The sequence below is a fragment of the Aegilops tauschii genome, chromosome 6 (genome assembly GCF_002575655.3).
Source record: "Aegilops tauschii subsp. strangulata cultivar AL8/78 chromosome 6, Aet v6.0, whole genome shotgun sequence".
Lineage (NCBI taxonomy): Eukaryota > Viridiplantae > Streptophyta > Magnoliopsida > Poales > Poaceae > Aegilops > Aegilops tauschii.
Window position 1 is genome coordinate 95,610,832 of NC_053040.3, and position 72,089 is coordinate 95,682,920.

The window sequence follows — 72,089 nt, forward strand, 5'->3', positions numbered from 1 at the left end:
CACGTTGAGGTATTAACGGGGCGCTATTGCTTCTTTTGGGTTAAAATACAGCGTGGCAGTTTCAAAAAAGAACAGCGTGGCATTGAGACGTACTTTAGTTAATGGGCTTTAGAAAATACGCAGAATAAAGCATCACGTGTAAGTCGCTTCAATTTGGACTCGGATACGAACTGAAACGCTTTTTTAGTTATGGGAGCCCTGTAGCTGTACTTTTCCTTTTTGTTTGTGTTCGCTTGTTAGCTTCCCATCACACGTACGTGATATGCACACGCCGACCCGAACTCTTTCTGATCAACGATTTATATTTTCTTAGCGTATGTGGAAGAACGTGGTGTCTTATTTGACTTCTGTTTTAATTAAATAATAGATAATAGATTATTGAACTCTCATGCTTCACTTATATTATTTTGAGAGTGTCACAGCCCAGATCAGCCCTTGTTTGACTTTTGCTTGTTCCTCATGTCATCATATTTAATTTTCAAAGAAACTTGAAATGGGGATGTTGAAACCCTAGCATCAAATGCATTCAACTAGGTTCAAGTAAACAATATTTTCAATGAACCCAAATGCCCTTTAGAAAAGTTCATGATTTTGTTAAAGGTGAAAACCTCTGCCAAAAATGATGCACCTATTTCTAGGCCATCCTGGATTTTTGAATTAAATCTTATTGTATTTGACTTTTGGGCATTTAAATACTATAAATAATTTAAATGTTCAAATAATGTTGGAACTATTTTTGGGCCACTGAAATAATTCAGCAAGTGTCCATGAATAATTTCAGGATTTTAGGAAATGCCTTGGTATTTTTCCTAAGCTCAAAACAGAGGCAAATAATTAGAAAACAAAAACAAATTAGAAAACAGAAGAGAGAGAGAACCTTACCTGGACCTACCTACTGTGCAGCCCACCTGGCCTGGCCCTGTGCCGGCCCAGCCCACCTCCTCCTCCCCTGTCGTCTTCCTCCCCCTGCCAGGAGGACGACGCGTGCCCGACGCGCGCACGCACGCGCCCCGGCCAGCTCCTGCTTCCTGCCGCTTCCCCCTCGTCGCCCTGGGCCTCCCTCGCGACGCCACACAGCCCCGACCGCTCTCTCCTCTCTCTCACTGTCCCCTCTGGCACTCTCTCCCGCAAAAACAGAGCGCCACCGAGCGAGCTCGCCAACGCCGATCGCCGTACCCGCGGCCACCGGCCACCCCACGCCTCGCCGACGCGCCCAGAAGCTCCGCCACTTCGGCCTCCGCCCCCTCACCGAGCCACGCCCCGCCGAAAGCCCCCGAACGTCCTCACCGAGCTCGTCCCCAACCTCCCGACGACGAGATCGCCTCCGCCACCCCGACCGCTCCGGTTCTCCCCCGAGCTCGCCGTTCGCTTCTCTGCACTCGCCATGAGCCACTGATCCTCTCCCCCCTCACCGTTCTCGCTCTTGTGCACTGTAGCCACCGCACCTTGCTCGCCCGCACGGGCCGCCGCTTGTGCTCGCCGCCGACGTATCTCCGGCCACCTATCGGTCCGGCCGTCGTGCTCAGCTCCCTCCCCGCGCCGCGTAGAGCACGTAGGTGCCCCGCACGGGCCACCCTGGCCACCGTAGCGTCGACCCCGAGCTCACCCGAGCTCCGGCGACCGCCAAGATCGACGCCGGTGATGACTCCGGCCATCCCAGGCCCAACCGCTGCCACCACTCGACGCGGACGAGTGCCCGCGTCCCGCAGATGCCCTCCGCCGGCCACTTGGTCGCCGGAGGAGGAATCCCGCAGCCCGCCGCCGCGTCTGGCCTCGCCGGCGTCACGTCGCCGGTGGGTTTGACCCCGCCGACCAGGGGGTTTGACCTCGTTTGACCCGGTTTGACCCCAGTTTGACTCCCCCTGAGCCACTGACGTGTGGGCCCATGTTCCTAACTAAACTAGATTAGTATTAGTTTAGCGCTAATTAATCTGGATTAGTTAGGTTAGTCACTGACAGGCAGGTCCCACGGGTCAGGTTTGACCCTGGCCAGCCGTTGACTCGCTGACGCAGTGATGACGTCAGGCTGACGCAGTAAAGCATTATCTGGATTTAAGTTTATTCAGGAAACTCCAGAAAATAGTATAAACTTCTAAAAATCATATAAAATCAACCGTAGCTCAGAATGAAATAATTTATATATGAAAAATGATCAGAAAAATGCAATCTATCCATCTGTATCATTTTCATGCATGTCAAACTAAGTTATACCTGCTGTATAGGTGAAAACATGATAATGCACTATTTGAATTCATAGTTTGAATTTGAATTTGAACCTTGAGTTCAAATCAACCCAAACCTTTCTGTTGCTAGTTGCATTAGGCCAAATCATGTCATATTGCCATGTCATAATCATGCATCATAATTGTTGCATTGCATTGATTGTGTTCTTCCTTGTTTGCCGGTGATTGTCCCCTCTCGATAAGCCGTGATTCCGACGATGAGTTCGATGACACCGATGAAGAACTATAATATCTTCAGAAGTGCCAGGCAAGCAAAACCCCCTTGTTCATTCCGATACAATCCCACTCTCTCGCTCCTGCTCTCTTTTACTACATTAGGACAACAACGATTCAACTGTTACATGATGCGGTAGTTGAACCCCTTATCCTCTGCATGACCTGTCATTGCCACAGTAAATAGATGAAACCCACTAGCATGAGTAGGAGTTGTTTGAGCCCTGATGTGCCTACTCATTCATGCTTGTTTGTCATGCCTGCTACTGTTTAGAGTTGAGTCGGGTCTGATTCATCGGGGATGAATTGGAGTGGTGATGAACATGTCCTACTGTGTGTGAGCTAAGTGTGTGAACACGATTTGGTAAAGGTAGCGGTGAGAGGCCATGTAGGAGTACATGGTGGGTTGTCTCATTGAAGCCGTCCTCAGGAACTGAGTTCTGTGTTTGTGATCCATGATACAGTTACTACCACGCATTGGGCCCGAAACCAATGGACCCTCTCGGCTTCTTAATCACCCTTGTCCTCTGTCCAGGAGTTGCAAGTAGTTTCTGGTGTTTGTAGTATGCTGGAGGCCGTGGACAGCGCTGACCGAGGGGTGGGCTGTGATGCGGTAGGCACGTGGCACGGTGTACCGGGCGCCCGTTTGGTGTCTCGGGAACCCTGCACACATCGTTCGGGGCCGTATGTGGAAACCTCGGCCGGACTCCCTGCGGATGGAACCTGAATAGGCGATAAACCTGGACTAGAGACTTGAGTGTTTAGGTAGGCTGTGGCCGACACCCTCGCTGGGCTTCCGCTTGAAGGTTGCCGAGTACATGTCGTGTAAACGGCGGTAAGTGGCGAGAGCGTGTGTGTCGAAGTACACCCCTGCAGGGTTAATATGATCTATTCGAATAGCCGTGTCCGCGGTAAAGGACTTCTGGGTTGCCTATAACAGTTCATAGACAAGGGAAAGTGGATACCCTAAAATGCGCAAGATAAGCGTGAGTGCTATGGATGGCGTTCTCGTAGGGAGACGGGAGCGGATCCATAGTGGAGTATTGATATGGTGAATATTTGGACTCGTGTGCGCCACCTCAAAAGAGTTACTTGCTGTCGTAGTTAGGATAGCCACCGAGTCAAAGCTGGCTTGCTGCAGTTAAACTCCATCACCCCCTTTGTTGATACCGATGCATGTGTAGATAGTTCTGATGTAAGTCTTGCTGGGTACATTTGTACTCACGTTTGCTTATTTTATGTTTTGCAGAGAGACGTCAGTCTCGCTAGTAGTTCCGTGTGGACTTCGACGTTTAGCTTGATACCTCAGCTACGATCTTGTGCCCTCGGCAGGATCTAGTAATAGTCAGGCTTCTCAGCCTTTTTCATTTGTAGATGTCTGTACTCAGACATGTTAAGCTTCCGCATGTGCTTGACTTGTATGCTCTGAATGCTGGGTCATGAGACCCTGTTTGTAATATCTGGCTCTTCGGAGCCTAATGAATAAATACTCTGAGTCGTAGAGTCTTGTTGTGATGCCATGTTGTATTTGCACATATCGAGCATATTGTGTGTATGATTGAAATGCTTGGTATGTGTGGGATCCGACAACCTAGTTGTGTATCCTTGGTAGCCTCTCTTATGGGGAAATGTAGTCTTGTGCTCCATGATCCATAGTAGTCCGCTACAGCCCGGTTCACCGGAGTCCTGCTAGCCCAGCACTACTGCTCGGGAACACTTGACTGGCCGGCATGTGATTCACTTCATTCCTGTGTCTGTCCCTTCGGGGAAATGTCACGCGGTGACATCCGGAGTCCTGCCTAGCCTGCTACAGCCCGGGTTCCCGGAGTCCTGTTAGCCCAATGCTACAGCCCGGATTCGCACGTTGCTGACCGACACGTTCGATGTTGATTCATGTATGCCTGTCCCCATACGTTAGTGCCGCTTTGGGTTCACGACTAGCCATGTCGGCCCGGGTTCTCTGTCATATGGATGCTAGCGACATTGTCATATACGTGAGCCAAAAGGCGCAAACGGTCCCGGGCCATGGTAAGGTGACACCCGTGGGAGTACCGTGCGTGAGGACGCAAAGTGATATGAGGTGTTACAGGCTAGATCGGCATGACTTGGAATCGGGGTCCCGACAGCGTTGGTATCAGAGCCTGACTGCCTGTAGGATTACCAAGCCAAACTGGTCGAAGTTGAGTCTAGAAATGCTTTAGTTATATAAGGGAATTGATTGTGGAAGGGAACGTAAGGCTCTTTTTACTCCTTTACCTTATGCCCTTCTGATCTGAGTCACCCTCTTCTCTTCTACGGGGATTAAGAACTAGGCTTCTCATCTTTCTATCAGGATCACGTGTTACTAATCCGTAGACCCGTAGGATTGTTGTTCTCAAGCCTCAGTTCAGTTTCTACCACTAAAGTGTGTTGTTAGTTGGACTTGGAACCTTGATATGATGTTGTTGAGTGGTTATGCCACCATTTTTGCAGGATGTCTCAAATCCTTTGAGCATTTACAGCCGTTATGCTGTCCGAGTCATCCCAGGCTTCTAAATAATCTGATGCATTTGCAAATCCCTTCCTTCCGTTCTCGATGTTCCTTTGGGCCAGATTAACCACACTAATCGTTGAGTTGAGGTACTCTGTTGCCTTGACATATATGTTGGAGTTATTATTATGACCCTAGGTGTCTTAGAGGACCACTTAGTAATCTAGCAATGCTTGCATCCCCAGTGTGATGATTCTGGCCACTATTCTTGAAAGCATCCCGTGATGCCATTTAGTTAGTAGGCATTCTATTCCTGGGTTCTTGAACCCAAGATTCACTCTACTTAACTCGTGTAGCTAGTGTTTGCTCGTTCCTTTAGGTTATTAGTAAGCTTGCATTAGTCCTCGAGGTCCGAGGTATCTCCTTCCTCCAAATACCATGAACCATCCTTGGCAGAAGTTCCTCGTTGAACTAAAGGATCACAATAAGAGTGCTCTTAATGGGTTCTCCCTTCAAGAATTGTGAACCTGCCAGTCCTTCCTCTTCTGCATGGGTTATCCGGAAGAAACTTGTTGGACTTGGTTCGACATACTAATCTATGCATCCACAACTCAGAAAAAAACATATGTTCCTTTGAGTTGTCCCCCTTTAGTTGTATCCTGACCCTCGTCTATCAATGGATAGTCAGGAGTAATTGTGCATTCGTGTTATCGATGCTTGTTATCCTTGTGGTCTGTGAAGCCGTTCTATTCAGAATGACTAGGAGAAACAAACTCCAGTACCTCGTCCATCTCTGGGATTGGGTCAAAGTAGTTGTATTCCACAGATCAAATGCCAATCCAGTTTTTGTTCTGTTCTACCTTGGAGTGTTACCATCCTTATGTCAAGAGTGTCATGAGAATTGCACCACCTCTTATGAATTCTTGATTTAGTGATACTCCTCGCCATCATCGTTCATTCCTCGGTCTCCGTGTTATTATAACCGGAATACCGACAAGCGAACTGTGATGTGTGAAATCAATACTCCTAGCAACTCCGTTGCTTGGTAGTTAAAGGACAATATTCTCATTCTTAGCATGTTCGTTATTGAATCATCATCCTAAGATGGATCGTGCTACCTAGTCCTTATTTCCGGTGCACTTTTCGATCAATGAGTTAGGATAGTGTCAGTCCTTGCTTATTCGGTCATATCGTCTTGCTCTGAAAAGCAAGATTGTTCTCGAGCTTAGAGACATATCGATGGATCGTGATTTTTCGAATATCTTCTCGGAAGTATCACTAGGTCGTCACCTGGACACTATGTTGAGTTGCGAGCAAGTTGGTTTTCTGTAACCACCCCTTCTCCAAGAATCCGTGTCGGATACCCCTGAGCTAGTTGGTTAAGCCAAACAATAACTTGGAGAGTTGGAAGATAAAAGCTTGCCAGCTTAGTTCATTTCAAGGGATATATTTGCGTGTGTTGAAGATAGATGATATCTTCATCGATTGGTCCGTGTGATCAGTTGTTGGACCTATTCTCATATCAAGCCTTTGATTTGAGTATGGGCTATCATCAAGTCAAATCAGAACCAACGATGTTCATAATGTTGTCTTACTCGTGGTTGATCCCTTGAGCATACACCATTATATCTTTTGGGTCTGACCAATGCTATCACTTGTTCACATAATTATGGAATTCCATCTCCATGGAAACCTGGATGAATTTTTGTTGAGCCCATCAGCAACACTGCTACCTTATCCATGACTCGTGTTGAACATCCAGCTAGTATTGGAAACTTTATAAGCATTATCTTCGTGATCCGTTCATGAAGCATATGTTGGATGAAAGAAGTGACTTACTCTGATTCATGTGCATTAGATGCAAGTTGCCGCCGTGAATTCGAGAAAGTTTGTTTTGCTTCCTCTGGAATCATCCCAAGTCAGTCATGCATATGTGCGAAGTATACCGTGGTTTGGAGACTTACAACCTTCATTCTATATGTATCCTTAGCACACCAAGCCACTAACTGACTTGTTTAAGGAGAAGGAGTCCCTTCATAAGAGCTAATCCGGACTTGTGAAAGAACTTCAATATCCTCGTCGATGGTTCCCAACCAGAACTCGGTAGTGTTTCATTGTAAGACTACCATGTGGGCATGCTTGTCTGGGACAACGTGTTCACATGTTTGCAGCAGAACCAGCTCATGTTTTGGAGCTTACTACCGTAGTCCATCTCCCGAGAATCTTGCAACATCTTCTCGTCGATTTGTGTTGCAAACCTTAATTTTCTTTCTAGACTTGATGAGTCTGGAATATACTGAAACCAACTAGATCTGAATCTCAGGCAGATATGATGGTTGGAACATTTCCCAAGAATTATAATATTGCCCTCTCGATAACCGGTAAAGTGGATGTCGTGGCCAACACATCCAGCCGGAAGGCCTATTATTGTAGTATCTTGATTGAGGAAGTTGGCAACCTCCCCATAAGGATTTCTTAGGATTTATTCCACTAGTTATTCCCTATGGATTCCTGCGCACCCGAAGTGCGACCTACTACTTGATGTTCAAGATACCAAACCACATCTAATGGGTTACGCTAGAACATCAAGGAGAACATTAGAAGCGGAGTGCTAAATGTCTCTCGGTCGATCATCCAGATTTTGCTCCCTTGGCTTCCCTAAGGTGAAATCTGAGAAAGTGTTGTCCTCCTTTGCACCTGCATCCTCCATCACCGTTCATCATGGTAGTATGTTGTGTTGCCAGGATCCTCGGCACGGATGTTGGTAAAACCTTGATGAATATGGAAATGCTCAAGTTCTGGAGAGCATACTCAGACACTAGGTTGTATCCCCGGTATCAACGGGAATGTGCCTTCCGCTTGCCGAGTTGCTCCATAACCATAGCTTCCTTTCCGATCTGAGTATGCCATTTCTCTGAACTCCTTCAAATGATCGTTTGCGATTTTCCTTGGGCTGGTATAAAGAGTTTCAATGATCTATGTATCAAAAGTAATTCTTTTTGCCACTTAAGGGAATATTTCTACGAGTCACCTTTCCCAAGGTGCCCTGTTATGGAATCGTGGCAATTATCTCCTCGCTACTTTGAAACCATGCACCATCCTACCTAAGCGTGGGATTGTTGCCCACGAAATCAAATCTCATCGTTTGTTCTTCCATCCCTCTCGATGTGTTTTGTGTCTCAAATCGAGATGTTTCAACATCTCATTCCGTGAGTTGATCGTGAGTTGCTCGATCTTTAAGGAGATCGATTTCTATAGAGTTTTCCCTTGTCGTCATCGTGTCGGATGAAGATCTCGAAAACAAAGACGTCAACGTTAATTGAAGCAACGGATCAACATCTTCGCGAAGAGCAATTGGATCATGAAGATCGTGTTAGCTTTGTGTCCCCTCTGTCTTCTTACCTCACGTCTTGAATCTCGGGACGAGATTCTTGTTTAGTGGGGGTGAGCTGTCACAGCCCCAGATCAGCCCTTGTTTGACTTTTGCTTGTTCCTCATGTCATCATGTTTAATTTTCAAAGAAACTTGAAATGGGGATGTTGAAACCCTAGCACCAAATGCATTCAACTAGGTTCAAGTAAACAATATTTTCAATGAACCCAAATGCCCTTTAGAAAAGTTCATGATTTTGTTAAAGGTGAAAACCTCTGCCAAAAATGATGCACCTATTTCTAGGCCATCCTGGATTTTTGAATTAAATCTTATTGTATTTGACTTTTGGGCATTTAAATACTATAAATAATTTAAATGTTCAAATAATGTTGGAACTATTTTTGGGCCACTGAAATAATTCAGCAAGTGTCCATGAATATTTTCAGGATTTTAGGAAATGCCTTGGCATTTTTCCTAAGCTCAAAACAGAGGCAAATAATTAGAAAACAAAAACAAATTAGAAAACAGAAGAGAGAGAGAACCTTACCTGGACCTACCTACTGTGCAGCCCACCTGGCCTGGCCCTGTGCCGGCCCAGCCCACCTCCTCCTCCCCTGTCGTCTTCCTCCCCCTGCCAGGAGGACGGCGCGTGCCCGACGCGCGCACGCACGCGCCCCGGCCAGCTCCTGCTTCCTGCCGCTTCCCCCTCGTCGCCCTTGGCCTCCCTCGCGACGCCATGCAGCCCCGACCGCTCTCTCCTCTCTCTCACTTTCCCCTCTGGCCCTCTCTCCCGCAAAAACAGAGCGCCACCGAGCGAGCTCGCCGACGCCGATCGCCGTACCCGCGGCCACCGGCCACCCCACGCCTCGCCGACGCGCCCAGAAGCTCCGCCACTTCGGCCTCCGCCCCCTCACCGAGCCACGCCCCGCCGAAAGCCCCCGAACGTCCTCACCGAGCTCGTCCCCAAGCTCCCGACGACGAGATCGCCTCCGCCACCCCGAGCGCTCTAGTTCTCCCCCGAGCTCGCCGTTCGCTTCTCTGCACTCGCCGTGAGCCACTGATGCTCTCCCCCCTCACCGTTCTCGCTCTTGTGCACCGTAGCCACCGCACCTTGCTCGCCCGCACGGGCCGCCGCTTGTGCTCGCCGCCGACGTATCTCCGGCCACCTATCGGTCCGGCCGTCGTGCTCAGCTCCCTCCCCGCGCCGCGTAGAGCACGTAGGTGCCCCGCACGGGCCACCCTGGCCACCGTAGCGTCGACCCCGAGCTCACCCGAGCTCCGGCGACCGCCAAGATCGACGCCGGTGATGACTCCGGCCATCCCAGGCCCAACCGCTGCCACCACTCGACGCGGACGAGTGCCCGCGTCCCGCAGATGCCCTCCGCCGGCCACTTGGTCGCCGGAGGAGGAATCCCGCAGCCCGCCGCCGCGTCTGGCCTCGCCGGCGTCACGTCGCCGGTGGGTTTGACCCCGCCGACCAAGGGGTTTGACCTTGTTTGACCCGGTTTGACCCCAGTTTGACTCCCCCCGAGTCACTGACGTGTGGGCCCATGTTCCTAACTAAACTAGATTAGTATTAGTTTAGCGCTAATTAATCTGGATTAGTTAGGTTAGTCACTGACAGGCAGGTCCCACGGGTCAGGTTTGACCCTTGCCAGCCGTTGACTCGCTGACGCAGTGATGACGTCAGGCTGACGCAGTAAAGCATTATCTGGATTTAAGTTTATTCAGGAAACTCCAGAAAATAGTATAAACTTCTAAAAATAATATAAAATCAACCGTAGCTCAGAATGAAATAATTTATATATGAAAAATGATCAGAAAAATGCAATCTATCCATCTGTATCATTTTCATGCATGTCAAACTAAGTTATACCTGCTGTATAGGTGAAAACATGATAATGCACTATTTGAATTCATAGTTTGAATTTGAATTTGAACCTTGAGTTCAAATCAACCCAAACCTTTCTGTTGCTAGTTGCATTAGGCCAAATCATGTTATATTGCCATGTCATAATCATGCATCATAATTGTTGCATTGCATTGATTGTGTTCTTCCTTGTTTGCCGGTGATTGTCCCCTCTCGATAAGTCGTGATTCCGACGATGAGTTCGATGAAACCGATGAAGAACTATAATATCTTCAGAAGTGCCAGGCAAGCAAAACCCCCTTGTTCATTCCGATACAATCCAACTCTCTCGCTTCTGCTCTCTTTTACTGCATTAGGACAACAACGATTCAACTGTTACATGCTGCGGTAGTTGAACCCCTTATCCTCTGCATGACCTGTCATTGCCACAGTAAATAGATGAAACCCACTAGCATGAGTAGGAGTTGTTTGAGCCCTGATGTGCCTACTCATTCATGCTTGTTTGTCATGCCTGCTACTGTTTAGAGTTGAGTCGGGTCTGATTCATCGGGGATGAATTGGAGTGGTGATGAACATGTCCTACTGTGTGTGAGCTAAGTGTGTGAACACGATTTGGTAAAGGTAGCGGTGAGAGGCCATGTAGGAGTACATGGTGGGTTGTCTCATTGAAGCCGTCCTCAGGAACTGAGTTTTGTGTTTGTGCCCCATGATAAAGTTACTACCACGCATTGGGCCCGAAACCAATGGACCCCCTCGGCTTCTTAATCACCCTTGTCCTCTGTCCAGGAGTTGCAAGTAGTTTCTGGTGTTTGTAGTATGCTGGAGGCCGTGGACAGCGCTGATCGAGGGGTGGGCTGTGATGCGGTAGGCACGTGGCACGGTGTACCGGGCGCCCGTTTGGTGTCTCGGGAACCCTGCACACATCGTTCGGGGCCGTATGTGGAAACCTCGGCCGGACTCCCTGCGGATGGAACCTGAATAGGCGATAAACCTGGACTAGAGACTTGAGTGTTTAGGTAGGCTGTGACCGACACCCTCGCCGGGCTTCCGCTTGAAGGTTGCCGAGTACATGTCGTGTAAACGGCGGTAAGTGGTGAGAGCGTGTGTGTCGAAGTACACCCCTGCAGGGTTAATATGATCTATTCGAATAGCCGTGTCCGCGGTAAAGGACTTCTGGGTTGCCATTAACAGTTCATAGACAAGTGAAAGTGGATACTCTAAAATGCGCAAGATAAGCGTGAGTGCTATGGATGGCGTTCTCGTAGGGAGACGGGAGCGGATCCATAGTGGAGTATTGATATGGTGAATATGTGGACTCGTGTGCGCCACCTCAAAAGAGTTACTTGCTGTCGTAGTTAGGATAGCCACCGAGTCAAAGCTGGCTTGCTGCAGTTAAACTCCACCACCCCCTTTGTTGATACCGATGCATGTGTAGATAGTTCTGATGTAAGTCTTGCTGGGTACATTTGTACTCACGTTTGCTTATTTTATGTTTTGCAGAGAGACGTCAGTCTCGCTAGTAGTTCCGTGTGGACTTCGACGTTTAGCTTGATACCTCAGTTACGATCTTGTGCCCTTGGCAGGTTCTAGTAATAGTCAGGCTTCTCAGCCTTTTTCATTTGTAGATGTCTGTACTCAGACATGTTAAGCTTCCGCATGTGCTTGACTTGTATGCTCTGAATGCTGGGTCATGAGACCCATGTTTGTAATATCTGGCTCTTCGGAGCCTAATGAATAAATACTCTGAGTCGTAGAGTCTTGTTGTGATGCCATGTTGGATTTGCACATATCGAGCATATTGTGTGTATGATTGAAATGCTTGGTATGTGTGGGATCCGACAACCTAGTTGTGTATCCTTGGTAGCCTCTCTTATGGGGAAATGTAGTCTTGTGCTCCATGAGCCATAGTAGTCCGCTACAGCCCGGTTCACCGGAGTCCTGCTAGCCCAGCACTACTGCTCGGGAACACTTGACTGGCCGGCATGTGATTCACTTCATTCCTGTGTCTGTCCCTTCGGGGAAATGTCACGCAGTGACATCCGGAGTCCTGCCTAGCCTGCTACAGCCCGGGTTCCCGGAGTCCTGTTAGCCCAGTGCTACAGCCCGGATTCGCACGCTGCTGACCGACACGTTCGATGTTGATTCATGTATGCCTGTCCCCATACGTTAGTGCCGCTTTGGGTTCACGACTAGCCATGTCGGCCCGGGTTCTCTGTCATATGGATGCTAGCGACATTGTCATATACGTGAGCCAAAAGGCGCAAACGGTCCCGGGCCATGGTAAGGCGATACCCGTGGGAGTACCGTGCGTGAGGCCGCAAAGTGATATGAGGTGTTACAGGCTAGATCGGTGTGACTTGGAATCGGGGTCCCGACAGAGAGTCTCTTAGAACAGCATGGTAATTTGCTTTGGTTATAAATTTAGTCCCAATATGATAGGCATCCAAAAGGGATATAATAAAAACTTTCATATAAAGTGCATTGAATACCATGAGAAGTTTGATTCCTTATGATTGTTTTGAGATATAAAGATGGTGATATTAGAGTCATGCTAGTGAGTAATTGTGAATTTGAGAAATACTTGTGTTAAAGTTTCTGATTCTCGTAGCATGCACGTATGGTGAACCGTTATGTGATGAAGTCGGAGCATGATTTATTTATTAATTGTCTTCCTTATGAGTGGCGGTCGGGGACGAGCGATGGTCTTTTCCTGCCAATCTATCCCCCTAGGAGCATGCACATAATACTTCGTTCCGATAACTAATAGATTTTTGCAATAAGTATGTGAGTTCTTTATGACTAATGTTGAGTCCATGGATTATACGCACTCTCACCCTTCCACCATTGCTAGCCTCTCTAGTGCCGCACAACTTTCGCCGGTACCATAAACCCACCATATACCTTCCTCAAAACAGCCACCATACCTATCAATTATGGCATTTCCATAGCCATTCCGAGATATATTGCCATGCAACTTTCCACCGTTCCGTTTATTATGACACGCTCCATCATAGTCATATTGCATTGCATGATCATGTAGTTGACATCGTATTTGTGGCAAAGCTACCGTTCATAATTCTTTCATACATGTCACTCTTGATTCACTGAACATCCCGGTACACCGCCGGAGGCATTCATATAGAGTCATATTTTGTTCTAAGTATCGAGTTGTAATTCTTGAGTTGTAAGTAAATAAAAGTGTGATGATCTTCATTATTAGAGCATTTTACCATGTGAGGAAAGGATGATGGAGACTATGATTCCCCCAGAAGTAGGGATGAGACTCCAGACGAAAAATAAAAGAAAATAAAAAAGTCCAATAAATGAGAGAAGGCCCAAATAAAAAAAAGAGAGAAAAGAGAGCGGCAATGCTACTATCCTTTTACCACACTTGTGCTTCAAAGTAGCACCATGATCTTCATGAGAGAGAGTCTCCTATATTGTCACTTTCATATACTAGTGGGAATTTTTCATTATAGAACTCGGCTTGTATATTCCAATGATGGGCTTCCTCAAATTGCCCTAGGTCTTCGTGAGCAAGCAAGTTGGATGCACACCCACTTAGTTTCTTTTTGAGCTTTCATAAACTTATAGCTCTAGGGCATCGGCATGGCAATCCCTACTCACTCACATTGATATCTATTAATGGGCATCTCCATAGCCCGTTGAGACGCCTAGTTGATATGAGACTATCTCCTTCTTTTTGTCTTCTCCACAACCACCGTCTATTCCACCTATAGTGTTATGTCCATGGCTCACGCTCATGTATTGCGTGAAAGTTGAAAAAGTTTGAGAACATCAAAAGTATGAAACAATTGCTTGGCTTGTCATCGGGGTTGTGCATGATTTAAATATTTTGTGTGATGAAGATGGAGAATAGCCGAACTATATGTTTTTGTAGGGATAAGCTTTCTTTGGCCATGTTATTTTGGGAAGACATAATTGCCTTGTTAGTATGCTTGAAGTATTATTGTTTTTATGTCAATATTAAACTTTTGTTTTGAATCATACAGATCTAAACATTCATGCCATAATAAAGAATATTACATGGATAAATATGTTAGGTAGCATTCCACATCAAAAATTCTGTTTTTATCATTTACCTACTCGAGGACGAGCAAGAATTAAGCTTGGGGATGCTTGATACATCTCCAACGTATCTATAATTTTTGATTGTTCCATGCTATTATATTATCTGTTTTGGATGTTTTATATGCATTAATATACTATTTTATATTATTTTGGGGACTAACCTATTAACCTAGAGCCAAGTGCCAGTTCCTGTTTTTCCTTGTTTTTGAGTTTCGCAGAAAAGGAATACCAAACGGAGTCCAAATGGAATAAAACTTTTGCGATGATTTTTCTTGGACCAAAAGACATCCAGAGGACTTGGAGTGCTAGTCAGGGAAGCCACGAGGCCGCCACAAGGACGGAGGGCGCCCCCACCCTTGTGGGCCCCTCGTGACTCCACCGACCTATTTCTTCCGCCTATATATTCTCATATATCCCAAAAAACCACCAGGGGAGCCACGAAAACACTTTTCCACCGCCACAACCTTCTGTACCTATGAGATCCCATCTAGGGGCCTTTTCCAGCGTCCTGCCGGAGGGGGATTCGATCACGGAGGGCTGCTACATCAACTCTATTGCCCTTCCGATGAAGCGTGAGTAGTTTACCACAGACCTACGGGTCCACAACTAGTAGCTAGATGGCTCTTTCTCTCTCTTTGATTCTCAATACCATGTTCTCCTCGATAGTGTGTTTGCCGAGATCCGATGAATTGTGGATTTATGATCAGCTTATCTATGAATATTATTTGAATCTCCTCTGAATTCTTATATGCATGATTTGATATCTTTATAATTCCCTTCGAACTATCGGTTGGTTTGGCCAACTAGATTGGTTTTTCTTGCAATGTGAGAAGTGCTTAGCTTTGGGTTCAATCTTGCGGTGTCCTTTCCCAGTGACAGTAGGGGCAGAAAGGCACGTATTGTATTGTTGCCATCGAGGATAAAAAGATGGGGTTTTCATCATAATGCTTGAGTTAATTCCTCTACATCATGTCATCTTGCTTAATGCGTTACTCCGTTCTTTATGAACTTAATACTCTAGATGCATGCTGGATAGCGGTCGATGTGTGGAGTAATAGTAGTAGATGCAGAATCGTTTTGGTCTACTTGACACGGACGCGATGCCTATATTCATGATCATTGCCTTAGATATCGTCATAATTATGCGCTCTTCTATCAATTGCTCGGCAGTAATTTGTTCACCCACCGTATTATTTTCTATCTTGAGAGAAGCCTCTAGTGAAACCTATGCCCCCCGGGTCTATTTTCCGTCATATAAGTTTCTATTTTACATCGTATAAGTTTCCGATCTACAATATTAGTTTCCTATTTACTCTTTTTGCAATCTTTTACTTTTCGATCTATAAACCAAAAATACAAAAAATATTTACTTTACCATTTATCTATCTCTATCAGATCTCACCTTTTCAAGTAACCGTGAAGGGATTGACAACCCCTTTATCGCGTTGGGTGCAAGTTGTTTGATTGTTTGTGCAGGTATTTGGTGACTTGTTCGTTGTCTCCTATTGGATTGATACCTTGGCTCAAACTGAGGGAATACTTACTCTACTTTGCTGCATCACCCTTTCCTCTTCAAGGGAAAAACCAACGCAAGCTCAAGAAGTAGCAGGGCATCACGGTAGCGTCGTCTCTTCAAACTGACGTCTACACCGCTGACTTGTTTTCTACACATCGGCTGACGTCGGGGCCCCGGTGTTGCCCCGCTGACTAGCTCCGTCACGTCGGCTAGACTGGGGGCGTTACTATCGCTTCATCGACCTACTCTAAGGGCTCCGGCATTGATAACCCACAAGTATAGGGGATCGTTTGTAGCCTTCTTTGATAAATAAGAGTGTCAAACCCAACAAGGAGCTAAAGGTAGAACAAATATTCCCTCAAGATCTATCGACCACCGATACAACTCTACGCACACTTGACGTTTGCTTTACCTAGAACAAGTATGAAACTATTTTGCAAGAATAAAACTATGAGTACTTTGCGAGAATAAACTACGAATAAACTGCAAGGTAATAAAAGTGGATAGCTTTTTTCAACAAGAAAGTCATTTGTCCCTAGGCAATCGATAACAAGTACCGGTAATCATTCTTGCAATTCTATACGAGGGAGAGGCATGAGCTAACATACTTTCTCTACTTGGATCATATGCACTTATGACTGGACCCCTAGCAAGCATCCACAACTACTAAAGATCATTAAGTTCGTGAAACCCAATCATAGCATTAAGTATCAAGTCCTCTTTATCCCATACGCAACAACCTACCTACTCGAGTTTAAGCTTCTGCCACTCTCGCAACCCACCATAAGCAAATAATGAATGTATTGCAACACCCTATAGCAGGGAGCCCTCATGTTTGCGTGAGACGGAGGGCACCGTAGAATAGCACCATAAATAAAATATACAATCATGCCAACCAAGATCACGATTAACCCACATGACAAAACGGATCTACTCAAACATCATAGGATAACCATAGATCATTGGGAAATAATATATGGAGTTGAGCACCATGTTTAAGTAGAGATTACAGCAGGGAGAAGAGGTGTTACACCGCTGCATAGAGGGGGAGAAATTTTTAGACGATTTTTTTCCATAAATTATATTTCTTGCGCCAGAAGAAGGGCCCCAACCGCCTTACGAGGTGGGCACAAGACACCTAGGCGTGCCAGGGGGTGCCTGGTGCGCCCTGGTGGGTTGTGGAAGCCGTGGGCCTCCGTTAGCATTGATTCCAAGTCCCAATTCCAAAATAATTTTCCGTAAATTTTTATCACGTTTGGACTTCGTTTGATATGGATTTTCCGCGAAATAAAAAAGATGCAACAAACATGAACTGGCACTGGGCACCGGATCAATATGTTAGTCCAAATAAATCATATAAAATGTTGCCAAAATTGTATAAAAGTTGTATAATATTGGCATGAAACAATCAAAAATTATAGATACGACGGAGACGTATCAACATCCCCAAGCTTAATTCCCGCTCATCCTCGAGTAGGTAAATGATAAAAAAGATAATTTTTGATGTGGAATGCTACCTAGAATAAACTTGATCATATATCTAATCATGGCATGAATATTCAGACATAAGTGATTCAAAGCAATAGTCTATAATTTGACATAAAGACATCAATACTCAGGCATCCCAATAAACAATCATGTCTTTCGAAATATCAATGCTAAAGAAAGCTATCCCTACAAAATCATATAGTCTTGTCATGCTCTATCTTCTTAACACAAAGTATTTATCATGCACAACCTCGATGACAAGCTGAGCAATTGGTTCATACTTTTAACGCGCTTCAGCTTTTTCAACCCTCACGCAATACATGAGCGCGAGCCATGGATATAGCACTATGGGTGGAATAGAGTATGATGATAGGGGTAAATATAGAGAAGACAAAAAAGTAAGAAAGTCTCACATCGACGCGGCCAACCAACGGGCTATGTAGATGCCCATCAATTGATATCAATGTGAGGAGTAGGGATTGCCATGCAACGGATGCACTAAGAGCTATAAGTGTATGAATGCTCAATATGAAAACTAAGTGGGTGTGCATCTAAATCTATAATGAAAAATTCCCACTAGTATATGAAAGTGACAACATAGGAGACTCTCCATATGAAAAACATGGTGCTACTTTGAAGCACAAGTGTGGAACTAGCATGCCCCTTCTCTCTTTGTTTTTTATTTTTACTTTTCTTTATTTTTCTTTTTTTCTCTCATTGTCTGGAGTCTCATCCCGACTTGTGGGGGAATCATAGTCTCCATCATCCTTTCCTCACTGGGGCAATGCTATAGAAATAAATAATGATGATCATCACACTTCTATTTACTTATAACTCAAGAGAAATAGAAATTACAACTCCATACCTATAACAAAGTATGACTCTATATGAATGCCTCTGGCAGTGTACCAGGATGTGCAATGATCTAGCATAACAACGATATCAAAAAATGGACAAGCCATGGAAATATCATGCTAGCTATCTTACGATCCTGCAAAGCAATATGACAATGAATGCTCAAGTCATCAAAACGGAAGTGGTGGAAGTTGCATGGTGTCGTGGAATTGTCGCGGCAGATGTCCTAGTGTGAGGACTTAGTCGTGAGGCCAACACATCTATGTGGTAGTTGAGAGGGGTTGATCGGAATCGAGATACACAACCCAAGACAAGGGTTTAGACAGCTTCGGGCCTCGGGAAACATCATCCGGTAACAACCCTACATGCTGTTTGTGGCTAGGTCTCATTATCATCACGAGGGAGTCGCCGTAAACCGGCTCTCCTAGTTGTGTCTAGCCTAGAGATATTCAACTTGTCCCTCTTGGGGTGCCCTGCCCCTCCTTATATAAGTTAAAGGGGCGGGTTACATGTAGAGTCCACCTCGGATTAAGACTCAAACTATTCTGACTTCTCATCACGGGCTTCTCTCCATGGGCTTCTTAACGTCTTGGGCTTCTTAACGTTTTGGGCTTATTAACCCCAGGCGACTCTGTAACAATCTGACTTACCTTCTGGTTTAACATCTGGCGGCTTAAACATCTGGCTTAAACATCTGCTGGCTTAAACATCTGGCTTAACATATGCCGGTTTAAACATATGGCTTAACATCTGCCGGCTTAAACATTTGCCGGCTTAAACATCTGGCTTAAACATCTGTCGGCTTAAACATCTAGCTTAACATCTGCCGGCTTACACATCTGACTTAACATCTGCCAGGTCACCAATGAAACACCAAGTCCCGGCCGAGTCATATCTCCGGCCGGGTCATACCGCGGGGTATATCACCGACATTAGCCCCCAGTTTAATTTGGATTTATCCATGTTAAACTGATCCTGTAAACAAAACACAAGAACAAATTTAACAGGTTATGCTCCGGGTTAAATATTCTTATAAGACGGCACCTGAACATCCTTAAGTCCCTGTCACTTCCTTCTTCTAGAAAATCCGGGTCAATAAGGCAACTTCACAATCAATTTGCTGACGTTGGTTTCTCACAGCGAAAAATTGTGAAGAATAATTCATTTGACTCAGCTCCCAATGCTTAAAAATATTGGTCTTAAAATACTCATCTGATCTTCAGCCGGCTTGAAAATGTAGATCTTGCCAATTTATGATTACCAAAAATTGCCGGGTTATAAACAGATGATGCCGAGTCATAATTATTGCCAATGCCGAGTCAAAACTGAGAATTTTGAAGATTTCTCTCCCTCATATCCATATTACCTGTAGCCCCCAAGTCTTGAGCAAAGCAAAGTGATGACTTAAGACTTGCTTCAATATAAACATTACCACTTTGAAGAAATCCATGTTGTTCATCTTAATCACTAGTCAGAACTGAGTATTCCACATATGTTGCCCCCAAGTGCCGGGTTGTCATGCTTGCAGCAACCTGGGACTTGAAATTGCCTTATGATCATAAAAACTTCAACCAGTGTAGCCCCCAAGGGTCGGGTTATTATGCAATAATGAGCAGGGACTTTGTATGTATGATCATGTAGATTCAAGCAGCAACGTGTAGCCCCCAAGGGTCAGCTTAGTAAGATAATACTAAGCTGGGACTTTATATATACTTCATTGAAAATAACATCATATGATGCAACCCCACCATGGGGCTTGAACCCACGTCCACAAGGTTAAGAGTCTTTTCCTTTACCAACTGAGCAATAAACCCTTCAATATAATGGATTAAGGCTTGTGTACCTTGAGTTTTTGACAGGAGCAATTGGTAGCCCCAAGGGCCGGCTCATTACGATGTGATGAGTCGGGTCTTCAATAAGGCCAGTAAAAATGACTTTGCATTAGCCCTCAAGTGTCATGTTGCATGCTGGCAGTGACATGGGACTTGCATATTTGATGTAATCTCAACTTGAATAATGTAGCCCCCAAGTGCCGGGTCGTAAGCCTGCAGCGACTCAGGACTATTCCTTCGATTGTAGAACCCATTGATAAAATAATAGCCATTGCGCTGAAGCGACTTTGAAAACCTCAATCATAATATTGGTTATTGATAACCATAATAAAAATCCAGCCGTGTTGGCTATTAAAGATTTGAATAATATGACCTGTTTTGAAAAACGGTTCCTGCAATATAAACCAGTATATCTATGCATATATGATGCATGCTATGATGATGTAATGATGATGCAATGTATGATGATGTATGTGTATGATGACAGAATACCTCAATGAAACTAGCCTGAGCCACTGGAGTATACTCGCTTTTTGTAGCCTGCTCTCACATGACCCAATCGATGTTTGAACCTGGATAAGTTCAGATATGACTATCGAGAGTACACGAGGTCGGAGTAGCATCAAGGAAACAGGCAGGTTTAACCAAGTTTCAATGAACGCGGCTTTAGCAGCGTGGATCCATCCTGACTATCTGTAAGCCGTGCTCTCACATGACAGCCGGCGTTTTAACCTTAACAAGCTCAGGATCTTTGGTGAATACACCATAAAAGATTGATTGTTAAGAGTTCGGCGGGTCAATCAGGATTACCTGATGAAGAAGCAACTGGTATACAGGTAGGATGACCCGGAAAGGTTATGTTCTCTTTGGTGAATACATCTATGGTTGAACGAGATAACCTGGTCAAGAGGGTAGTAACGCTATGTTCTCTTTGGTGAATACACCTATGTTTGAACAGGAAGGCCCCAAGTGACATACTGACAAGTTGTGCTCGTCAGGGACCTATGTTTGAGCGGTGCTGTGCATCCAACCCTCTTCGATCCCTGTAATTTTTCCGAGAACTCGAACTTGCGAGAGATTAATTCTTTTTGAACCGGAACTTTAAACCGGATTTGAGAGCTTCAGAGCTTTGTGGGAGACAGATTGCTCTTGAGCCGGATTGTGAACCGGATATTGAGAGCTTCGAAGCTTTGTGGTAGATAAGTTTCCCTTGAACCGGATTTTGAACCGAAATCCTTCTTCCTTTTCTTTTTTTTAAGCTAGGAGCTTTCTAACGGCGTTTAAATTTTCACCAATATGGCGGTAGCCTCCGGGACCGGGTTATCTTCCCTCCAATGATCTGGGGTCTTGAATCTCACAATGTTTGCTAAATCATGCCATCGTAGCCCCCGAGTCTTAAGACTACTTGTGGAGTTGGCTTGAGACTCTCCATGCTTGATCATGATATGACCAGTGGATTACCGAAATATGTTGAATGTCGGTGGGTCATAATTGACTCTGTCCATTGATCCGTCCGGTGTAGGCAAGGGCCATATCTTTGATGGCCTCTTATGTAATGATGAATTGTTCTGCATAAGAAATTGCACAAACGAGAGTAATTGTTCTCGAAGAAAATAAAAATGTATCAATAAAATTGATTGGACAGCTTTCACCTGATTTGTCTGGACGAAAAATGAGTCATATATAGCGTCCAAATATCACCTCCAGCAACTTCAACTGTGATCTAGCCACTCTCTCATGGCTGCGGTGGAGGTGGCGGCTTAAAGCGCGGAATCGGGCGGCTCAAAAAGATCCTCCGGGTGATTTTTTTCAGCTCTCCAACTTGCTCCGAATTCCCTTTTATTCAGTTTCTTCAGGTAGTAGCGAGCGCGTGAGAGCAGACGCGACAGCATGGGCGGAACGGGGTCGGAGTAAGGATGCGGTGGGTTGGCCTGAGCTGTGCAGGAGCCAAACTCGGCGCAGCTAGTGGATGGGGTGCAACTGCGTGAGGGGCCGTTCCATGGGAAGAGGAGGCAAGGGTGCGAGGGTGAGGTCCTGGACGTGCGGCAGAGCCGGCACAGTGCCACGAGGGGCTGGAGACGCGACGCGCCGCTCACAGCGAGGCCGGCGTGACCCGGCGGAGCGGGTGGATGTGAGCCGACGGAGGCGACTCAGCGGATTCAGCAGGAAGGCGGAGGCGGCTCGCTGCAACGGCTGTGGATGAGGAAGCCCCCAGTAGCTCGGGGTGCAGCGGCAGAGGAGGCGGCCAAGGCGAGGCCAGGGAGGGTACGACGGGCGGCTTACAGCGAGGCCGATGTGACCTGGCGGTGCGGGAGATGGCGATGGTGGTTTAAGTGTGATAGTGGATCAGAGGCGACCAGGCGACTCGGGGGAGGAGGAGGGGCCCTGCGGGCCGACGCGGGGGTGGCCAGACCTGGCGCGTAAGAGCCGGATGGTAGAAGGGCGTAGGGGTGCAGGGGCCGCGGTCGGCTAGGCGGGCTGCCCGCGCGGACGGAGGCGCAGCAAAGCAGATCAATGACGGCGGTTTAGCAGATTCAGCGACTCCAGGAGGCGAGGCGCGACTGCGACTCGCGGCATAGGCAGCGAATTACGGCTGAGCCGGCGGCGGGTTTGGAAAGCACCGGTGCAGCGGGGGCCACGGCCGAGCGACAATCGGAGACCCGCCTGAGTCTATCTTGGTTTTGAAACAACTACCAACTCCTTTTCTTTAGTAGTACTTTCCTTAACACGTCTAGAAGTTCACCAAAAGCTGCGGCAACTTTTTGGTCAGATGTGACCCTAATCGATTTTTCCACTTGAGCGCTGCAGGATCAATGTTTTTTTTCAACACTTTGCCCACTTTGACTTTTCTTTTCTGTTATTTCAATGAGTGTAGGCGCAGGGGAAGGGAGCAGTTTGCAGGGCGTGGGCGGCCGAGTCAGCACCTGCTGGCTAGCGCGGGGCGTCTAAGAGGAGGCCAGGACAAGGGCGAGGCCTGAGGCGACGGGGAAGAGCCGACACGGGGGCTGACCACGGAAGCGGGGAGGGCGACTCGAGGTGGCTCGGAACGAGACGACATAGGGAGACGGCGTCCGCGGGAGAGAGGAGTCAGCGCGGGGGGCGGCTAAAGTGTCGGGCGTGACCCGGCAGGGCGGCTCAGCAGAGGCTGGGGCGGAGTCCGGCGCAGCAGGTAGCGAGGCCGGTTCTGCACAGAGGAGGCCGGCTTGCGGACGGAGCCACGGGTCGCGACCCGGCGGTGCAGAACCGCGCGAGGCGGCGCAGAAGGCAATCACGAGCAGTGATCCAGTCCAGGTGGTTCCACAAACGGCGGCTCAGGACGACGACTCAGCAGGGCCGGCGGCTCAGAGTGGCCTCGGCGGAAACAGGGCCGGCGACTCAGCAGGCCGCGAGGGCAGCAAGGTGACCCGACGGAGATGTGCTGCGGTAGCGAGGTAAACCAGCAGTGGCCGGCTCGAGGGACGGCAGCGGCGCACGCGAGCTCGGTGGATGGGGAAGCGCGCCGGCGGTTCGCAGCAGAGACAAGGTCGTTCGCGGCTTGTTAGCGGCCGGCGGGTTGCAGGCACGAACTGGCGATGGCATATCATAAGGCGCTCCGTCAAGAGCAGGCAGACCTCAAAGGCGGGTCGTAACCACGGTGAGTCCATGGCGATGGCGGCCGACTCAGGGTGTTGGGACGATGGCTCGCTCGAAACGGTGAAGTTCGGCTAGCTCGGGGCGGCTCAAGACAGCAACCGCGGTGGCGGCTTGACTTAGCGCGATAGCAGCTGAAAGCGGGACCGCGGCGCGGAACGACTCAGAGGCAAAGTCCGGCGACTCGAAGCAGGAATCTGGTCGAGGCTAGGGGTCGAGGGTGTTATCTCAAAATGGCTATGGAAGGGCCATAATAGGTAGGTATGGTGGCTGTTTTGAGGAAGATATAATAAGGCTTATGTGTGATAGAGCGTATCATATCACGGGGTTTGGATGCGCCTGCGAAGTTTGCACCAACTCTCGAGGTGAGAAAGGGCAATGCACGGTACCATAGAGGCTAGCAAATTGCAGAAAGGTAAGAGTGCGTATAATCCATGTACTCACATTAGTCATAAAGAACTCATATACTTATTGCAAAAGTTTATTATCCCGCGAAGCAAAGTACTACTATGCATGCCCCTAGGGGGATAGATTGGTAGGAAAAGACCATCGCTCATCCCATACCGCCACTCATAAGGAAGATAAACAATAATAAATCATGCTCCAACTTCATAGCATAACGAGAGACTATACGTGCATGCTTCGAGAATCACAAACCTTAACACCAATATTCTTACTAACCACAACCGTTTACTAGTACCTCCCACATATTCTATCTCTACATCGCAAAACTATTGCAAGGAATCAAACATATCATATTTAGTGATCCACAAGTTTTATGTAGCATTTTGTGACTAACCATGCAATTGACCAATTCCTTTTGACTCTCTAAATAGATATAAGTGAAGCATGAGAGTTTAATTCTTTCTAAAAGAAGATCATGCTCTAACAAATATAAGTGAAGCAAAAGAGCATTCTACAAACAACGATTTTCTAAGTGAAGAGAAACAGGCAATCCAAACTTCAAATGATATAAGTGAAGCACATGAAGCATTCTATAAAGCCACACTCAAAAGATATAAGTGAAGTGCAATGAGTATTCTATAAATCAACCATGGACTATCTCATACCAGCATGGTGCATAAAAGAAAAGTAAAAACTAAGCGCAAAAGACGCTCCAAGATTTACACATATAACGTGAACGAAACAAAGACGAAAACATACCGATACTTGTTGAAGAAAGATGGGATGCCTTCCGGGGCATCCCCAAGCTTAGACTCTTGAGTCTCTTTGAATATTTACTTGGGGTGCCATGGTCATCCCCAAGCTTGAGCTTTTTCCTCTCCTCCTTCTCCTCATATCAAGACCTCCTCGATCTTTGATCACTTCATCCAAACAAAACTCAACAGAAAGCTCGGTAAGATCCGTTAGTATAATAAAGCAAATCACTACTCTAAGTACTGTTGCAAACCAATTCATATTTTGTTTTTTCATTGTAGCTACTGTAATATAACTTTTTCGTGGCTTAATCCACCGATATAATCGATAGTTTCATCAAAACAAGCAAAACAATGCATCAAAAACAGAATCTATCTTAAACAGGATAGTCTGTAGTAATCTGAACATTAACCATACTTCTGTTACTCCAAAAATTCTGAAAAATTAGGACAAAATAAAAAATTTGTATAACAAGACTGTGCAAAAAGTTTCAGAAATATTCGAGGTTCCAGTAAAAAATGTAAAATTGCGCACTACAGCCAAAGTTTCTGTTTTTGCACCGCACATACCAACAAGCAATCTACTCATCCTAAGGCCAAATCTTGGCACATTATTTTTGTAATACAATGGAATTGTACAAGGGGATAATTATTTTTGTGAGAATCTTCATGAAAATTCTAAATTGTTTCCATCAGCATGAACACAAGTGTTCAAGTTCGACCCTCACTTCTCCAATGCATAACTTCCAATCACTTCTCTTTTGTGAAATTTTTTTAAGTTCCCCTCTATATTTTTTGTTTTTAAACTTTATAAAAGCACTCAACATAAAGAAATTACTCTCTAAAACTTCCGGGTTGTCTCCCTGGCAGCACTTTTTTAAAGCCATTAAGCTAGGCATAAAGTGCTCTAGTAATGAATCCACCCAAATCCCAAGGTATATCAAAGCCAATTTTAATTAACAATGATTTGGCATTTAGTAATAAGCACAAAGCAACATATCATGCAATAACAAAGTCTAACTCTCTCCCTATGCATCGGCATGTCATACAAGAACAATTCATGCACATCAAGTAAATGCCAATACATAGCATAAGCAGTTTCTTGCAATTCTATCGTGTCGGAAACATAAAGAGGTGGAGATGTAGTTCCTCTCTCATAATAATTGCAAGTAGGAGCAGCAAGCACATGCATATTATATTCATCAAAACCATCATGTGCAACGGTAAAAGGCAACCCATCAATGTAATCCTTAATAAGTGCAAACTTCTCCGATATAGTGTAGTTTGGAGAATTTAAAGGATAATAGGACTACCATGTGTGGGTGCAATAGCAACAATTTCATTCTTCACATAAGGAATTATAGCAATTTCATCTCCATAAGAATAATTCATATTGGCATCTTGGCCACAAGCATAGCAAGCATCAAGTTCATCAAAAAGGGATATTTCAAACGAATCAATGGGATCATAACAATTATCATAGCAGTCATCCTTTGGTAAGCATGAAGGGACATTAAATAATGTATGAGTTGGAGGGTTACTCTCATTAGAAGGTGGGAACGGGTAGCTAATCCGCTCTTCCTCCTTTTTTCTTCGCTCTCCTCATCATCTTTTTCATCCAATGAGCTCACAGTTTCATCAATTCCTTCTTCCATAGACTCCTGCAAAATATTAGTCTCTTCTCGGACAGCGGAGATTTTCTCAATAAATACATCAATATCAGAATTATATTTATAATTATCATAGCAATACTTAAGGATGGCAAAATTTTCAGGTCTATAAACATCATCATCAAAAGCTTCATACTATAAAAACAAAGATTCAATTTCATAAGCACCCTTAAAAGCAACAAATTCTTCTATTCGTTGCACATCATAATAATCATATCTAGCTACCATTAGCATAAGAAGCTAAGGTTTCATTATCATTAAATTTGCATGAAAAGGGAAGGTGTGGAGCCTTCATCCTAGAGCAACAACTATAATCATATCTCAAGCATAGCTCCAGAGCATACCAATGCAACATATGAATTTGATCCCATAAAAGTTTCCCTTTTTGTGTCAAGCAATAATCGCTAAAGTATTAACATTGATCCAACGTTACTCCCATTATATAGTTGAATGGGGTTTCCTCAGGATTATCAAAGTAGTGCATAATATCTTTCACATAATGAGCATCGAGGGTTTTAGGAGGTTCCCAATCTCCATGAGTAGCAAGTATAACTAATTTTTTTGGTGTTTCGTGTTCCATATCCATAACTAAAGATAGAGAACAACTTAGAACAGAAAAAAACTACTTAGTGATAAAGCAAACAAGCACACACGAGAATATTCACCCCACACTATTGCTCCCCGGCAACGGCGCCAGAAAAAGGTGTTGATAACCCACAAGTATAGGGGATCGTTTGTAGCCTTCTTCGATAAGTAAGAGTGTCGAACCCAGTGAGGAGCTAAAGACAGAACAAATATTCTCGCAAGTTCTATCGACCACCGATACAACTCTACGTACACTTGACGTTTGCTTTACCTAGAACAAGTATGAAACTATTTTGCAAGAATAAAACTACGAGTACTTTGCGAGAATAAAGCTATGAATGAATTGCAAGGTAATAAAAGTGGATAGCTTTTGTCAACAAGAAAGTCATTTGTCCCTAGGCAATCAATAACAAGTACCGGTAATCATTCTTGCAATTCTATATGAGGGAGAGGCATGAGCTAACATACTTTCTCTACTTGGATCATATGCACTTATGATTGGACCCCTAGAAAGCATCCGCAACTACTAAATATCATTAAGGTCGTGAAACCCAACCATAGCATTAAGTATCAAGTCCTCTTTATCCCATACACAACAACCCACCTACTCGGGTTTAAGCTTCTGTCACTCTCGCAACCCACCATAAGCAAATCATGAACGTATTGCAACACCCTACAGGGGGGAGCCCTCACGTTTGCGCGAGACAGAGGGCACCGTAGAACAGCACCATAAATAAAATATACAATCATACCAACCAAGATCATGCTTAACCCACAGGACAAAACAGATCTACTCAAACATCATATGATAACCATAGATCATTGGGAAATAATATATGGAGTTGAGCACCATGTTTAAGTAGAGATTAAAGCGGGGAGAAGAGGTGTTACACCTCTGCATAGAGGGGGAGAAAGTTGGTGTTGACGGTAGCAAGATTGTTGATGTAGATCGCCGTCACGATCCTTGTCCCGGCGGCACTCCGGCGCCTCCGGGAGAGAGGGGGAGAGAGCCCCCCTCCTTCTTCTTCTTCCTTGGCCTCCCCCTAGAGGGGAGGACAGTTACCCCTATGCTCCATGGCCTCCATGGCGGCGGAGGGGCGGGAGCCCCTCCGAGATTGGATCTCCCTCTCTGTTCTCTTCTGTTTCGCGTTCCCTAGATCTGGCCCTTCATTGTTTCTTTACTTCCCGGAGATCCGTAACTTCGATTGCGCTGAAATTTTTACACAATTTTTTCCATAAATCATCTTTCTTGCGCCAGAAGAAGGGCCCCAACTTCCTTACGGGGTGGGCACAAGACACCTGGGCATGCCTGGCACGCCCTGGTGGGTTGTGGAGGTCGTGGGCCTCTGTTAGCGTTGATTCCAAGTCCCAAAAAACACATATATTCCAAAATAATTCTCCGTAAATTTTTGTCGCATTTGGACTTTGTTTGATATGGATTTTCTGTGAAACAAAAAACATGCAACAAATAGGAACTGACACTGGGCACTGGATCAATATGTTAGTCCAAATAAATCATATAAAATGTTGCCAAAAGTGTATAAAAGTTGTATAATATTGGCATGAAACAATCAAAAATTATAGATACGACGGAGACGTATCAGGCATCACCTTGCCGACCTGCTTCCTCACCTCGGCGCATTACCTCTGTTGGATCGAAGGCTTCACCATCGCTTCATCGATCTACTCTGGGGACTTTGGCATCACCCTGCCAAGCTACTTTGCCTGCTCAGCTGGACCAGGGGCTTCGCCTCGACATATCTACAGGATTGTGTAGCCACTTCATCAAGCCGGCCTCTTCGCTCGGGCTCCTCGGGACCGGCTTGGGGGTTGGGACCTCGACACGCGCAAGCTCGGCCCACGTCATCAGCACCGAGTACATTAACCAGCTAAGTCGCTTTCATGCTCAACTTTCTTGAATTTTTAATTTCTGTGCGGTTCAACCAAGCATTATATTTGTGTTAAACAAAAAGTTGGTTGTTAAAAACTTAGTTTGTAAAAAACATTGATTGTTTAAAACACTTATTTTACTCAGGTTAACTGGGGGCTATTAAATTTATATGAGCCATTTTCTAATAAATTTTTTCTTCTGAGTCGCTGTGAAGTCTTTTTCTAACACTCCTTTTTCAACTCAAGCGTATGGTCAATAGCCGGATAGGTTGGTTTCTCTCTAAAGCCGCTCGAGTTTAGTTCGCTAAATTGGCCTCTGAGAAGCACTCCGCCTTCGAGATATGGAGGTTGAAGCCAAAGGCTGACCTACTTGAAGTCTAGAGATCGAATGTGTCATGTTAAAGCATGACAGAAGGAAAAATTCATTTTAAGACCAATTTTCGGATTGGCACCAAAAAACTTGATTTAGTTCAGACGTCAAGTTTTTACATAAGTTTTTTTGGCTCTTCGAGCCTATGGCACATTTAAGCTATTTGTATGTTTTTTTCAAGAGTCGGGACATCCTCATGACCGAGGCGCCCTGCGCAATAATTCAGCTCGGGAGATATTTTTCGACCCACAACTCGGCATCTTTCCTGCCGATCTACACCTCGGCGCTGGCGAAATGCACATAACATCTAGACTAGTTCCCGAGGAGATTCGATCTTCAGGTTGGTCGGCCGCAGCCAACCTGAGTCTCAGGGGATACTGTGTGTCTCCAGCACAACTCTCGTAGTGCAACATCAGAAGCCTTTAAAGCATCGGTAATATCAACAGGGGGCTGCGACTAGAGCTGAACCCACCAAAAGCCAAGGCACTGCAAGGTGTCCTCGGCAAAACGTTATCGGATATTGCTTTATATGCATCAATTTCGAATTGTGTCTTTGGTCAATAGTTAGGGTGACCGGTGAGGGAGTCCTGGATTAAGGGGTCCTCGGGCGTCCGGGCTATGTGACGTGGGCCGGACTGATGGGCCATGAAGATACAAGATAGAAGACTTCCTCCCGTGTCCGGATGGGACTCTCCTTTGCGTGGATGGCAAGCTTGGCGTTCATATATGAAGATTCCTTCCTCTGTAAACCGACTCTGTACAACCCTCGGCCCCTCCGGTGTCTATATAAACCGGAGGGTTTAGTCCGTAGAGGCAATCATAATCATACAGGCTAGACATCTAGGGTTTAGCCATTACGATCTCGTGGTAGATCAACTCTTGTAATCCTCATATTCATCAAGATCAATCAAGTAGGAAGTAGGGTATTGCCTCCATCAAGAGGGCCCGAACCTGGGTAAGCATTGTGTCCCCTGTCTTCTGTTACCATCGACCTTAGATGCACAGTTCGGGACCCCCTACCTGAGATCCGCCGGTTTTGACACCGACATTGGTGCTTTCATTGAGAGCTCCGCTGTGTTGTCACCAGAAGGTTCGATGGCTCCGTCCATCATCTACAACAATACTGCCCTGTGGGAGGTCTTTCTCCCCGGTCAGATCTTTGTGTTCGACAGCTTCGCACTGCGGGCCAACTCACTTGGCCATCTAGAGCAGATCGACAGCTACGCCCCAGGTCACTAGATTAGTTTTGGAAATCTGGACTATGTCGCTGATATCCGAGGAGACTTGATCTTCCAAGGGTTCATGATCCCAACCTCCGCTCTGGCCTTAGATCCGGAGCGCATTGCCAGGTCCGAAGACGGGATTCCCGAGCCCGCCGGACTATCTGCAGCCACTAAGCCCAGTACGGGAGAACCGGAGGAAGTAGTGTCGCTAGCAACCATCAGGAAGCCGGGTTCTTCTCCGGACACTGGCTCCGAACCCTCGGAGTCAGCATCATGTGAGCTCGGCCAAGAAGTCTCCTCCCCGCTGTACTATACGGACTCTTTTCTCCCTGGCCAAACCTCGCCTTTAAGTGAGGCTCTGGACTTGATGCGATCCCTCGTCATTACAGAGGAGCAACATCCAAATTATGCCCAGCCTAGACTAGGGGCTGAGAGCAGGGAATTTCACGTCCCACCCACCACCCACTTCATAGACACTGTCGAGGACTTAACTAACATGCTCGATTACGGCTCCGAAGACATCGATGGTATGGACGACGATGCCGGAAAAGAGCAGGCCCAAAACCCGCTGTTTACCGGACGCTGGACGGCCACCTCTTCGTATGACGTGTACATGGTGGATACACCCAAAGAGGGTAATGGCAATAACGAAAAAATGCAGTCGAGGATAAACCTCCTGAGATACAACCAAAGCGCCGACGTCAGCGGCGCCGCTCTGAATCATGCCGTGGAAAAGACAAAAATACCGGCACGAGAGACAACAATACTCCGGACGATGCTGAAGACCAAGAAAACCCCCTCAAGCCAACCTCCGAACAGGACGATCGGGAAGATGGGCAAGTTAGCCCTGATGAACAGGCCGTAAACGAAGATTCGGAGGACAGTAATTACCTTCCACTCTCCAAGGATGAGGTGAGCCTCGGCGACGAAGACTTTATCGTGCTTGAGGAACACCTCGAGCATGAGCGCTTTAAGTGCCGGCTAATTGCCACTGCAAGGAGCGTGAAAAAGAAGCAGCAGCAGCTTCAAGCTGATCAAGATCTACTCAACGACAGATGGACTAATGTCCTGGCAGCCGAAGAATAAGGCCTTGAGCGCCCAACCAAAAGTTACCCGAAGCGTAAACTGCTACCTCAATTCGACGATGAGGCACTCGAGCTCGTACCATCAGCGCGTAACGCGGCTGACCGACCACCACGTGGCCAGGACGAAACGGCAACTCAAGCCGAACACCAGCCCATACCACCTTGCCGTAAAGGTAGAGACACAACAGCTCGGGCATATACATATGACCTGTGGCAGGACCTGGAAAATAGAGTAGGTCAGACCAGATCGATCTACGGATCGCGGGGGCGTTCCCCGGCGCGCGATGACAGCTATCTAGCCGAACGTGACAAGCATAACAACGTCCGGGCCGAAAACCGCAGACGGACTCCATCCGAGCTACGCCACGAATGGGCCCGATATAGAGGCGCCGCACACCCCCTCTGCTTCACTGATGAAGTAATGGAGCACGAATTCCCAGAAGCGTTTAAACCCGTGAATATCGAATCATATGATGGAACAAAAGATCCCGCGTTATGGATTGAGGACTTTCTTCTCCATATTCATATGGCCCGCGGCGATGATCTTCATGCCATCAAATACCTCCCGCTAAAACTCAAGGGACCAGCTCAACACTGGTTAAACAGCCTGCCAGAAAACTCCATTGGCAGCTGGGAAGACTTGGAAGACGCCTTTCGCGAAAATTTCCAAGGTACATATGTCCGGCCTCCAGACGCTGATGACCTCAGTCACATCATCCAGCAGGCTGGAGAATCAGCCAGGAAACTCTGGAATAGGTTCCTAATTAAAAAGAACCAAATTGTCGACTGTCCGACGCCAAAGCAGTCGCGGCCTTTAAACATAGCGTCTGCGACGAGTGGCTCGCCCGCCACCTCGGCCAAGAAAAGCCAAAGTCCATGGCAGCTCTCACCGCACTAATGACCTGCTTTTGCGCGGGAGAAGATAGCTGGCTCGCTCGTAGAAGCAATAGCGCGGGAAATCCTAGCACCTCCAAAGTCAGGGACGGCAATGGCAAGCCTCGACGCAATAAAGACAAGTGTCGCAACAATAATGCGGGAACCCAAGACACAATGGTCAACGCCGGATTTAGTGGCTCCAAAGCCGGTCAACGGAAGAAGCCATTCAAGGCAAATAGAGATGGTCTATCCAGTCTAGACAAGATACTGGATCGGCCCTGTCAGATCCATGGCAGCCTCGACAAACCCGCCAACCATACCAACAGAAATTGTTGGGTTTTCAAACAAGCGGCATGCTCAATACCGAACACAAAGGGAAGGGGCCGCCCAGTGATAGTGAAGAAGAGGAGGCTCACCTACCGAGCACCAGGGGACAAAAGCAATTCCCCCCCGAAGTAAAAACAGTAAACATGATATACGTGACGCATACCTCTGAAAGGGAGCGCAACCATGGACTACGAGACGACCACGCCATGAAGCCGGACGCCCCAAAACTCAACCCATGGGCAGCCTGCCCGATCACTTTTGATCACAAGGACCACCCAACCAGTATTCGTCACGGAGGTTCGGCAGCTCTGGTCCTCGATCCAATTATTGGCGGATTCCATCTCACGCGAGTCCTCATGGACGGTGGCAGTAGCCTCAACCTACTCTATCAAGACACTGTCCGCAAAATGGGCATTGACCCTTCAAGGATCAAGCCCACCACAACTACCTTCAAGGGAGGAATACCCGTCATAGAAACTCACGGCAGAGGCTCAATTTCACTAGAGGTCGTCTTTGGTTCACCGGAAAACTTCCGATGCGAGGACTTGATCTTCGACATTGTCCCATTCCGCATTGGCTACCACGCATTGCTCGGGTGGACCGCTTTTGCTCGTTTCAATGCTGTCCTAAACTACGCCTATCTAAAGCTTAAGATGCCCGGTCCACGCGGCACCATAACGGTCAACGGAAACAAGGAGCGCTCACTCTGCACTGAGGGGCACATTGTGGCAATCACAACCGAAGTACAAAGTGGCCTCCTGAAGCCACGTATCTCATTGGTCATTAAAGCGCCGGCCTCTACTACACAGGACCGGTCAATATTAGAGCTGCACTAGCAGCTCCGCCTCCGTCGTTCACCTCTTATACCCGCGGAGTTTGCACCGCGCATACATAATTACGCACTCAAAATACCTTGGTCATCGACGGAGGCACAATACGGACAGGCCTACAAAGCGGTTCGTCCGGACTTTAGCCTTTTCTCTTTTCTAACCTTTTTTCTTTTTCTTTTTGCCACAGGGGAATGAATACCTGTCCGTCCTATGGACCTGAAAGGACACTTTATGAGCCCGGCTTTCCTACAAATAACCGGAGGTTGCTCCCTCTAAGAAGCCTTTTCGCGGAAGCACATGAAGCGCAGACGTGCGACAGGAGGTCCAAAAGATTTTTTGTAGACCAAAAAATTTATTTTGAAGCCTGTACAAAGCCTTTTTTCCTCAACCCTCGACCCCTGGCACGTAAAATGGCCTGGGTGGTGGTGTCATCATCTGTAAGACTACGTTCGATGTATCAATCAGATTTTAGTGAACATAATCCGTCTTCAGTATTTGCTTTTCCGCATACAAACACACCTTGCTTCTTCAGTTATTTCACGCAGACACCTCGGCACAAATCGCCAGGGGCTCGATACGGCAACATATGGGTTGCCGAAAAAAGTCCGAACAACTCTATAGCATACTTTGGTGTCACGAGTTTGGCATTATATGTATCAGCTCCGAATCATGTCTTTGGTCAATAGTTGGGTTGCCCGGCTCCTGTGCTTGCTACCCTACATTCTGTCTTATCGGCTAGGGTAGTAAAGGCAGAACTACTGCGATTGTGTTTCCAGTTCACCTGGTCAAACACCTCAGTAGAGAAAGCCGAAAACTGCCTGTCATGATGCCGCGGGAGCTGGTCAAACCACTCGATGTCTCGTCAGAATCTTTCGCGATTTCTTCCGAATTACATGAAGGACCGTTTTTTCTGGTCACCTATGTAACACAACCGTATTCGGATAAACTGTGTACATACCAGGGGCTACATCATAGACCCACCGTAAAACTCCTATGGCTAAGTGAAGGTGTTAAAGCCCTATAGTCCGATTGTCTAGTTCACCGCACTAACACCTCCGTTCCGGACTAGGACATTGGGTTAAGAGTGATCAGGTGCTATTCCGAACACCCCCGCATTATATGTGAGGGGGCCGAAGCCGACGACTGGCAAACTTTCAGGTTATAAGAAACGGCCGCACAGGAGGAAATAATGGCAAAGGTATATAACACAACTTTAACGTATCATAATATTGATTTCACAATTTCGGTACATTTATTCAAATATAATATCCTTTGAGCACTGATCTTCTATCAAGCGGGCGCCCTCTAGGACGTCCTCCAAATAATGCTCCGGCGTGCGATGGTCCTTGCCTCCAGGTGGACCCTTGGTTGCAACATCGATGGCCTTCATCTTTGACCAGTACATCTTGACGCGGGCGAAGGCCATCCGGGCACCTTCTATGCACACCGACCGCTTGACGACGTCAATACGCGGCACTGCATCGACAAGCCGCTGCACCAAACCAAAATAGCTGCTCAGAACGGGTTCGGCTGGCCATAGCCGAACCACGACGTCCTTCATGGCAGCTTCGGACATCTTGTGTAGCTCGGCCCACATGGCCATCTGTTTGTTCAGCAGCGCCGGACGCTTTGCCACGTGGAATTGCGACTAGAAAAGCCTCTCCGCAGCACGTCCTTGCTGTGCTTGGAAGAACTGTGCCGCATCGGAAACACTCTTCGGCAGATCCAAGAACACGTCTGGAGAACTCCACATTTGGTTAAGCAGAGCATACTTTGGGTCACCGAACTTAGTCTGTAAAAGAAAGGGCTTACCAGCCGCTATCTCCCCAGCTTGTTGGATCTCCTCCCGAGCCACTCTAAATTCGGATCGCGCTTCTCTCACCTCTAGTAAGGCCTTGTCGAGTTTGACTGCCTTGGCTTTGTTATCTTCCCCGAGAGATCTGCACCTGCTTGTGGTATCCTTCTGCTCTCGCTCCATGGTACATATTCTCTCCTAGCACCGGCGCTGAGCGGCCTTTAAATCCGCAGCCGCCTTCTTGGCAGCTGCATCGCTCACTCTGGCCTGCTCCTTGGCCCGGGCAAGTTCAGCCCGAAGGGTCTCAACCGTGGCAGCACCATCTACATTTATGCATGTCACAGTATATGATCTTCAGCCTCATGCTCATACTAGTATACATGCATAAACAAGCTGCCCCAACACATACCTTGTGCCTCGTCGAGCCGCCCGTTAATAAGAGTGACATCCTCATCCGCTAACTCAAGTTTTTGCTTTAGATCTGCAACTTCCGTAGCTTGGGCGGTCGCCATGGACGTAACAGCCTGTGTTCGAATTAATTAGGTTACTTCCTGACCATATCTTTCTGATCCTCTGATCACCTCCCTGTGGAAGCCAACCAGAGCCTCAGGGGCTAGTACCTGTACACGGGCGCATTGTGCACGTAAAAATAGTTAAGCTATTACATCGCATACCTCGAAGCTTCTCAACAGGCCCATAAAGGCTTCATTCAATCCGCTTCTCGTGAACAGAACCCTTTCAACTACCGTACCCATTAAGGTACGATGTTCCTCTGAAATGGATACACTTTGTAATGTGCTCATCAGAGTATCCGGCACCTCCGGATTCCTGGAGGCCGCTACGGGAGTATGCATTCCCTTCAAAGGGGTACATTGGCTCGACCCTAGAGTCGTCTTCGGCTGTAAGCCGGATAATTCGGGGCCTTCATTGCTGGCCCCCGTAGGGGCTGCGCCCCCTGGACCCTTGATGATCGAAACCACCCTTGGGCGTTGTTTTCATCGTCCCCCACGCCGCTTGAGGGTTAGGGGAGATTCTCCGAGATGACACCTCGAAGTCGTCCGCCCTAAGAGGCTGGGAAGCATGCGAAGGCGTCTCGCTTTCCATCATCCCCGGAGTTAAGTCCCCTGATGAGGAGGACAGTCGGGGTGGACTGTGGGCCGAACTACAAGCATATAAGTTTAAATGTTATCCCTGCAACCCGAAAAGAACAGGATATGTTTAGAGCATCCTTGTTCACTTACGGTTCGGCAAGGGGCTTGTCCCTAGAGAGGTGCCTTGCAAAGACATTGGCTTCTGAACCTGAACCATATGGAAGGGATGCCTTCCCTCTCTTGAGTGCTTCCACCTCCAAGTCTTCGGATGCAGTCCTTTTCCTCCCATGAGGGGAAGGGATATCACCTTCTCCTTCCCCTTCGTCTTTCGGAGAGGGACCTTCAGTCTCCCCGGACATAGTGTCCGACATACCTGCAAAATGGAGGCCGCTTTCGGCCTCTTCTCTCTTCTTCTTGCCCTGTTGCGCTGGCACTTGATACGGCGCCGGGACCAGCATCCTCGTCAACACAGGATCGGCCGGGTCTTCAGGAAGTGGAGCTGAACACCTAATTCGTTCTGCCTTCTTTATCCAGCCCTGGTCAAAGATAGAACTCTCAGTACATCACTATGGGATAATCAACCGAGTTGCGGTCAGAAATTGGGTGCTTACCGAGGTGTCCGGATGGTTGTAGTCGAGACCGATGTCCTCTGATGTGTCCGGCCACTACTTTCGAGTCCTGAAGAATAGTTTCCACATCCCTTCGTGCGTTGTGCCGAAGAATTCCTGAAGGGTCCGCGGTCCTTCCGAATTGAACTCCCACATACGGAGAGGTCGTTGCTGGCACGGGAGGATCCGACGGACTAGCATCACTTGGATCACGTTGATAAGGCCGACATCCTTTTCGAGGATACTCCGGATACGACTTTGTAGTGTCTGTACTTCATCAGCTGATCCCCAGTCTAGCCCCTTATTTATCCATGATGCAAGCCGCAATGGAGGGCCAGATCGGAACACAGGTGCGGCTGCCCATTTGGTGCCGCGGGGTTCGGTGATATAGAACCACTCCTGTTGCCATGAGTTGGAGGTTTCCATGAAGGTGCCTTTTGGGCAGATAGTGTTGGTAAGCTTGCTTATCATAGCACTGCCGCACTCCGCTTGTTCCCCGTTGACTAGCTTCGGCTTCACATTGAAAGTCTTAAGCCATAGGCCAAAGTGTGGGGGGATGCGGAGAAAGGCTTCGCACACGACGACAAACGCCGAGATGTGGAGAAAAGAGTCTGGAGCTAGATCGTGAAAATCTGCCCATAATCGAACATGAGGCCGCGAACGAAGGGGTGAAGAGCGAACCCTAGCCTGCGGAGGAAGTGGGAGATGTATACAACCCTCTCACCGGATTTTGGTGTGGGGATGACCTGCCCTTTAGGAGGGAGCCTGTGGGGGATTTCCGTAGTCAGGTACCTTGCCTTCCGAAGCTTCACGATATCCTCCTCGGTGACTGAGGAGGCTGCCCACCTACCTTGGGAGATGGATCCGGACATAACTAGAGGGCCTGGTAACAATGGAAGAAATCGAATCCTGGGCGTTGGAGCCTGGGGTTGGGAAGGTTGAGGAAGAGGTAGGCGTGGGGGGAGAAAGACGGATTGGTACCCCTTTATAAAGGCGAAGAATATCGAACGCCTCCTCACGGGCCTTAAAGCTCGCCTATTCCCAAGGGATCGCTAACAACACGGTTGGATTACCCACGCTCATATTGATGAGGATCCCGTGATAACGGGACACGATCTCTGCTTCGACAAGACGTGCCAATGGAAACCGCATCTCGAAACACGGAGCGGGAGGCTAAAAAACAGTTTGAAATAATGACCGGGCGGAGACGTGACGTCTCACTATAGAAGATGTCAGTAGATGGGACTTGTTAAATATTATACTCTTTGCGGCTGTATGTGGAGCTTGTTTTGCAGAGCCGGACATGTTTTCTGTGTTCGAGGACTACTTTGAAGTATTCGGAGGAGGAACCCGCCTTGCAATGCCGAAGACAATCTGCGCGCCGAACACATCATCATTAAAGCCTGGTTCAGGGGATACCGGGGGAGTCCTGGATTAAGGGGTCCTCGGGCGTCAGGGCTATGTGACGTGGGCCGGACTGATGGGCCATGAAGATACAAGATAGAAGACTTCCTCCCGTGTCCGGATGGGACTCTCCTTTGCATGGATGGCAAGCTTAGCGTTCTTATATGAAGATTCCTTCCTCTGTAAACCGACTCTGTACAACCCTAGGCCCCTCCGGTGTCTATATAAACCGGAGGGTTTAGTCCATAGAGGCAATCATAATCTTACAGGCTAGACAATTAGGGTTTAGCCATTACGATCTCATGGTAGATCAACTCTTGTAATCCTCATATTCATCCAGATCAATCAAGCAGGAAGTAGTATTACCTCCATCAATATGGCCCGAACCTGGGTAAACATTGTGTCCCCTGTCTCCTATTACCATGGACCTTAGACGCACAGTTGGGACCCCCTACCCGAGATCCGCCGGTTTTGACACCGACAACCGGCTCCTGTGATTGTCTCCTTCGTTCCACTTTGTTCGGCTAGGTGTGCAAAGGGAGAACCACTGCGATTGTACTTATGATTTAACTAGTCAAGAACCTAAGTGGAGAAAGCCGAAAACTAACTGTCCACAATGAGCGCAAACTGGTCCGTGATTCGATGACTCAGTCAAACTATAGATCGATAGAGGTTACCCCGTGGGACTTTCTAAAATTGGCTAAAGTGTTAATGGCTTGACCTCAGCTGACGCCGAACACCAACCGGGGGCTAGTAACTAACCTCCCAACTTTAAATTCCTATGACTAAGTGAAAGTTATAAAGCCTAGATATCTGATTGCCTCATTTTTCCGCTAACACAACCGCCTCCGGGCACCGACACATCGGCTAAGGGTTGTCTTGTTACTACGGAAACACCCTGCATAGCATCTACAAAGGGGTAGTGTCGGGGAAACGACACCTACGGGATCACGAGGAATCCCTTTTGCTACGGTTGGCGGGCGCGGGGCTGTGGAAAGAGCGGGATTGAGAGATCAACGCGGGGGGAATTATCCAGGTTCGGGCCGCAAGTGATGCGTAATACCCTACTCCTACTAGTTTCTATTTATCTGGTGTTCTTGGACTAGCTACAAGGCGTGCAGGGTCCAAAAAGTCCGAATCCTCCCCAGTATGCCGCGGGCCTCCTTTTATAGACAAAGGGACTGCCATAGTGGCAAACAGGAGGTGGAAAGCTATATAGTGGTCGAGTCTATCCTCTGGCACCGTAGGACAAATGCATTTACTGCGCTGCCGACGTGCCCTCTTGCTTTATTGGGTACAGGAAGGAAGCTCGTCCCAGCTGTCGCCGCCTCGCCTGGCTTCGACGCGCGTCTGAACTGACGAGGCGTGTAGTGCCACGCCAGTTGGCTGGCTGCTGAGTTGGTGCGGTGGCAGAGTCTTCACGAAGATCTGCATGCCACCACGCAGGTGCTTGCTGAGTTGGCCTAGAGGCCGCACGTCACCACGCAGGTGCTCGCCTAACTGGTGGGCTGGCAGCTGCATGGGAACGGCGGCGAAATCTTGGCAGATGTGGGCCTGGCTGCGGCCCCGCGGATGTCTTCGGCAAGAGTCTCGCCGGGGCTCCGGCAAGGGTCTTGCCGCGGCGTCGTGGGCGTCCCCGACAAGGGGCTTGCCGGGGGTCTCGTGGGCATCCTCGGCAAGGATCTTGCCGAGGATCTTCGTCTTCTGGTTCTCATCTGATCTTGTGTGCTTCTGATCTTCACAAAGATCTGCATGCCACCATGGAGGTGCCTCCCAAGCCTTGTTTCCAATGTGGTTGATGGTGTTGGAACTCTTGGGCTCAAGGGTGGCGGCTCTACCGGTGTCAGGCAAGTTGCCCCGGCAAGGCTCTTGCCGGGGCTGTGGAGGTCGCCCCGGCAAGGGCCTTGCCGGGGGAGTCCACCTCACCCCTCTGCTCTTTGCGTTTCTGTCTTGGCGTTGCTCTAGTTGTCTTGTGGTCTTCGCTTCCTCCGCCCCACCAAGGGTGGCCAGGGGCGTGGGGCTGCGACTGCCCGTGCACAAGCAAAGGGGTGCAAAAAGGGACCCCTACTTTTGTACACCGACAGGAGCCCCCGGGCCTGGGCCACATATAAGCGCGGGGCGTTATTGGGCAAGGCCCAGAACGGTGCGCGGGCGCGCGTGCGGCGGAGTATTTACCGCAGTAACGCCCTCGCTTGTTGTGCTTCCCCACGACCCGCGTTGAATGCACGACGTGGGGGTCATGCGTGGGGCGGTCGCTGCCCTCATGCGTCACATCGTAGTAAATGGTAAAGAGGCGGCCCGCGCCTTCCCCATAAAAAAGGGAAAAAGCCGCAGGCGCGCTGCTTATTTACCCTCTGCGCCTCTCCCAATCTCGGAACCGCCGTTCCTCTCTTCTTCCTCAGGTGAAAGATTCAAAGTTCTTGCCTCTACTTGCTGCTGCCGCGCCTCCATCGCTCTTGATCCTTCGCCCCCTCCCAGCTGTCATGGCGCCCAAAACCAGCAGGGGTAAGGGAGTGGCCAAGGATGCCGGGGGGAAGGAGGCGCCAGAGAGCGAGTCGGTGGTGCGGCGGACGCAGCTCGCCTACTTCCCGTCGACGGTCGACGCGGTCCACCTCAGGGACTATTTCTTGCCCCTGTGGGGGAGGAAGACGACGGGGCAACCTGTGACGCGCGTCACCCCCGCTAATTTTGCCAAGGACAGCCCAAATCAGTACCCTTCTTCATCGATTTCTTCTCTTGTGGGCTCTGCCCCCTTTCTCTGACTTCTTCAATGACATCATGCACACCTACGGCTTTCATCTTTTGGATCTTACGCCAAATGCCGTGGCATGCCTGGCTCTCTTCGCCCCAGCACGACGCTCTTCCGCCACTACTTCTACCCCTGCATCCAAACAGGGGGCGCCATCTCTGGGACCATCACCTGGACCCCGAGGACCTAGAAGAAAGGCACATACCTGGAGGGTGCCCAGAAGGAGAGGTGGGAGGAGTGGCGGGGCCGGTGGTGCTGGATTGAGGAGAAGGACCCGTCGGAGTTCTATTGGGTTCGTCAGAGCCCGCCGACCCGCCGCGGGGACTGGAGCGACCTCGACGCCAACGACGAAAAGCTCACGATCGCCACCACCGGGATTCATCGCCTCACCAAGGCCGGGCTCACCCTTGAGATGATCGGGGCCGATTTCATCTGCCGCCGAATTGCTCCGCTGCACAACAAGGGGAGGCCGGCTTGGCTCTTCAGGAACGCGGCCGACATTATGAGGCTTCGCCTTGGTTTGAAGCACAACTTCACGGTGATGGGGCATGCCCACGTCTGCCAAAGGCTCTTCCAGCTCGACGTGAACAGCGACGGCAGGGCGGAGAGGAGCGGCAAGGCCGTGAAGGCTGGCAAGGCCGTCAAGGGGCCCCTGTTCGGGTTGCCGGCGGGAGTGGTCCTACTGAGCAACAACTCTCGCCAGTCCGCCATCATCGCCATGATGCCAGACTTGAACGCGCACGACCTTGACCAGTCCTGGGCCGAGCCGCCAGCGGAGAAGGTGTAGGAGTTCTTCAACACCTTGTCGGAGGCTTATGTCCACGACGAGCCGCTGCTCGTCCAGGACACCACCAAGGAGGAGTTGGACTACATTGCTGCTAGGGCGGTGGAGGCGGCGCTTGCCCGGGAGGCCGGCAGCGCTGGCCATATGGAGGATGAGGCCGACTCGGCCGCGGAGGAGAAGGAGCTTGCCAGATTGGCGGAGTCTGCTGGGGAGGCCAGCAGCGCCGGCACTGGGGCCCCCCTTGTCGAAGCCGCGAGTGATGTGCCGTATGAAGAGGAGGTCGAGGCCAACGATCCCCCAGGCACAGGGAAGAGACGTGTCCTGTGTCGGCTAGCTCCGGTGAACCAGTCCGGCTCGGTAGGGCCTTGCAGCGGCAACAGGCCCAGGATCAGTTCGTGCGCCAGACAAGGGCTACAGGGGTGAAGAAGGTGGTGAAGGCCGCGGTGGCAAAGAAGAAGGCGACCGCCTCTTCTTCGTCCAAGCGTTGCCGGACTCCATCCCCTTCCTCTCCTCCCGCAGATGTCGACCTGGAGGTCGACTTTGATCTTGGCTCTCTCAGCCCAAGGAGGAATAGGAAGGCAGCAGAAGAGGAGGTGGAGGATGAGTAAGCATCCTGCCCTTCATCATCCCCGACCCTTCATATTACGCCGCTGTTATTGACTTGTTTTCATCTTTGCAGGGACATGGAGACGTTGGCCCAGAGGGCGGCGAAGAAGGCGAAGGCCTCGATGGGCGACAAGCCCCCAGCGGGCACTCCGCACACGCCGGTGTTGTTGGACAGCAGCCCGGACAGCAGCCCCCGGCGTAGCCCGTGCTTCAGCCCCCAGCGTAAGCTCATCACTTACTCGTCCATTTATGAACATCGGGGCATGAGTTCTCGATGCTGACCTTGCCAGGTTCGCAGGAGGAGAATGGCAGCGGGAGGAGCCGCCGAGGGCCACTTCCAACACGCTGCCCCCCTTCACTACGCCGCCCAGAGGGGCGTCCCCGGCAAGGGCATCCACCACCGAGCACACACATATGGAGGTGGAGGGGGCGAGCTTGGGCGCCGATGGTTCTGCCCCAACAATGAATGTTGGCGGGGAGGGCGCCACTTCTTCCCAGCCTGGTGCGGGCAAGTTGTTTGTTTTCTGTTCTTGTTCTTTCTTCTTCTTTTTGAACCTCGGCCTCGGCTCCGCCTCATTCCCCTTCTCGGTATCCAGATCCTTCCCCGGTGGACCGGGAGGATGTCGAGACTGTCATCGAGGAGGTCACTAGGGACGCTGAGGCCGAGGCCGACAAGGTCGCCACCGAGGAGGCCGCCAAGACTGTAGCTGAAGAGGCTGCCAAGGGGCCTGCCGGGGAGGCCGGCAAGGCCGCTGCCGAGGAGGACAACACGGGGCCAGCCGGGGAGGGGGTGGTTGACGACCAACCTTGCTCCTCCGCTGCCTCTGGCTCGGGCAAGTACCTGAAGGTGAGCGACGACCTGTTCGTCCACCTCCCAGGGACGGCGAGCACCTGGGCGCCCACCGAGAGGGAGGTGTTCGACGACGAGGTACTCGCTGCCGCTGGGCTTGAGGTTGTTGACGAACCGAGCGCTGGTGGCGGCGGTTCCCAGGAGGAGGAGCTCCTTCGGGCCATGAGCGCCAACTTCCAGAAGCTCCATGCGCTTCATCGTGCCCGCCTGGACAAGGCAAAGTCCAGGATGGCCGCGGTGGACATGGCGGAAGCAGATTTCAAGGAGTGCGTCATTGAGACGCAAGCCTGGCTCTGCGACGCCCACCAGGAACTGAAGGAGATCCAAGGCGAGCTGGCCGAGCGCAAACAAGAGCTCCTACTGAAGCAAGCTGACATCAAAAAGGCCGAGGAGCTGGCGAAGGAGTAGGCCGCCAAAGATGAGGCCGCTCGGCAATAGCACCAGGCTCTTCTGAACTCCCAGGAGGAGGACCTTGCCGCCCGTGAGGGGGCGCTCGCTGCAACACTCCGCGGCAAGGATGAGGAGATCGAGAAGCTTGTCGCGCAGCGGACTCAGGAGCTGGAGCAGAGGCACAGGGAGGCGCTCAATGCCCAAGCCCTAGTCCACGCCGGCAATGTGAAGGAGCTGGAGGTGGAGCGGGATGGCCTGAAGAGCCAGGCCCTGGAGGTGGCGAAGGAGAAGGACATGCTCAACGACTCCTTGGTGGTGGCGCAGGCCGCCGTCCTCGGCAAGGCTGAGCAGCTCTCCAAGGCCAACGACTCCATCAAAGACCTGAAGCTGAAGCTGGAGGGTCTTGAGGGGACGCTTTCGGAGGTCAGGGCCCGGGAAGAGACCCTGACCAAGGACCTAGAGAAGGAGAGGCAGCTGCAGAGGAATGACGCTGCCAACCACGAGGATTACGTGAAGGGCGAAAACCTCTGGGTCAGCCGCCTCGCCAACGTTGCCGGCAGGATCACCATGAAGCTGGCGGCCATGGGGATGCCAAACGTGAGGTATGTCCCGGAGCCGAATGTGAGTCCCAACGCCAAATTGACCCTGTTCTTCAAGGGCGTTCTTGGAGCCTTGGAGCAGTTCCGCTCCAACAGAGCGACCTCTCTGGCCAATGAGGCCCGGAAGCTCTGCCGGGGCGTCCTAACCAAGGTGCTCACCAAGGTGGCGTACTGGAACCCCAACCTTGACTTCGACGCCGCGCTGGAGAGCTCGCCGGAGGATGTGGACCTCGTGGCGCTCGAGGAGCGTATCGAGCCCATCATCAGCCACGTCGACGGATTTCGGAGGATAGAGGGCCAACGCCGGGACTAGGCACCCCGTTTCTCATCATCGCTGCGAGTTCAAGACCAAGACAGCTTTATCTTAAGTTAGAACTGCAGCGATTATTCGATGTAATATAACTCTGCAATACTTTAATATCACGCATGCTATCTTCCCGTTAGATCTTTCTTTGTATGTTTGCACCCTACGCGTGTTGAGATAAGGCTGCCGGCGCGTAAACCCATGTCATGGTGCTTTGAGGACGGATCCTTAGCACCCTGCCAGAAGGGCACTTGCTGCCGGGCAAGCCACCTTGCCGCTGCCAGCGCGGTCGCTTGAACTGTCGAGCGGAGTCAAAACAGGACAAGAGCGCTGCTAGTAGCGGGTAGGCCACCTTGCCGTTCTCAGCGCGGACGCATGAACTGTCGAGCGGACTCGAGGCAGAGACAAGGGCGTTGCTAATAGCGGAAGGGTCCCATTGCGTGCAGGTTTTCCGTACAAGGAACGAGATCTTTCAAGGAGGACAGACTTATATAAATGAAATTAGCCAAAATTTCGCATGACTTAGCTTTTTGGGGCCACGCGGATGGCCGTCGAGGCTGCGGACGACACCAGAGGGCGGTTGATCGACGTCGCCCTCTCCCTTTGAGCCATCCTCATGGAAGAGTCACTGCGTTGGCTCCAAAACCAGATTTCCACGGCTTGCGCCCCCTACCTGGCGCGCCAAAGATGTCGGGGGAAACGACACCTACAGGATCATGAGGAATCCCTTTTGCTACGGTTGGCAGGCGCGGGGCTGTGGAAAGAGCGGGATTGAGAGATCAACGTGGGGGGAATTATCCAGGTTCGGGCCGCAAGTGATGCGTAATACCCTACTCTTGCTGGTTTCTGTTTATGTGGTATTCTTGGACTAGCTACAAGGCGTGCAGGGTCCAAAAAGTCCGAAACCTCCCCCAGTACGCCGCGGGCCTCCTTTTATAGACAAAGGGTCTGCCACAGTAGCACACAGGAGGTGGAAAGCTATGCAGTGGTCGAGTCTATCCTCTGGCACCGTAGGACAAACACATTTACTACGCTGCCGATGTGCCCCTCTTGCTTTATCGGGGACAGGAAGGAAGCTCGTCCCAGCTGTCGCCGCCTCGCCTGGCTTTGATGCGCGTCCGAGCTGACGAGGTGTGTAGTGCCATGCCGGCTGGCTGGCTGCTGAGTTGGTGCGGTGGCAGAGTCTTTACGAAGATCTGCATGCCACCATGCAGGTGCTTGCTGAGTTGGCCTAGTGGCCGCACGTCGCCACGCAGGTGCTCGCCTAGTTGTTGGGCTGGCAGCTGCATGGGAACGGCGGCGGAATCTTGGCAGATGTGGGCCTGGCTGCGTCCCCGCGGATGTCTTCAGCAAGTCTCGCCGGGGCTCCGGCAAGGGTCTTGCCGCGGCGTCGTGGGCGTCCCCAGGAAGGGGCTTGCCGGGGATCTCGTGGGCATCCTCGGCAAGGATCTTGCCGAGGATCATTGTCTTCTGGTTCTCATCTGATCTTGTGTGCTTCTGATCTTCACAAAGATCTGCATGCCACCATGGAGGTGCCTCCCGAGCCTTGGTTCCAATGTGGTTGATGGTGTTGGAACTCTTGGGCTCAAGGGTGGCGGCTCTGCCGGTGTCGGGCAAGTTGCCCCAGCAAGGCTCTTGCCGGGGCTGTGGAGGTCGCCCCGGCAAGGGCCTTGCTGGGGGAGTCTGTCGGATCTCGGGTTTCGGCAAAACCCTTAAGGTTCAAACTCTGGGGTGCGCGTGAAGTTCTCCCCCTACCGATCCACGTCCTAGCTTTGCTAAGATCTCAAGGGCAAACTCGACGAACTCGCAACACAAAGAACACAAGATTTATACTAGTTCAGGCCACCGTTGTGGTGTAATACCCTACTCCAGTGTGGTGGTGGTGGATTGCCTCTTGGGCTGAGGATGAACAATTAGAAGGGGAAGAACACCCTCCTGAGGTTGAGGTGTTCTTGTGCTCGGTGTGCGGATGAGGATTCTCTCTCTCTCTAGACTCCGTTTCCTCCTAATGAGGTGGCTAGTCCTATTTATAGAGGCCTTGGTCCTCTCCCCAAATATTGAGTGGGAAGGGATTCCGCAATGGCCAGTTTGAAGGGAGACAACTAGTACAAGCTATCCTGACAAAAGTAGTCTTCGCCTGCCAAAGGCTCTGGTGGTGACGCCGCCTTGGGCTCCACGATGACCTCCGTCTTGCCATCCTGATGGTCTTGGTCTTGTTGCACTGATATGGAAACTTTTGCTTGACGCCTCGGTACTCCGCGCCTGCGCTTGCCCCCCTTAGCACCAAAGAGGAAACAAGGACACTGTGCGCGTTAGCGCCCGCCTAGCGCCCGCCTGGTCTCGGTCGTCATGGCTCACGTCACGAGAACCTCGCGAGGTTTGCCTTGCCTTGATCTCTCCGCCCCTCGCGAGCAAACCTGGTGAGGCCGCTCCTGAGGAGGTCTTGTGTCGCCTGCCTCGCGAGGGTCTTGAATGCTTGTTGGTGAAGATGGGCCGTACGGGCCCACTTGCAGAGCCACGCCGTGGGCCGCAGGCAGGCAAGTCTGGGACCCCCGTTCCCAGAACGCCGACAGTAGCCCCCAGTCCCAAGGCGCGCTCGGGCTTGGCTTCGAGGCGAAGCCAAAGGTCAAGTGCGGAGCGCCGCGGGCCCAAATAGCATGCGGCCTTGGTCGACGCGTGGCAGTTGATTGGACGTGGGCGTCTCCGCTTCCCCACGCTGCCTCGGCAACTGCCCGACAGTCAAAAGGCTGGCACAGACAGCGCTTGCCTTCATTCCTTCCTTTCGCCTTTGCTCAGATCCCCTTTCTGGCGCCCTGCCTCCGAAATCCCTAGATTTGCTTCCATCCTCCACCGCATCAGTGACCAATGGCGCCGTGCAAGGTCAAGCCCTCCTCGTCGCTGGCTTGGTACGAACCAGCTCTCGACGCGCCCAACGTCTCGGAAAAGAGCCTCGCCGCCACGCGCTTGCTGACGGTGGGGGAGAGCAACGAGAGGGGGAAGATGGAGCTCCGGGTTGCCTCTGACACGCTGGAACCTGAAGGGGTACCTTTTTCCCCTTCTTCACGAGTAGCTTCGCTGCGGGGCTAGTCCCCCCTTTTCTGACTTCTTCTACGAGGTCCTTGGCCACTACGGGCTGCATGCGCTGCATCTTCATCCCAACTCCATCCTTCTCTTGTCCATCTTCGCCTACTATTGCGAGGCGTATCTGGGCGTGATGCCGTCCGTGGCTCTTGTGCGCCACTTCTTCTTCCTCCGCGTCAGCGAGGGTCATATCTCCGAGTGCGCCAATTTCATTGCGGCCGACAAGGCCAACTCGATCTCGACTACCGGGAAGAAGGCCGACAACCTCAGGGCCAAATGGGTCATGATGGGTGCCAAGTGTGTCCACCCGCGCTTGGCGCTGCCGACGGAGATGCCCTAGTCCGACAAGGGGTGGTCTTGCGTGAAGCTTACTGATGAGCGGGCATCATCGGTGTTGGAGCAGATGAAGGCCGACTTGAAGCCGGGCAACGCGAGGGCGGCCAAAGTGACAGGGGCCTTGCTATTGAGGGAATTCTTGACCCTGCGCGTTGCTCCACTTCAGGCGCATGCGCGCCCCTTGTGGAGGCTTGGAGATGAAGAGGACAAGATTCGCCTTAGCCCGGAGGCCTTGCCTGACGATGAGCTGTCCGCAGTTTTGCGCCTCTTGGTCGGAGACAACCAAGAGTACCCGCCGAGCGCCTTCGTTCCCCTATTCCGCCGAAGTGACTGGGAGCAGATCTTGGCTTCCAGGCCGACTTTTGACGGCCGCGGGCTGGTGCCGCCGGCGCCTACCGGGGCCCCTACGGCGCCGAAGCCGGTGGAGCTGTCTTCTGACGAGTCCACGACGAGGAAGAGGGGGAGGAGGAAGACTCGGAGGTGACCCCCGAAGGGATGGGGGAGACCGCCCCTTGAGCAAAGCTGACACCCTCCGTACCCTTCCTGACGATGCCGAGGCCGACGCCCCCAGGAGCAGGGGGAGCTGCCCGTCATCCCGACAAGGTGCAGATCGTCGCTGGTCTCTCGAGACGTTACTCCCACCTTGGCACCATCTGGAGCTGCTTCCAGCCCCTGCGCTGCGCTGTCTTCTGCTCCCGGAGCCGATGCGCCCACACCTCAGGCCTCGAGGCTCTCGGGCTTCAAGCTCATCAAGCGGAGGTTGGACTACGCCGCGGTGGACCAGTAAGTGCTCTAGCTCCATCTTGTTCTTGCTTATACTGCTGCTTCCTGACGTTCGTCCTTGGTTGACCAGGCCGCTGCCTTCGGCGAAAAAGAGGAAGGAGGATGCAGCGGCCGCGCCCCACTCCGCGAAGAAAGGAGACGACAACACTCGCACCTCCCCGGCCCGGTCGCCCTCACGAGACCAGGAGGGGCATCGTCATGAGGAGTCAGCCCCTGAGGTCCCGCTGGCTCCAGAAGTGCCGATGTCCGGCTCGGCTGCCGAGGTCCCAAAGGCTCAGGAGCCCTTGGTCTCCCAAGCCTTGGTGACGGTGTCGCCTCCTTCTCCTGCCGTGCCATCGTTCCCAGGTTCTTCTGCCTCCCCCGCTGTCTTGGAGCGTGCCCTTTCAGAGATGACCCAGCTGCGGGAAGATCTCCTGGGCGCGGATCCGCGCCTGTTAGCCGGGCGCCTGGAGCTGGCATTTGGCTGGCTCCAGTTTGACGCGGCGGTCCGAGCAACGCTGAACCAGGCCGCAACGGCCTCCGAGAAGGAAAAGCGAGCCGCCGTACAGGCTGCGGCCGATCGCGAGGCGGCGCTGAAGGACGCCAAGGCCGCGCACGAACGCTGCTGGGCGCTGGAGGACGAGCTGAAGGGCCTGCGCGATGAGCACGCAGAAGAAGTTCGTGGCCGCCGGGCGAAGGAGGAGGAGATGAGGGCTCGGGAGGACGCCATCAAGAGCCGCGATGCCGAGTTGGGGTTATGCTTTAGAGACGGCTGCATTCACGTTAAATAGGGCACCATCAAAATCCGTTGAGACGACGCCTTATGAACTGTGGTTTGCCAAGAAACCAAAGTTGTCGTTTCTTAAAGTTTGGGGCTGCGATGCTTATGTGAAAAAGCTTCAACCTGATAAACTCGAACCTAAATCGGAGAAATGTGTCTTCATAGGATACCCAAAGGAAACTGTTGACTACACCTTCTATCACAGATCTGAAGGCAAGACTTTTGTTGCTAAATTTGGATCCTTTCTAGAGAAGGAGTTTCTCTCGAAAGAAGTGAGTGGGAGGAAAGTAGAACTTGATGAGGTAACTATACCTGCTCCCTTGTTGGAAAGTAGTTCATCACAGAAACCGGTTCCTGTGACACCTACACCAATTAGTGAGGAAGTTAATGATATTGATCATGAAGCGTCAGATCAAGTTACTACCGAACCTCGTAGGTCAACCAGAGTGAGATCCACACCAGAGTGGTACAGTAATCCTGTTCTGGGGGTTATGTTGCTAGACCATGACGAACCTACGAACTATGAAGAAGCGATGGTGAGCCCAGTTTCCACGAAATGGCTTGAGGCCATGAAATCTGAGATGGGATCCATGTATGAGAACAAAGTGTGGACTTTGGTTTACTTTCCCAATGATCGGCAAGCCATTGAGAATAAATGGATCTTCAAGAAGAAGACTGACGCTGACGGTAATGTTACTGTCTACAAAGCTCGACTTGTTGCAAAAGGTTTTCGACAAGTTCAAGGGATTAACTACGATGAGACTTTCTCACCCGTAGCGATGCTTAAGTCTGTCCGAATCATGTTAGCAATTGCCGCATTTTATGATTATGAAATTTGGAAAATGGATGTCAAAAACTGCATTCCTGAATGGATTTCTGGAAGAAGAGTTGTATATGATGCAACCGGAAGGTTTTGTCGATCCAAAGGGAGCTAACAAAGTGTACAAGCTCCAGCGATCCATTTCTGGACTGGTGCAAGCCTCTCGGAATTGGAATAAACGTTTTGATAGTGTGATCAAAGCATATGGTTTTATACAGACTTTTGGAGAAGCCTGTATTTACAAGAAAGTGAGTGGGAGCTCTGTAGCATTTCTAATATTATATGTGGATGAAATATTGTTGATTGGAAATGATATAGAATTTCTGGATAGCATAAAAGGATATTTGAATAAGAGTTTTTCAATGAAGGACCTCGGTGAAGCTGCTTATATATTGGGCATCAAGATCTATAGAGATAGATCAAGATGCTTAATTGGACTTTCACAAAGCACATACCTTGACAAAGTTTTGAAGAAGTTCAAAATGGATCAAGCAAAGAAAGGGTTCTTGCCTGTGTTACAAGGTGTGAAGTTGAGTCAGACTCAATGCTCGACCACTGCAGAAGATAGAGAGAAAATGAAAGATGTTTCCAATGCTTCAGCCATAGGCTCTATCATGTATGCAATGTTGTGTACCAGACCTGATGTGTGCGTTGCTATAAGTTTAGCAGGGAGGTACGAAAGTAATCCAGGAGTGGATCACTGGACAGCGGTCAAGAACATCCTGAAATACCTGAAAAGCACTAAGGATATGTTTCTTGTTTATGGAGGTGACAAAGAGCTAGTCGTAAAAGGTTACGTCGATGCAAGCTTTGACACTGATCCAGACGATTCTAAATCGCAAACCAACGGTGGAGCTGTCAGTTGGTGCAGTTCTAAAGAAAGCGTTGTGGCGGGATCTACGTGTGAAGCGGAGTACATAGCTGCTTCGGAAGCAGCAAATGAAGGAGTCTGGATGAAGGAGTTCATATCCGATCTAGGTGCCATACCTAGTGCATCGGGTCTAACAAAAATCTTTTGTGACAATACTGGTGCAATTGCCTTGCCAAAGGAATCCAAATTTCACAAGAGAACCAAGCACATCAAGAGACGCTTCAACTCCATCCGGGATCAAGTCCAAGTGGGAGACATAGAAATTTGCAAGATACATACATATCTGAATGTTGCAGGCCCGTTGACTAAGCCTCTTTCACGAGCGAAACATGATCAACACCAAGGCTCCATGGGTGTTAGAATCATTACTGTGTAATCTAGATTATTGACTCTAGTGCAAGTGGGAGACTGAAGGAAATATGCCCTTGAGGCAATAATAAAGTTATTATTTATTTCCTTATATCATGATAAATGTTTATTATTCATGCTAGAATTGTATTAATCGGAAACATAATACTTGTGTGAATACATAGACAAACAGAGTGTCACTAGTATGCCTCTACTTGACTAGCTCGTTAATCAAAGATGGTTATGTTTCCTAGCCATGGACATGAGTTGTCATTTGATTAACGGTTTCACATCATTAGGAGAATGATGTGATTGACTTGACCCATTCCGTTAGCTTAGCACTTGATCGTTTAGTATTCTGCTATTGCTTTCTTCATGACTTATACATGTTCCTATGACTATGAGATTATGCAACTCCCGTTTACCGGAGGAACACTTTGTGTGCTACCAAACGTCACAACGTAACTGGGTGATCATAAAGGTGCTCTACAGGTGTCTCCAAAGGTACTTGTTGGGTTGGCGTATTTCGAGATTAGGATTTGTCACTCCGATTGTCGGAGAGGTATCTCTGGGCCCTCTCGGTAATGCACATCACTATAAGCCTTGGAAGCAATGTGACTAATGAGTTAATTGCAGGATGATGTATTACGGAACGAGTAAAGAGACTTGCCGGTAACGAGATTGAACTAGCTATTGAGATACCGACGATCAAATCTCGGGCAAGTAACATACCGATGACAAAGGGAACAATGTATGTTGTTAGGCGGTTTGACCGATAAAGATCTTCGTAGAATATGTAGGAGCCAATATGAACATCCAGGTTCCGCTATTGGTTATTGACCGGAGACGTGTCTCGGTCATGTCTACATAGTTCTCGAACCCGTAGGGTCCGCACGCTTAAAGTTCGGTGACGGTTATATTATGAGTTTATGTGTTTTGATGTACCGAAGGTAGTTCGGAGTCCCGGATGTGATCACGGACATGACGAGGAGTCTCTAAATGGTCGAGACGTAAATATCGATATATTGGACGACTATATTTGGATACCAGAATGGTTCCGGGTGAGATCGGGATAATACCGGAGCACCGGGAGGTTATCGGAACCCCCCGGGAGGTATATGGGCCTTAATGGGCTTTAGTGGAAAGGAGGGGAAAGGAGCAAGGGAGGGGGCGCGCCCCCCCCAAGCCTAATCTAAATTGGGAGGGGGCCGCCTCCCCCCTTTCCTTCCTCCCTCCTTCCTCTTCCTTCCCTCTCCCTCTCCAAATAGGAAAAGGAGGAGTCCTACTCCCGGTGGGAGTAGGACTCCCCCTTGGGCGCGCCTCCTCCCCTTGGCCGGCCCTCTCCTCCCCCCTTTATATACGGAGGAGAGGGGCACCCCATAGACACAACAATTGATCTCTTGGATCTTTTAGCCGTGTGCGGTGCCCCTCTCCACCATAGTCCACCTCGATAATATCATAGCAGTGCTTAGGCGAAGCCCTGCGTCGGTAGCAACATCATCATCGTCACCACGCCGTCGTGCTGACGGAACTCTCCCTCAAAGCTCGGCTAGATCGGAGTTCGAGGAACGTCATCGAGTTGAACGTGTGCAGAACTCGGAGGTGCCGTGTGTTCGGTACTTGATCGGTCGGACCGTGAAGACGTACGACTACATCAACCGCGTTGTGCTAACGCTTCCGCTTTCGGTCTATGAGGGTACGTGGACACACTCTCCCCTCTCGTTGCTATGCATCACCATGATCCTGTGTGTGCGTAGGAATTTTTTTGAAATTACTACGTTCCCCAACACCAGCTGCTTCCCTTCTCGGTGAGGGCGCTCGAGGAAGTCGTGGAGGGCATCGGTCCCATGGCAGAGGCAGAGGCTCGTGTCCTTTCTTCAGCTGCGCTGATGCGTGTCTTCAGCCATCTGCACCTTCGTGACCCCAGCACTCGTCTTGACGAGCTGCTGGAGCTTGTGGCTGATGAACACTACACGGCTGCGGCCGCAGCCGTGATAGGTCAGGTGGAGGCTCTGCTGAAGAAGTTCCGCGGCTTCGCTTCCGCGCCTTCGACCGGAGGCGCCGCCACTCCTGCAGCGCCGGCCGGTGACCAAGACGAAGGCGACATCATCAAGGGAGGAGTGCCTCTCGCGGGCGTCGATGGTGTTCAGGGATGACCTGCGGCTCCTTTCCTGTTTTATTCCTGCAACATGCATCATGCCTCGTGGAGGCGTTAAATTTGCGTTTGATATTGTGAGAACAATATGTCTTATAATATCTGCTTTGAGATTTTGCGATTTTTCTTCCTATTCGCTTTCCGTTCCGCGTCGTCAGAGCCCGGCCCCGCGCATACCTCGACCGCCGTTGGGCCGACCGGAGACCAGGACGGGACCAAGGAGTGAGGGGCTACGTGACCAGTTAGGCTCCTGAGTCGCGATGCTCAGGAGTCCCCCTTGACGCACAAACAACTTATAGGAAGGAGACGCGAGAATAGGATTAGTGTTGTACGTCGGCAGGGCCTAGCCCCACGCATACCTCAACCGCCATTGGACTGACCGGAGACCAGGACGGACCCAAGGAGTGAGGGGCTACGTGACCAGTTAGGCTCCTGAGGCACGATGCTCAGGAGTCCCCCTTGACGTGCAAACAACCTTCATACCTTTGCCCTCGCCGAGGCTCGGCTCGGGAGGGGCGCGCGACGACCAGGTCCGGGGGACCTGGTTGGGTGGCGTACGCTTGGGCGTGACCCGAGCGCAGCCCCCGTGCCCAGCCCCCTCGCGCGACTCTCCTGAGGGGAGGGTGTTGCGGTGAGGCCGGACACTGAGCTCTAAGGCTCCCTGAGGTTGGTGCGGCCGTGAGGCCGCCCTCAGTTGTTTATCACCAGCACGGAGCATCATGCTTCCACTTGTGCACGAGCATAGCCGCTCCTCGGCAGTGTCGATGGCCAGCGCGGAGCATGGTGCTTCCACTGGTGCGTGGGAGGGGACTCCCTACTGCGGAGAGCCCCCGGGGCGTGTACAGCCCCGCCCTGACACGTGGCTTGCATGGCAGGGCTAGACGAGGTGTATGTGGGCACTCGTGAGCCAGCGCGGGACTCATGAGGCCCTACCTCAAGGTGGGTTGCGCCTGGTATTGGTTTTTTTTCGCTGCACTGATCCTGCGAGGTGGTCAGACAACCTGCGCCGAACGAATCTCCTGAGGTTATCGTATGAGAAGGCCAAGCACCAACGGCCCCAGGAGGTGACGTGAACGGGGCCGGCCCGCCAGACAAAGCTCAGCCGCTGGATTTATCGACGCTGCAGGGACGGGCCCGAGCACAGACGCCATGCTTAACCTACTCACGTGAAGGATCCTGAAGAAAGACGGCCGGCGCGCGGCTCCCATGATGGGTGACGATCGAGTAGGTAATAGTCATAGGTAGATCAAGCATGGAAAGCATACTGGCTTAAGTAAATGCAGGAAGGATACCTGCCACTGGGCCAGGCCAGAGCGGCTTGGGGATGATGCGGCCCGAGGGGTGCCCCCTGCAAGGTAGGCTAAAGACATAAAAAGGAACACATGCCACAGGGACGGACCCACGCGGCCTGGGAATGATGCAACCCGGGGGGCGCTCCCAGCTAAATAAACTTGGAAAATGTCACCTGGTTTTGTTGATGCAGTGATGCTGGGGCAGTTGAAGGTACGCGGCGAAGGGGTCGCTCCTCACGAGCCATCGGGGCCCTGAGCCTCGGGAGGCTCTGGGGGTCCAGGCGGTTTCTTGAGGACCGTCTCCATCTCCATCAGGACGGCGTGATGCCTGGCCTCCTGGGATGCCAGGGTGCGCTGCAAGTTGTGCTGGTAGGCGGACGCCACACTTGGCAGGCCGAAAGGCATGCGAACGTAGCTGTGCGGTGGACCCTCGTAGCGTCCCACGCGCGAAGGTCAAAAGAGCTCCTGAGATGCAGCCCTATTGAGCCCTGGGACGTCGATGCAGACGCGCAGCCCGGCATCCTCGCCTGGATGGGGAGCTGCGCTTGGTGAGTGGCGGACGCCACGCTTGGCCCTTGCGTCTTGCAGCTCCTGAGTGGTCCAGGTGATGAACTCCTGAGCGGTGGGCGCTCCTCGCCCTGTGTTCTCCTGAGTGAAGCATGTCGTGAAGCACGCCTCCAGGTGGTGCCCGGGCGCCTCCCTCGTGATGTTGGCAAGGTATGAGGCCCTCCAGAAGAGAGCCCCCGAGCCCTGCCCGAGAAGGGCGCCGGGCGCACTTTCCTATGCGAGGGAGGGAGGCGCCCCAGGCGCGGGCGTGATCCTGACGAGGTACCGCTCGCGACGCCACCCTCCTGAGGTCCTGCACGGCGCAGCTGCTTTTTCTTCTTGGGGGTGGCCTCAGGAGGGCACTCGCCCTTGCTGTCGGGGTCGCCGATTGCTGCAGCTTGGAAGGCGCGCTCGAGGGAGCACACCGCGTCTCTTTCTTTGCACGGGACTGTGATGATTCCGCCGCTTCCTGGCATCTTGAGGACGTTGTAGCCGTGATGGGTCACCGCCATGAACTTGGCTAGGGCGGATACCCGAGGATGGCATTGTATGGCAGAAGGATGTGCGTGACGTCGAAGTCGATGAGCTCGGTGCGGTAGTTGTTGCGTTCTTCGAAGGTGACTGGGAGGCGGACCTGCCCGGTCGGGGTAGTGGAGCCGTCGGTCACTCCTAAGAAAGGCTTGGTGGGCTGAAGCTGGTCGTAGGGCACTTGAAGGTTGTCAAATGTGTCGACGGACAGGACGTTGAGCACCGCACCGCCGTCGATGAGGGTCTTAGTGACTTGCACATTGCTGATGACTGGGGAACAAAGCAACGGTAGGGCGCCAGTGGTAGCCGCGCACTTGAGCTGATCTGCCGAACTGAACATGATGGCGCACTTGCACCATCTGAGCGGGCGCATGGCCTCAAGCTTGGGGAGGACTGCATTCACTTCACGAGCAAACTGTTTGAAGATACGCTGCGAGGCTGGGGCCTGAGCTCCGCCCAAGATGCAGGCAATAGCACGCGGCTCCTGGAAGCCCCCAGCCCCCTCGTCTTGGTGGTGGTCGTCATTCCTTCTTGGCGGTGGTGGTAGCGGAGGAAGACCGGCGTTTCCCTGAGGACGATCTTCACGAGGCTGGTCTTTCCAGGCGCCCTCGCGAGGCTGATCCTGCCAGCGGTCCTCATGAGGCCGGTCGCGCCACTCCTAGCGCGGGCCACAGTCATCCCAGCACCCAACACCACGTCCTCCTCCTCGGCCGTAGCCCCGGTCGTTGTGCTCGGGGCGTCGACCGAAGCATCCTTCTCGAATGGCTCTGAGCTCTTGACAGTCACTGGTGTTGTGGCTATGCAGGTTATGGAAGGCGCAGAATGGTCGGCTGCTCTTGGATGAATTAGGCTGGTCTCTGCCGCGCTTGGTGTCCGGCTCCACCGCGAGCACGGCTGCTCCCTTGCACTTTACGTCATTGGCCATGGCTTTCTTCTCCTCCGGGTCCGCAGCTGGGAGCTCGAGGAGGGAGAGGCGCCCCTTCTAAGCTCTTGCACATTTTGGTCGCCAGGTTGAACAGTTCCAGGGACGTGCAGAGCTCCTCGTGGATGGCGAGCTCCTCCTTCTTCTTAACGCCACGGACGCCATCAGAGAACACGAAGATGATGGCCTCGTCCGTCACCTTGGGGATCTTGAGGCGAACGTTGTTGAAGAGCTGGATGTACTTCTGGAGGGTCTCTCCTGGTTGCTGCTTGACGCGGCGTAGGTCACCCGCGGCCGGAGGGCGGTCGCGAGTGCCCTGGAAGTTGGCGATGAAGCGGTTGCGCATCTCGTCCCAGGAGGAGATCGAGCTTGGAGGCAGGTTGAGGAGCCAGGAGCGGGCATCATCTTTGAGATCCATGGGGAACCAGTTCGCCATGACTTTCTCGTCGCCGTTGGCCGCCTCGATGCTCAGCTCGTAGAGCTGCAAGAACTCCGCGGGGTCGAGGGTGCCGTCGTAGCGAGGAGGACTTGCCCGGCTAGGCAACGCTACGCAGCTCGGGGGTGAAGGCGCGGCAACCGGCCGTTGTCACCGGGGCCTGTCTTGGAGGCGGGACTTGGTCTTAGCACCTGCGCGCCGCGACGGCAAGCGGCGTGGGGCCTTGCCGCAGCAAGCGATCCTGGCTTGGCGGTGCGGGGAGTGGTGGAGCGTTTTCTTGCGGTCGAGGGACTTCTTGGCAGCTTCTCTCTTCTTGCGCGGGCGCCAGACGCGGCAGGTCACGTCGTGCGGCCGCGCGCCTTGGTGCCAAGGCTCCGTTTTGGGGCAGAGGTGGTGGAGGCGCTCCATGGGCCATGCCGCCCGCAGCTGGTGGAGGGCGAGGCAGCGAGAGGGACGGCGCAGGGGAGCCCCCTGCGGCGCTGACAAGCTCGGCGATGCGGTCGAGCCAGTCCTCGTAGAGGTCGTCGATGGGGCGGTAGCGCAGGAGCTCGCGTGCCATGCACAGAGCTATTGGAAATATGCCCTAGAGGCAATAATAAAATGGTTATTATTATATTTCCTTGTTCATGATAATTGTCTATTGTTCATGCTTTAATTGTGTTATCCGGAAATCGTAATACATGTGTGAATACATAGACCATAACATGTCCCTAGTGAGCCTCTAGTTGACTAGCTTGTTGATCAATAGATGGTTACGGTTTCCTAACCATGGACATTGGATGTCATTGATAATAGGATCACATCATTAGGAGAATGATGTGATGGACAAGACCCAATCCTAAGCATAGCACTAGATCGTGTAGTTCGTTTGCTAAAGCTTTTCTAATGTCAAGTATCATTTCCTTAGACCATGAGATCGTGCAACTCCCGGATACCGTAGGAATGCTTTGGGTGTACCAAATGTCACAACGTAACTGGGTGGCTATAAAGGTGCACTACAGGTATCTCCGAAAGTGTCTGTTGGGTTGGCTCGGATCGAGACTGGGATTTGTCACTCCATATGACGGAGAGGTATCTCTGGGCCCACTCGATATTGCATCATCATAATGAGCTCAATGTGACTAAGTAGTTAGTCACGGGATCATGCATTACGGAACGAGTAAAGTGACTTGCCGGTAACGAGATTGAACGAGGTATTGGGATACCGACGATCGAATCTCGGGCAAGTAAAGTACCGATTGACAAAGGGAATTGTATACGGGATTGCTTTAATCCTCGACATCGTGGTTCATCCGATGACATCATCGTGGAACATGTGGGAGCCAACATGGGTATCCAGATCCCGCTGTTGGTTATTGGCTAGAGAGGTGTCTCGGTCATGTCTGCATGATTCCCGAACCTGTAGGGTCCACACACTTAAGGTTCGATGACGCTAGGGTTATAAGGAAGGTTTGTCTGTGATTACTGAATGTTGTTCGGAGTCCCGGATGAGATCCCGGACGTCATGAGGAGTTCAGGAATGGTCCGGAGGTAAAGATTTATATATGGGAAGTCACCATACGGTCACCGAAAATATTCGGGGGTATACCGGTATTGTGCCGGGACCACCGGAGGGGTTACGGGGGTCCACCGGGAGGGTCCACCTACCCCGGAGGGCCTTATGGGCTGTAGGTGGAAGGGAACCAGCCCTTAGTGGCTGGGCGCCAACCCCCCTAGGGCCCATGCGCCTAGGGTTTGGGGGGGACCCTAAAGGGGGGCGCCCCCCTTGCTTGGGGGGCAAGCTCCCTTCCCCCTTGGCCACCGCCCCCCCTCTAGATCTCATCTAGAGGGGCCGGCCCCTTCCCCCCTCTCCCTATAAATAGAGGGGTGAGGGGAGGGCTGCAGCACCACATCCAAGGTGCAGCCCCTCCCCTCCCCAACACCTCTCCTCCTCCGCGTGTGCTTGGCGAAGCCCTGCCGGAGAACTGTCACTCCACCACCACCACGCCGTCGTGCTGCTGTTGGAGCCTTCTTCCTCAACCTCTCCCTCCTCCTTGCTGGATCAAGGCGTGGGAGACGTCACCACTCCGTACGTGTGTTGAACGCGGAGGTTCCGTCCGTTCGGCGCTTGGATCATCGGTGATTTGGATCACGACGAGTACGACTCCATCAACCCCGTTCTCTTGAACGCTTCCGCTCGCGGTCTACAAGGGTATGTAGATGCACTCCTCCCCTCTCGTTGCTAGTAAACTCCATAGATTGATCTTGGTGATGCGTAGAAAATTTTAATTTCTGCGACGATCCCCAACAGTGGCATCATGAGCTAGGTCTATGTGTAGTTTCTATGCACGAGTAGAACACAAGTTGTTGTTGGCGTCGATTTTGTCAATTTACTTGCCGTTACTAGTCTTATCTTGATTCGGCGGCATCGTGGGATGAAGCGGCCCGGACCGACCTTACACGTACGCTTACGTGAGACAGGTTCCACCGACTGACATGCACTAGTTGCATAAGGTGGCTAGCGGGTGTCTGTCTCTCCCACTTTAGTCGGATCGGATTCGATGAAAAGGGTCCTTATGAAGGGTAAATAGAATTTGGCATATCACGTTGTGGTTTTGGCGTAGGTAAGAATCGTTCTTGCTAGAAACCTATAGCAGCCACGTAAAAGTTTGCAACAACAATTAGAGGACGTCTAACTTGTTTTTGCAGCAAGTGTCATGTGATGTGATATGGCCAGAAGGATGTGATGAATGATATATGTGATGTATGAGATTGATCATGTTCTTGTAATAGGAATCACGACTTGCATGTCGATGAGTATGACAACCGACAGGAGCCATAGGAGTTGTCTTAATTTATTTATGACCCGCGTGTCAACTGGAATGTCATGTAATTACCTTACTTTATTGCTAACCGTTAGCCATAGTAGTAGAATAATAGTTGGCGAGACAACTTCAAGAAGACACGATGATGGAGATCATGGTGTCATGCCGGTGACGATGATGAACATGGCGCCCCGAAGATGGAGATCAAAAGGAGCAAAATGATATTGGCCATATCATGTCACTATTTGATTGCATGTGATGTTTATCATGTTTTACATCTTATTGCTTAGAACGACGGTAGCATAAATAAGATGATCCCTCGCTAAAATTTCAAGAAAGTGTTCCCCCTAACTGTGCACCGTTGCGAAGGTTCGTTGTTCCGAAGCACCACGTGATGATCGGGTGTGATAGGTTCTAACATTCGCATACAACGGGTGTAAGCCAGATTTACACACGCAATGCACTTAGGTTGACTTGACGAGCCTAGCATGTACATACATGGCCTCGGAACACAAGAGACCGAAAGGTCGAACATGAGTCGTATAGCAGATACGATCAACATGAAGATGTTCACCGATAATGACTAGTCCGTCTCACGTGATGATCGGACACGGCCTAGTTGACTCGGATCATGTATCACTTAGATGACTAGAGGGATGTCTGTCTGAGTGGGAGTTCGTTAATAATTCGATTAGATGAACTTAGTTATCATGAACTTAGTCTAAAAAACCTTTACAATATGTCTTGTAGATCAAATGGCCCACGCTAATGTTGCCCTCAACTTCAACGCGTTCCTAGAGAAAACCAAGCTGAAAGACGATGGTAGCAACTACACGGACTGGGTCCGTAACCTGAGGATTATCCTCATAGCTGCCAAGAAAGCATATGTCCTTGAAGCACCGCTAGGTGATGCACCTGTTTTCCCAGCAACTCAAGACGTTCTGAACGCCTGGCAGTCACGTAGTGATGATTACTCCCTGGTTCAGTGCGGCATGCTTTACAGCTTAGAACCGGGGCTCCAAAAGCGTTTTGAGTAGCACGGAGCATATGAGATGTTCCAAGAGCTGAAAATGGTTTTCCAAACTCATGCCCGGGTCGAGAGATATGAAGTCTCCGACAAGTTCTACAGTTGTAAGATGGAGAAGAATAGTTCCGTTAGCGAACACATACTCAAAATGTCTGGGTTGCACAATCGCTTGTCTCAGCTGGGAGTTAATCTCCCAGATGATGCAGTCGTTGACAGAATTCTTCAGTCGCTCCCACCTAGCTACAAGAGCTTTGTGATGAACTTCAATATGCAGGGGATGGAAAAGACCATTCCCGAGGTATATTCAATGCTGAAATCAGCTGAGGTGGAGATCAAAAAGGAACATCAAGTGTTGACGGTGAATAAAACCACTAAGTTCAAGAAAGGCAAGGGTAAGAAGAACTTCAAGAAAGACGGCAAGGGAGTTGCCGCGCCTGGTAAGCAAGCTGCCGGGAAGAAGACAAAGAATGGACCCAAGCCTGAGACTGAGTGCTTTTATTGCAAGGGAAACGGTCACTAGAAGTGGAACTAACCCAAGTACTTAGCGGATAAGAAGGCCGGCAATACCAAAGGTATATGTGATATACATGTTATAGATGTGTACCTAACCAGCACTCGTAGTAGCTCCTGGGTATTTGATACCGGTGCGGTTGCTCATATTTGTAACTCAAAGCAGGAGCTGCGGAATAAGCGGAGACTGGCGAAGGACGAGGTGACGATGCGCGTCGGGAATGGTTCCAAGGTCGATGTGATCGCCGTCGGCACGCTACCTCTACATTTACCTACGGGACTAGTTTTAAACCTCAATAATTGTTATTTAGTGCCAGCTATGAGCATGAACATTGTATCTGGATCTCGTTTAATGTGAGATGGCTACTCATTTGAATCCGAGAATAATGGTTGTTCTATTTATATGAGAGATATGTTTTATGGTCATGCCCCGTCGGTCAATGGTTTATTCTTAATGAATCTGAACATGATGTTACACATATTCATAGTGTGAATGCCAAGAAATGTAAATTTGATAATGATAGTCCCACATACTTGTGGCACTGCCGCCTTGGTCACATTGGTGTCAAACGCATGAAGAAACTCCATGCAGATGGACTTTTGGAGTCTCTTGATTATGAATCATTTGACACGTGCGAACCATGCCTCATGGGCAAAATGACCAAGACTCCGTTCTCCGGAACAGTGGAGCGAGCAACCAACTTATTGGAAATCATACATACTGATGTGTGCGGTCCAATAAGCGTTGAGGCTCGCGGTGGCTATCGTTATGTTTTCACCCTCACTGATGACTTGAGTAGATATGGGTATGTCTACTTAACGAAACACAAGTCTGAGACCTTTGAAAAGTTCAAGGAATTTTAGAGTGAGGTTGAGAATCAACGTGACAGGAAAATAAAGTTCTTACGATCAGATCATGGATGGGAATATTTGAGTCACGAATTTGGCACACACTTAAGGAAATGTGGAATTGTTTCACAACTCACGCCGCCTGGAACACCACAGCATAATGGTGTGTCCGAACGTCGTAATCGCACTCTATTGGATATGGTGCGATCTATGATGTCTCTTACCGATCTACCGCTATCATTCTGGGGTTATGCTTTAGAGACTGCCGCATTCACTTTAAATAGGGCTCCATCGAAATCCGTTGAGACGACACCGTATGAATTATGGTTTGGAAAGAAACCTAAGCCGTCGTTTCTTAAAGTTTGGGGATGCGATGCTTATGTCAAGAAACTTCAACCTGAAAAGCTCGAACCCAAGTCGAAAAAATGCGTCTTCATAGGATACCCTAAGGAAACCATTGGGTATACCTTCTACCTCAGATCCGAAGGCAAGATCTTCGTTGCCAAGAACGGGTCCTTTCTGGAGAAAGAGTTTCTCTCGAAAGAAGTAAGTGGGAGGAAAGTGGAACTTGATGAGATGACCCCTCTCGAACCAGAAAGTAGCGCAGCACAAGAAAATGTTTCTGTGGTGCCTGCACCGACTAGAGAGGAAGTTAATGATGACGATCATGATCAAGTTACCACTGAACTTCGTAGGTCCACAAGGACACGTTCCGCACCAGAGTGGTACGGCAACCCTGTCCTGGAAATCATGTTGTTGGACAACGGTGAACCTTCGAACTATGAAGAAGCAATGGCGGGTCCAGATTCCAACAAATGGCTTGAAGCCATGCAATCCGAGATAGGATCCATGTATGAAAACAAAGTATGGACTTTGACAGACTTGCCCGATGATCAGCGAGCGATAGAAAATAAATGGATCTTTAAGAAGAAGACGGACGCGGATGGAAATGTTACCATCTATAAAGCTCGACTTGTCGCTAAGGGTTATCGACAAGTTCAAGGAGTTGACTATGCTGAGACCTTCTCACCCGTAGCGAAGCTGAAGTCCGTCCGAATAATGTTAATAATTGCCGCATTCTACGATTATGAAATATGGCAAATGGACGTCAAAACGGCATTCCTTAACGGCTTCCTTAAGGAAGAATTGTATATGATGCAGCTGGAAGGTTTTGTCGATCCTAAGAATGCTGAAAAAGTATGCAAGCTCCAGCGCTCAATCTATGGGCTGGTGTAGGCATCTCGGAGTTGGAACATTCGCTTTGATGAGATTATCAAAGCGTTTGGGTTTACGCAGACTTATGGAGAAGCCTGTGTTTACAAGAAAGTGAGTGGGAGCTCTGTAGCATTTCTCTTATTATATGTGGATGACATACTATTGATGGGAAATTATATAGAATTCTTCGAAAGTATAAAGGCCTACTTGAATAAGTGTTTTTCAATGAAGGACCTTGGAGAAGCTGCTTACATATTAGGCATCAAGATCTATAGAGATAGATTGAGATGCCTCATAGGTCTTTCACAAAGCACATACCTTGACAAGATATTGAAGAAGTTCCATATGGATCAGTCCAAGAAGGGGTTCTTGCCTGTATTGCAAGGTGTGAGATTGAGCACAGCTCAATGCCCGACCACGGCAGAAGATAGAGAAAAGATGAGTGTCGTCCCCTATGCCTCGGCCATAGGGTCTATTATGTATGCCATGCTGTGTACCAGACCTAATGTAAACCTTGCCGTAAGTTTGGTAGGAAGGTACCAAAGTAATCCCAGCATGGAACACTGGACAGCGGTCAAGAACATCCTGAAGTACCTGAAAAGGACTAAGGATATGTTTCTCATTTATGGAGGTGACGAAGAGCTCATCGTAAAGGGTTACGTCGATGCTAGCTTCGACACAGATCTGGATGACCCTAAGTCACAAATCGGATACGTGTATATTTTGAATGGTGGGGCAGTCAGCTGGTGCAGTTGCAAGCAAACCGTCGTGGCGGGATTTACATGTGAAGCGGAGTACATGGCAGCCTCGGAGGCAGCACATGAAGCAATCTGGATGAAGGAGTTCATTGCCGACCTAGGAGTTATTCCCAATGCATCGGGGCCGATGACTCTCTTCTGTGACAACACTGGAGCTATTGCCCTTGCCAAGGAGCCCAGGTTTCACAAGAAGACCAGGCACATCAAGCGCCGCTTCAACTCCATTCATGAAAATGTTCAAAATGGAGACATACATATTTGTAAACTGCATACAAATTTGAATGTCGCAGATCCATTGACTAAACCTCTTCCACGAGCGAAACATGATCAACACCAGAACTCTATGGGTGTACGATTCATCACAATGTAACTAGATTATTAACTCTAGTGCAAGTGGGAGACTGTTGGAAATATGCCCTAGAGGCAATAATAAAATGGTTATTATTATATTTCCTTGTTCATGATAATTGTCTATTGTTCATGCTTTAATTGTGTTATCCGGAAATCCTAATACATGTGTGAATACATAGACCATAACATGTCCCTAGTGAGCCTCTAGTTGACTAGCTCGTTGATCAATAGATGGTTACGGTTTCCTGACCATGGACGTTGGATGTCATTGATAACGGGATCACATCATTAGGAGAATGATGTGATGGACAAGACCCAATCCTAAGCATAGCACTAGATCGTGTAGTTCGTTTTCTAAAGCTTTTCTAATGTCAAGTATCATTTCCTTAGACCATGAGATCGTGCAACTCCCGGATACCGTAGGAATGCTTTGGGTGTACCAAACGTCACAACGTAACTGGGTGGCTATAAAGGTGCACTACAGGTATCTCCGAAAGTGTCTGTTGGGTTGGCTCGGATCGACACTGGGATTTGTCACTCCGTATGACGGAGAGGTATCTCTGGGCCCACTCGATATTGCATCATCATAATGAGCTCAATGTGACTAAGTAGTTAGTCACGGGATCATGCATTACGGAACGAGTAAAGTGACTTGCCGGTAACGAGATTTAACGAGGTATTGGGATACCGACGATCGAATCTCGGGCAAGTAAAGTACCGATTGACAAAGGGAATTGTATACGGGATTGCTTTAATCCTCGACATCGTGGTTCATCCGATGAGATCATCGTGGAACAAGTGGGAGCCAACATGGGTATCCAGATCCCACTGTTGGTTATTGGCTAGAGAGGTGTCTCGGTCATGTCTGCATGATTCCCGAACCCGTAGGGTCTACACACTTAAGGTTCGATGACGCTAGGGTTATAAGGAAGGTTTGTATGTGATTAATGAATGTTGTTCGGAGTCCCGGATGAGATCCCAGACATCACGAGGAGTTCAGGAATGGTCCGGAGGTAAAGATTTATATATGGGAAGTCACCATACGGTCACTGGAAAATATCGGGGGTATACCGGTATTGTACCGGGACCACCGGAGGGGTTCCGGGGGTCCACCGGGAGGGTCCACCTGCCTCGGAGGGCCTTATGGGCTGTAGGTGGAAGGGAACCAGCCCTTAGTGGCCTGGGCGCCAACCCCCCTAGGGCCCATGCGCCTAGGGTTTGTGGGGAACCCTAAAGGGGGACGCCCCCCTTGCTTGGGGGGCAAGCTCCCTTCCCCCTTGGCCGCCGCCCCCCCTCTAGATCTCATCTAGAGGGGCCGGCCCCCTTCCCCCTTCTCCCTATAAATAGAGGGGTGAGGGGAGGGCTGCAGCACCACATCCAAGGCGCAGCCCCTCCCCTCCCCAACACCTCTCCTCCTTCGCGTGTGCTTGGCGAAGCCCTGCCGGAGAACTGTCACTCCACCACCACCACGCCGTCGTGCTGCTGTTGGAGCCTTCTTCCTCAACCTCTCCCTCCTCCTTGCTGGATCAAGGCATGGGAGACGTCACCGCTCCGTACGTGTGTTGAACGGGGAGGTGCCGTCCGTTCGGCGCTTGGATCATCGGTGATTTGGATCACGACGAGTACGACTCCATCAACCCCGTTCTCTTGAACGCTTCCGCTCGCGATCTACAAGGGTACGTAGATGCACTCCTCCCCTCTCATTGCTAGTAAAATCCATAGATTGATCTTGGTGATGCATAGAAAATTTTAATTTCTGGTACGATCCCCAACAAGAGCGGCCTGCGCGTCCACGGGAGCGCGACGAGCGTGGGATGACGAATCGGCCAGGGTCAGCGACGGAGTGGCGGTGCTGCCGTCCCGCCGCATCGAGGGATGCAGCAAGGATGGTTGCTGCTCATTCCCCGCCGGGCCGGTGGCGGCGTTGGCGGCAGGTGACGGAGAACGACGGGGTGGCCCACCGACGGGAGTCATCTGAGCGAAGCGGGTGGCGAGGGCAGCCCGGCGCTCGGCGCGAGCGCGGCGTGCGTCCGCCATGGAGACGATGAAGCAACGGGACACAAAGCGACGGAAGGGAACCTTCGACGCACCCCTACCTGGCGCGCCAAATGTTGGATCTCGGGTTCCGGCAAAACCCTTAAGGTTCGAACTCTGGGGTGCGCGCGAAGTTCTCCCCCTTCCGATCCACGTCCTAGCTTTGCTAAGATCTCAAGGGCTAACTCGACGAACTCGCAACACAAAGAACACAAGATTTATACTCGTTCAAGCCACCATTGTGGTGTAATACCCTACTCTTGTGTGGTGGTGGTGGATTGCCTCTTGGGCTGAGAATGAACAATTACAAGGGGAAGAACAACCTCCTGAGGTTGAGGTGTTCTTGTGCTTGGTGTGCGGGTGAGGATTCTCTCTCTCTCTCTCTCTCTAGACTCCGTTTCCTCCTACTGAGGTGTCTAGTCCTATTTATAGAGGCCTTGGTCCTCTCCCCAAATATTGAGCGGGAAGGGATTCCGCAACGGCCAGTTTGAAGGGAGACAACTAGTACAAGCTATCCTGACAAAAGTAGTCTTCGCCTGCCAAAGGCTCTGTTGGTGACGCCGCCTTGGGCTCCACGGTGACCTCCGTCTTGCTGTCCTGCTGGTCTTGGTCTTGTTGCACTGATATGGAAACCTTTGCTTGATGCCTCGGTACTCCGCGCCTGTGCTTGCCCCCCTTAGAGCCAAAGAGGAAACAAGGACACTGTGCACGCTGGCGCCCACCTAGTCTCGGTCATCATGGCTCACGTCATGAGAACCTTGCAAGGTTTGCCTTGCCTTGATCTCTCCGCCCCTCTCGAGCCAACCTGGTGAGGCCACTCCCGAGGAGGACTTGTGTCGCCCGCCTCGCGAGGCTTAGCCCCTCGCGAGGGTCTTGAATGCTTGTTGGTGAAGATGGGCCGTACGGGCCCACTTGCAGAGCCACGCTGTGGGCCGCAGGCAGGCAAGTCTGGGGACCCCCATTCCCAGAACGCCAACAGAGTCCACCTCGCCCCTCTGCTCTTTGTGTTTCTGTCTTGGCGTTGCTCTCGTTGTCTTGTGGTCTTCGCTTCCTCCGCCCCGCCAAGGGTGGCCAGGGGCGTGGTGCTACGACTGCCCGCGCACAAGTAAAGGGGTGCAAAAAGGGACCCCTACTTTTGTACACCGACAGGTAGAAGCCGATGATGGGCTACTTTCAAGTAATAAACAGTCACAAAGGAGTCAAAATAGCATATATCATAAAAGCGTTTGTATTCATTATACGAGTGATGTGTAACATCCCAAATTTCCAATTTGGTATGTTATACATAGATCATAATTGCATATCATGTTTTATTGCATTTTGACAAATCCTTGATAAATCCTAAGCAACTCAAGGACCCTCGGAGAGAGTTGGGGATTTTTCTTAAATTTTCATATTTGATTTTTATCAAATAATAAGACGAGGATTTTGGTTTTAATTATTTTCTCTCCAGAAAAATATTTCATTTATAAATAAACGAGACGAGAAAATATGACTTCTCCAAAAATATTGAAATACTGGAGGTAAAATGTTAAAATCATTATTTCGAATTTATTGGATTTTATTGGCAATTTTTATTGCATTTTAAAAAATGCATGCTTTCAAAATATTTAATTTTGATTTTAAAAATGTTCACCCTATTCTAGATTTTCTAATTAGACGGGGAAAATTTATTTCATATTTTTTTGATTTTTATTTATTTTTCTACGCAAGTTTCTTCGCAGAACTTATATTAAAAAAAAAACGCGCCGCGCCGACTGGGCCGAGCCCAGCCGACGGCCCAGCCCCGCCGCGACCTCTCCTTCTTCCCCACGCCGCCGGAGTCCGGCCACGCCACGGGAGCCCGCCGCCGCCTCGGCTTTGCCCCTCCCCCAAGCCGCCCGCACCCCCCCTCTATATATACCCCCCCTCCGTTTTCGCCACCATCGCCGCCGGAGGAGCCGCCGCCGCCGCCGCATCTAGCCGCCGCCGCCGCCCGCCGCTTGCCTCGCCCCTCGCCGCCGGGAGCGCTGGAGCCCCGCCCCCTCGCCTGCCGGAGCCGCCGCCCCAAGCCCCGCACCCCGCCGCCGACCCCGCCCGCCGGAGCCCCTCGCCGGAGCGAGCCCCGTCGAGGTACTGCTGCTGCCGGCCGTTTTTGCGTTGACCGGTTTTCTGAAAAAAAACCTTCGATTAAAAAAAAACCTAGATCGGTTTTTTTTCGGTTTTCTTATTTTACGAGCGTTCACTGAACCGTTCGTTTTAACGAACGCGTTCGTCGGTTTTTCTCTGTTAACGAACGTCCGTTCTTTAACTGTTCGTCCGTTTTTCTTTTTCGTCGGATTTTTCTGCGATTATCTCAGATTCGATTTCTGATCGAATCTTCATTTCTGTTTAACTTCTCGCTCGTTTATCGGAATCAGGTGATTCAAGCGCCTAGAGTTTCGTCTCGAAATTCTCTTTCCGATTAATCTACTCAAACAAGTTTTTTGCTACAGTAAAATTTGACCTAGATCCAGATTAGCAAACGAAGTTTCTTTCTTTCGCCGTTTGACTTTCGTTGCTTCTTTCGAGTTGATTCTTTTTGCAAACCGGAGTTCTTAAGTTGAACTTTCTGGTTGGATCTTCCATTCGAGTTTTACCTGTGCATTAGTTGAGTACTGATTGTATGCTTGTTTGTTTGCGATAGAGTACCCGGAGTGTGCCGCTTGTTACTTCGAATCGCTAGGTTTTGCGGACCATCAGCAAGGCAAGTAACACTTTGATCATACCCCGTTCATACCCAGTTTTATTGCATTAGATCTGTTTTCCTCAAACACATTGCATGATTAGGATCTAATAAACTATGGGTATTGGGAAGTAGTTGAGGTAGTACCTATTACCTGTTTTCTATCAAACCCTTGGGAGTTACTTCTATGTTGCTTTTATTATTGCCATGCTATGCTCGTAGACGTGGATTGGGTTTGAGTGATATTCATGACAGATGTGAGTGTTTAATAATGGTTCAACTTAAGGTGGCAACTTAAACTCACATCTGGGTGGATTGAGGTACCTGGGTATTCCAGGATTGCCTGTTTTTCTTTGGACCGCCACCCAGGTTCAAAGGGATCATGAGATTTTTCATGCTAGAAACTTCCGTGTGCAGCCGCAAGCTATTATGGGCTCTAGCATAGTTGACTAAGTTGTGTGAACTCTTACAGTGGTAGACTAGCAGATGTAGGGGAAAGTAGGTGTAACGGTCTACCCATACGTAAGGTGCAAACACTTCTGAAAGACTGTGTCTCGGTCATCCGTTACTCAAACACCATGTAGTGCGAGTAATCCAACGGAGGAGATCGAATCTTGTGGGAAAAGTGCACAAACCTCTGCAGAGTGTACAAACTGATCATGATTAGCCGTGTCCCCGGTTATGGACAACTTGAGTATCTAGTACTTGGATTATCATGTGAATCTCAACACTATGTTACTTCTAATTAATTTTGTTGGGTTATTGATGACTTTTTAATTGGGATTGAGGTGCTGTCAACCATCTCAATGTTTCACAACCACCATGATAGTTAAATAAAATTTATTCCTTTGCAGTAGGATAAAATTGGCTTTTCGCAAAAATGTAACCATAGAGCTTTCCACCAGCCAAATATGCATGTAGTATAGCATTATTGTTGTTCATTACTCTCTATGTGTTACATTGCCAGCATATTCTATGTGCTGACCCATTTTCGGGCTGCAACGTTTCATGTTGCAGACTTTTCAGACGACGAGTAAGGTGCCTTAGGTCGTGGTCTTATACTCAGTGATGCCGCTGGAGTTGATGGACTCACTTATCTTCCAAGTCTTCCGCTGTTATCGTTTTAGATGGCCTTAAGCCATGTTTATCATACTTAAATCTCTTCGGAGATATTCGATGTAATAAGTGTGTGATTGCTACTCTGTTATAAATCCTCCATTTGTACTGTGCGTGTCAGCATTACTGATCCAGGGATGACACTGGTGCACAGCAGCACATGCCATTTGAGGTCTGGTCGCTACAAAGTTGGTATCAGAGCACACGCTGACTATAGGACACGACCACTAAGCTTAAGCCCTAGAAAGCTTCTCTCTTCTCATTTCTGACTCCTCTCCACTTTCTACTCTTTTAGGAATGGCGAATGCAAGGAGCAAGTTCATGCAACCAGATGAAGACATGCCGTTTGGACGACATTTGAAGGAAGTCACCAAGTACTTGAACATAGGAATACCAAGCGTCACCGGAACCTACAACGCCACATTACCCGAAGAGGAGAGCTGGAAGATTCAAGTTATCATTCCAGGGAGGATGTTTAGTGCCATGAGATTGGTTTTCGAAGCACCAACTTGGAGTTTAGGGAAGAGCATGGCCGCACATATCGCCATGGGACGCATTGGAGAAGTCTACCACCAGGAGCTTAAGGATACAATCTATCAGATTTGTGGACGTCGAGACGCGCAATGGGAGATGATCAAGACCAAGAAGGATGGATCAATTGCAGCTTTTATCCAGGAACAGAACCAACATATTCGTCGCCAGGAGAACCAGATGTGCACGGACTAGGAGGAACTGAAGAAGGCATTCACAAAGATCAAGGAACTCCAAGAAGAACTCAAGACTACACGCGAAGATTACTTGGAGGAAATCAACGCACTTGTCAGGAAGATTGACGACCTGGAGAATAAGATTGGAGCATCCGGGGGAAATCCATTGCCAAAAGCAGAAGTCGACGAATGCACTTGTCCGGATAACTACATCATCATCGACGACACCGACTCGGAACCAAGTGAAGAAGAATGGATTGATGAAGCTGGAGCAGACATCATGGAGTCTTCAACGGATCAGAATTTTTAGTAGACCACCATACCAGTAGTAGTTTTACCTCCATTCAGTAGTATAGTTCAAG